Below are 72,089 nucleotides of genomic sequence, written 5' to 3' on the forward strand. Positions count from 1 at the left end.
TGTCTTAGAAGCAGTTAATTCTTTGGTTTTTGTCTTTTAATCCAATCTGAAGAGCTTGCCACTTAGTTGCATTATTTAGTCAATTTATATTTAATGCAGCAACTGCTACACTTGAGTTTTTTGTCTTACATTTTATTATTTACTATTTGTTTTAAGTATTTATTACCTTTATTTTATTTTATTTATTTTTACTAACATAAAATGCATTATTTATTTATTATTTATTTGTTTCAGGGGTATAGGTTTGTGATTCATCAGATTTACACAATTCACAGCACTCACCATAGCACATAACCCTCCCCGTTGTCCATTCCCCCCAGCCACCCCATCCATCCCATCCCCCTCCACTCCAGCAACCCTTACTTTCTTTCTTAAACTTGATTTGTTTTGTTTCCTATTTTAAAAATTTCTTACATCTTTTAATGAACTTCTTTTATTTTTTAATTGCTATTAATGTGGTAATGATCTCTGTTTACATTACTGGTTAGTGTTTACCTTAGAGATCACAGGAGGCATCCTCCACTTAGAATCATCTTAAATTGTACTTTTACCATTTCCTGTTTTCCCTGCTCCCAAACTGGTGTTATAGTTTTCATATGCTTAAATTCTACATATATTTGAAAGTACGTAAGACCATTTTTAATTGTTTTTAAAAGTCAATATTCATACAGATTTACCCAGGTATTTACATTTTCCATTGTTCTTCATTCCTTCCTGCTTTGCTGCAATTCCCTTGGGCATAATTTTCCTTTCACATTTCTTTTAGTATGTGTCTACTAATGACACATCCTCTCAGGGTTATTTGGGTTTTTTAATTCCACCTTCATTTTTTTAAAATGTGTGTATGGCTCAGCACATTTTTAAGACTTTAAAAATCGTTTCTGTTGTTTTCAAGCTTTGAAAATTTGTGCTAAGAAAACTTCTTTCAGTCTTATTATGTTCCTTTGACAATATGTCTTTGTTTTCTCTGGATTGAACACTTTTACAAATTTCCTTTTTTGATGATGTGCTCTGGTGTGCTTTTAATTTTGTTCCCTGTAGAATTTCTAGAGGTTTTTTAGTCTGTCTTGACACTTACATCAAGTTTAGAATTCCTTTTTTTTTTTTAAGATTTTATTTATTTATTTGAGAGACAGAGTGCATGAGCGGGAGGAAGGGCAGAAGGAGGAGAGAATCTCAAGAAAACTCCATGCTAAGTGTGAAGCCTAGTGTGGGGCTGGACCCCACAACCCAAGACCATGACCCAAAATGAAAACCAAGAGTCAGCCACTTAATTGACTGAGTCACCCAGGTACCCCTATCAGCCTTAGAATTCTTAACGATTATCTCTTCAAATTGAGGTATGTCTCCTTCTTCTTTTGTGGGACCCGATCATATTAGATCTTCTTACTCCATCACATTTGTCCTTAGTTTTTCCTGATGCCTCAATATGGTTACATTCCATAAACTTATTCTCCAGTTCACTAATCATTTCTTTTGCTGTATCTAATTGGTTATTAAATCCATCTATTAAATTTTTAATTTCAGTTATTAAAATTTTAAGCTCTAAAATTTTGTTCCTTTTTTTATATTTTCCAGATTTCGGGCTGTAGTTTTAATATTTCCCCTAGCTTTATGAACATATTAATTATGTAAAGATCATCAGGTAATTCCAATATCTGGATCATTTATGAGTTTATTTCTACTGTATTTTTTCACTTGGCTTTCATTCATTTGGTCCTGTTTTCTGACATGCCTATCAATTTTGAATAGGGACATTTTATGTAAAACTTCAGACATGATAGATTATAGTTACTACATCCAGAGAGGATTTAATCTTCTTCTGGAAATCAAATAGATCATGGGTAGATTACTTTGATCCAGTTAGGGTTTGAGATGATTTAAAGCAGTATTTCAGATTTTGTGAGGGCTCTTCTATTTATTGTTTTCCCTTACATTCCAGGCTCCAATGTTTTAAACATCTCTGTTGAATGCTCACCGAAGTGCTCATTATGGTCCTCCTACTTGGGCAGCCCTGAAGTCAGATACCTCCTCAGCATCATGAGACTTCAACAATGACAACGAAACTCTGCTTACAGGTTTCAGTCCATTAGCAGTACCTTTGCTTATTTCTTGACCTCTCACCTCACGTGCACATCTTAAGAGTTGGTACTTTCGGGGCGCCTGGGTGGCTCAGTGGGTTGAGCCGCTGCCTTCAGCTCGGGTCATGATCTCAGGGTCCTGGGATCGAGTCCCGCATCGGGCTCTCTGCTCGGCAGGGAGCCTGCTTCCCTCTTTCCCTCTCTCTCTCTCTCTCTCTCTCTCTCTCTGCCTGCCTCTCTGTCTACTTGTGATCTCTGTCAAATAGATAAATAAAATCTTTAAAAAAAAAAAAAAGAGTTGGTACTTTCCTTGAAAGGAGATTGTCTAGAATGTTGAACTTATTTCTCTACAGTTCCTTTTCTTCAAGTGTTGATTGCCTTGATAGCCTTGAACTCCAGTGATTATCCTCCCAGACCAACTAGTTTGCCACAAGCCCTAGGCCACCATTTCCTGCTCTGCTTCTATCATCCTCAATATTAACTGGCAAATAATTGATAACAGAAGGCACTAGGGCTAAAAGGTTTATTTCAATATCTTTTCCTTGCCTCCAAAATCTTGACTGCACAAGTGCTCTCTGTTCTCTCTGTTCACTTGTTGTATACTACATTTAAACAGCTGGGATGTTGCTTATGATTTAATGAATTTTATCTATCTTTTGTAGTTATTCATGGTGGGAAGTTTGGTCTGATCCAACCTTACTCTCCATTGCCAAATCCTATAATTAAATCAGTATGCTCTCTTTCCACAACATCTTTAATAGTAATAAATAGATACTTATTGAGAAATAAATTCCACATTTCTTTTTAAAGAATGCATTTTATTACTGCAAGTGGAAACCTCTATGTTGCTCAAATCAAGTAATCCACACTGTTGATTTTTTTTTTATTGGACCACATAGCAGAGATGGAATATCAATGGATCTGGAATAAGAGTATCTAATTTTGATATAAATGCAAGTACTAATTTTCTACTTATAATATTAACCACTAAATAGATATAATTTCTTAGAATGAAAATACAGTTTGGCTGAACATTTGCTGATGTGGAAATCCCCTTAAAAAGAAACCCCCTAATAGACCACAAAATCTCTGCCTTAATTTTCTGTAACTTTCTTCGGGTGACAGGTACTATTACAAAGACAAATAAATGAATGAAATCTTCTATTGTTTATAATTTTCTTGGAAAAGAAAAAAACAGTTGCACATGAAAAAAATCTCAAGCAAGCCTTAAAGCCACATAAAATGCAGTAGAAATTAACACCACAAACAGAATATGAACACAATTAAGAAGACTGAGTAATAATTCACATCTTTATGAAATGTAAGGAGTTTCACCTATACGATCTCATCTGATCCTAGCAACAACGCTCACAGCAAGATATCTTCAACACTATTGTAAGATGATGAAAGTTATTGACAGAGTCAACAAACAGAGTGATGTGAGATCAAACACAGGTCATTTCATACATTCACCCAATCTCCCAATATTTAATGACTATTTACCAATGGTAGGTATTATCTGTGACAGGAGACATAATTAAGAGAATAAAACTGAAGTGGGTACTGCTTTCATGGAGGTTATGGATCATAAGGGAGGCAGAAAACAAATCAGTCACAATACAGAGTGTTAAAGTCCATTATGGGGGCAGTGTGCGGTGTTATGAAAAATTAGGGGAACAAAAAAAAAATCAGATCTGAAAGACAGGTCAGGGAAGTCTTTCCAGAGGAAGAAATCTTCTTCTGGAAGATGGATGAAATAAAATCTAGAGGTGGGAAAGTATAGCCTGTCTGAGAAACTGAAGGGAGATCATCATGGCTCAAATATAGACTGTAGGGATCTGGTGGCCATGGATAAGGCCAGACATTTCCAAGTCTGTATTGTTCCTCTATACTATAGAGTTAATAATGAATAAACTACTAATTATAACAAGTGTTTAAAAGATTTATAAGAATGCTAAGTGTATTAGATTGTATTAACCAACTGTAGTTCTCAAAGCATATTTACTTAATTTCTAATTATGCACTTATAGATAAAAAAATCTAAAAGGGCTATTTAACTCAGATGTCTTGGATGCCCTGCAGAGATTAGCAGGAACGTGGGGGGTTCTTGATACATATTTGTGATGTTGAATTATCAGAGATTTTATTTTTTTTTAAGATTTTATTTATTTATTTGATAGATCACAAGTAGAGAGGCAGGCAGAGAGAGAGGAGGCTGAGCAGAGAGCCCGATGCGGGGCTCGATCCCAGGACCCTGAGATCATCACCTGAGCTGAAGGCAGAGGCTTTAACCCACTGAGCCACCCAGGCGCCCCTGAATTATCAGAGATTTTAAATGAGACATATTGAGACATACCCTGAGAGAACTAGGTGAAACTCAGAATAGGCAAGACCCAAGCATGGAGCACATTTCTAGAACACTACCTCAGTCAGTCAATGGGAAATTAACAAAGCAAGCATCAAAACCCAAATTCCAGGAAGCAAGACTGAAGTTGAAAAAATTAAGAGTTGGACTACAAAGGCAGTTACTGAAAACAGGGACGGCCCTCTGCCTCTTTATAATAAAGCTGCGCCATCCCCAAAATAACTGGGAAAATCCCTTTAAGAGACTGCTTACGATTCAAAGACACCTGGCCGTCTTTAGATCCTGTATCTCAGCCACAAAATGTACAAAGTCTTTTTTGCCCATTTTCAGTCAGGCTGCCCGCCCAGAGAGCTCTTCTGGTAAAAGTAGGCTCCTGGGAGCAGAAAGGGTCCCTTTATTGGGCAGCTGTGGGAGTGCGTAATGCTGGACTAGATGGGCCACTTTAACCTGAATCTCATCAAGGTTGATAACCTGGAGTGAGCAAGCAGTGCTTTGTGGGAGGAAGAGAGACTGTTACCGAAACAAGAGAAAGGAGACCATCAGCCAAGCCCACGTTTTAAATCCTGTCCATTTACTTTACTTCATAATCTATTATCAGTTTCCATTGCTGAACAGAGCTCTTTGTGATGTTCCAATTATCTTCCAGGAAATCTGTACCAAACCTCTCCCATCATCAACCTTCCAGCTTCCCAGAATGGGTGCAAAGGTCACTAGCCATACTCTTCTTATTACATCCTAAAGTCTTAAATGTTATTCCTGAAATTTACTGTGAAATAATATATAGCTTGGATTTAGAAAATATAACCTGTTAGAATAAATAAAACTTCGACCTGTAATTTTAGACTCTGAAGCTTATTTTAATAAGTCAAGATAATAAATGTTTTCCAAAATTTTAATTCAGCCTCACATCCATGACTTGTAAATCACTGTTGTGCAATCTATGCTTACATCCTCGAAGCAATCAGGAGAGTTTTTAAAGTGATAAGGTAACATAAATACTCACACAGTGAAGGTTTTGTAACACTTTTTAATTCCCTCTTGAGTGGATTTCATATCAGGGAGGTTGTACCTGAGTGATATACCTAAACAAACAACCTTTCAAATCACTTAATATCATGAACCTAAATTATTAAAAACCAGTGAGTTGACCTCTCTGTAACAACAAGTTGACTGGTTTACTCATTCTATTTAAGGGTCTTTGTTAAAACCCCTTCGGTGTCTATGTGGAGGTACTGGGTGCACATCCAATGGCAGGCAGACTGTTATTTCTGGACATAGACAGGCGGCATCAAGGGCACTGAGAGGCATCTTGATTTAAAGTCTCCAAGACAACTGACGCCATTAAGTTCCTTGGGTCTTTCCCATCACATTACTCTAGCATAGATCAGCATGGAGTCCAACGGATCAGGTCTGAAATCTGGCTCTGTCACTTCACTAGCTGTACAAGCTGATAAATTTCTTCACCTTTAGGAGTCTGAGTCACTTCATCTATGAAATAATAGCAATATCAGTAACTACCTTGCAGAATGCTCGGTGGATTAAATGAGATATCTATGAATGCTCCAACAAAGTATTTGGTACAATATAGGGAGAAAACAACCTATTTTTTTTTCTGTCAATGCCTAGAATCTCCATCCTAATCTCTTCTCTTGATGTTTTCTCGACCTCCCTTGCCTTAAATACAACAAGCTCTCCCCAAAAGCCATCACTTGAATATTTATTCCTCCTTATTCCCATACGACCTAATAAAGGGAAAAAGCGCTTTTTCCATCTTCTTACCAGGGCTTCCAGGCCTTATTCTTCTACCCTCCCTTGAAGACCTACCTTTCCACAACTTTATCCTCTCCCTCTCCATTGACTTATTTCCTTCATCTGTGGTCATATTCAAACATTTCTTAACATAAAAAAAATGTCGGAAAGCATTTCCCTCGACTCTGTGTTCCTAATTACCATAACAATCTCCTTCCTGACTTGACAAATATATTCCTTCTTCCAGTTCCTGTGCTAAAGCTGTAAATGAAGTAAGTCAGCACGCTTGTCCTCAGTGTGTTCATAGTACTGGAAATATTATCGTGTTTAGTACATTACATTGTGATTCTGTTTCCTCACTAGTAAACAGGAGAAAATAAAGGTTTACTTCTTGCTTATGCAAATCTAATGGGGATCTGACAGCCATCCATGGATGCTGTGGCTGGGAAAGAGAAGGCTCCAGGATGTTCTGGAAACCTGGTCTGCCACCAGCTTACATGGTGTATACCCACAATCCAACGGACCAGAACTAAGTCACATGTCCCCAAACCTAATGACATGGAAATGGAAGCTTGTACTATTTATGTGTTCCAAGAGGGGGGAAAAACTATAATGAACGTACACCATTATCTCTGCTTAATAGTGGATTATAACTTTAAAATACTAATTCTTTCATTAATATGTAATGTCCTCGAGGGTATGTACTAACTTTAACATCTTTTTTGATTCTCTGGTTCCTTACACAGTACCCCATATATTGGCAAGCACTTAAAGTTTTGTTGAATGACTGACTCTGAATAAATGAGTAAGTGACTCACTGAGAACAAATGGTTGATTGTCTAAAGTCATCTGCTAATGGTTAAGACTAGAATCCAATATCACAAATATTCCTATTGGAAGACAATCCTCCGTGGGTCTCTCGTAATCCTTTTTCCCTTTTTTTTTTTAATGATGTATAACTGCCATACATCATTATATTAGTTTCAGGTATAAAACATTTGTTAACATTGCAGATGATCACCACCACAAGTCCTATCATCTGTCACAATACAAAATTAATACAATATTTTTTACTATATTCCCCATGTTGTCCATTATATCTCCATGACTAATTTACTCCATAACCAGAAGTTTATACCTGGTAGTCCCCCCTTTCCCCATTTGGCCCCTCCGCAAACACCAACCTCTGGCAACCACCAATCTATTCTCTGTATCTGAGTCTGGGTTTTATTTGGTTTTGTTTTTTAGATTCCAAGTAAAAATGAAATCATACAGTATGTCTTTCTCTATCTGACTTAATCACTAAGTATAATGCCCTCAAGATACATCCATGTTGTAGCAAATGTCAAGATTTCATTCTTTTTTATGGCAGAGTAGTATTCCGTTTTATGTACATGCACATGCATGCACACGTGTGATACATGTACCACTTTTTCTTCATCCATCCACTGATGGATATAGTATCTTGCAAATCCACGTTTTCATTTTTTTCAGATAGAAAGCCACTAGTGGAATTTCTAGACCACAGAGTAGTCCTGTTTTAATTTTTAAAGGAACCTCCATTTAGTTTTGCATAGTGACCGTGTCAGTTTACGTTGCCACGAATAGTGCATATCTTTACGAACACTTGTTATTTCTTGTCTTTTTAATAATAGCCGTTCTGACAGGTATAAGGTTACATATCTCATTGTGGTTTTGATGTGCATTTCCCTGATGATTAGAGATGTTTAAGCATCTTTTCATATGACTGTTGGCCAACTGTATGTCTTCTTTGGAAAAATGTCTATTCAGATCCTCTGTCCATTTGCTGATCAGATTGTTTTTGGTTATTGATCTCTTTATATATTTTAGATATTAACACATTATTGAATAAATGATTTGCCAATATTTTCACCCATTCAATAGGCTACCTTTTCATTTTGTTGATGGTTTCCTTCACTGTGCAAAACTTTTTAATTGGATGTAACCTTAATTGTTTATTTTGGATTTTGTTACAGCCTTTGCAGTCCCTAAATCTGGGGAAGGAAAAAGATATCCAGATCTAGGAGGCACAGAAATCCCCCAACAAAAACTACCCAAAGAGGTACACACCAACACACATTCCAATTAAAATGGCAAAAATAGTGAAAGAGAGAAAATGTTAAAAACAGCAAGAGAAAAACAGTTACATACAAATGAAACTCCATAAGGCTATCAGTTGATTTTTCAGCAGAAACTTTACAGGCCAGAAAGGAGGGGGATGGCATATTCAAAGTGCTGAAAGGAAAAAAAAAAAATGCAGCCAAGAATAATCTATCTAGCTGAGCTTCCATTCAGAATAGAAAGAGAGATAAAGAGTTTCTCAGACAATGAGAAGTTAAAGGAATTCATGACCACTAACCTAACTCTATAAGAAATGTTAAAGGGGACTACATGAGTGGAAAGAAAAGACCACAAATAAGAGTAAGAAAAGTAGGAAGCAGAAAAACAACAAAATAAGTATATCTGTAAAAATTAGTCAAAAGACTCACAAAATAAAAGGAAATAAAGTATGACACCAAATACCTAAAATATGGAGAGGAGAAGAGTAAACAATGGGCTGAAACTTAAGCAATCATCAACTTAAGACAGACTGCGATATGCAGAGGTTATCTACAAACCTAATGTAGCAACAAATCAAAAATCAGTAATAGATATGCAAAAAGAGAAAGAGACAGAAAGGAATTCAAGTACATCACTAAAGAAAGCCAACTAATCTTGAGAGTAAGAGAGGAAAGGAACAGAGAAAAACTATAAAAACAACCATAAACAAGTAACGAATGGCAAGAAATATATACCTATCTGAAAGGTCTCCCAATAATGGGTCCGTGATTAAAGGAGCGAGACTGATACAAAGCGAAGGTCAAGCAAAGCTTTATTTTGTGCCAAGTATCGAGAATCAAACCGAACGTTCGGGGCCGCGCCTCTTACAGAGAGGGTAACCTCTCTCTGCTCTACAGACTAGCTTTGAAGGGCAAAGGCCATATGGTTGGGCCTGGCCACGCACAGGTGGCCAATGAAATTGTAACACACAGAGAAAGCTGCACAGTTATGCTAGGTCACACAGAAGTGACCAATTGAATCACAATTTACCCTAGTAGATATTTGAACTAGCCTATCACCTTGGTCAGAATGGGTGCCCAAAAGGTGGGGCCCATACTCCTTGGTAACTAGGGAGACAGTATGTGCCCCCTCCCCCCACCGATTGGATGTCTCCACCTGGCCTGGCCCACCCTTGTATTTGGGCTTTGTAACCTGGGACTGGTTTCCGGGACTTGTTTTTAAGTAAGTCCCCTGGGGGAAGGGGGGCAGGGTCAGTTTAAGTTTTACTACATAAACAACAAAATCACTGTTTAACCCAAGATGGAATCCCTCTGGCTAAATAGGCCCTTTATCAATAATTACTTTGAATGTAAATGGACTAAATGCTCCAACCAAAAGACATAAGGTGGGGAAAAAAAAGCCACAGGGTGACAAAATGGTTGAAAAAGCAAGACCTACCTATATGTTGCCTAGAAGAGGCTTATTTCAGACCTAAAGATACATGCACAGTTTGAAAGTGAAGGGATGAAGAAGTATCTGTCATGAAAATCAAAGTGAAAAGAAATCTGGAGTAGCAATACTTATATCAGACAAATCAACTTTTTATCTATCTATTTATTTTTAAGTAATCTCTACACCCAATGTGGCTCGAACTTACAACCCTGAGATCAAGAGTTGAATGATCTACTGAATGAGCCAGCCAGGCACCCATCAGACAAAACTTTAAAACAAAGGCTGTAACAAGTGACAAAGAAGGATGCTATATAATCATGAAGAAAAAAATCCAACAAAAAGATATAACAATTATAAATATTTATCTACCCAACATGGGAGCACCCAAATACGTAAGGGAGTTAATAACAAATTTAAAGAAAATAATAGATAGTAATACTATAATAGTAAGGGAACTTTAATACCCCACTTACATAGATAGATGATCCAAACAGAAAATCAACAATGAAACAGGGGCTCTGAAAGACACATTGGACCAGAAGGATCTAACAGATATATTCAGAACATTCCATTCTAAAACAGAATACACATTCTTCTCAAGTGCACACGGAATATCCTCCAGAATAGATCACATATTAGGCCATAAAACAAGTCTCAACAAATTCAAAAAATTGAAGTCACACCATCCCTCATTTCTGACCACAAAGCTAGGAAATTAGAAATTAAAGACAAGAAAAAAATCTGGAAAGAACACAAAAATATGGAGGTTAAATAATTTGCTACTAAACAATGAATGGGTCAATCAAGAAATTAAAGAGGGAATAAAAAAATACGTGGAAACAAATGAAAATGAAAGCACAACATTCCGGGGCGCCTGGGCTCAGAGGGTTAAAGCCTCTGCTTCAGCTCCGGTCGTGATCCCAGGGTCCTGGGATCGAGCCCCGCATCGGGCTCTCTCCTTGGTGGGGAGCCTGCTTCCTCCTCTCTCTCTCTGCCTGCCTCTCTGCCTACTTGTGATCTCTCTCTGTCGAATAAATAAAATCTTAAAAAAAAAAAAATGTTTAAAAAAAAAAAAAAAAAAGAAAGCACAACATTCCAAAACCTTTGGATGCAACAAATGCTATTCTAAGATGGAAGTTTGTGACAATACAGGCCTACCACAAGCAGCAAGAAAAATCTCGAATAAACAACCTAACCTTATACCTAAGGAACTAGAAAAAGAAAAACAAAAGCCAAAACCAGTAGAAGGAAGGAAATAATAATGATTAGAGCAGAAATAAATGAAACAGAAACAATAGAATACAGGAGTGAAACCAGGAGCTGGCTCTTTGAAAAGATCCAAAAAACTGATAAACACTAAGCCAGACTCAAAAAAAAAAACAAAAAACAAAAAAACAAAAAACCACTTAAAGAAAGGCTGGCCTCAAATAAAATCAGAAATAAAAGAGGAGGGGCGCCTGGGTGGCTCAGTTGGTTAGGCGGCTGCTTTCAGCTCAGGTCATGATCCCAGGGCCTGGGATCGAGCCCCACATGGGGCTCCTTGCTCAGCAGGGACCCTGCTTCTCTCTCTCTGCCTGCCACTCCCTCTGCTTGTGATTTCTCTCTCTCTCTCTCTTTGACAAAGAAACAAAATCTTAAAAAAAAAAAAAAATCTCTTAATACTTAAAAAAAAAAAAAAAAAGAAAAGAGGAGAAAAATAACAACCAACACCATAGAAATGCAAACAATTTTAAGAGATTATGAAAAATTAAATGTCAACAAACTGGACAACTACCTACAAGAAATGCATACATTCCAAGAAACAAAACTTTCCACAACTGGATCAGAGAGAAATAGAAAAATTTGAACACTCTGATTGCCAGCAACAAAACTGAATCAGTAATCAAAACTAAACAAACATCTAGAGCACACAGCTTCAAAGGTGAATTCTACCAAACATTAAAGAAGGCTTAATACCTATTATTCTCATAACTATTCTAAAAAATTAAAGATTCATTCTATGAGGACAGCATTACCCAGATACCAAAACCAGATAAGACACTAAAAAATAGAGAACTATACAGGGCTCCTTGGTGACTTGCTCAGTAGGTTAAGTGTTTGACTGGATTTCGACTCAGATAATGACCTCAGGCTTATGAGACTGAGCCCCACATCAGGCTCTGAACTCAGCAGGGGGTCTGCTTGTCCCTCTCCCTCTGCCCCTCCCACTCTCTCTCTTTCTCAAATAAACAAATAAAATCTTTTTTTTTTTTAATGGAGAACTACAAGCCAATATCTCTGATGAACACAGATGGAAAAATCCTCAACAAAATATAAACACACCAAATTCATCAATACATTTAAAAAATTATTTACCACAATCAACATGGGATTTATTCCTGGGATGCAAGACTGGCTCAATATTTGCAAACTGATCAACCTGATACATCACATCATTATGAGAAATGATGAAAACCACATGATCATTTCAATTATTGCAGAAATAGCATTCACAAAATACAACATCTATTCGTGATTTTTAAAAAAAAAATGAACAAAGGAGACCTAGAGGGAACATACCTCAACATATAAAGGGCATATATGACAAACCCTCAGCTAACATCATACCCAAAAACCTAGAGCTTTTCCCCTAAGGTCAGGAATAAGACAAGGATGTCCACTCTTACCACTTTTATTTAACATAATCCTAGATGTCCTAGCCACAAAAATGAGACAAAGAAAAGGAATAAAAGGCATCCAAACTGGTAAAGGAAGAAGTACAGCTTTCACTGTTTGCAAATCACATGATACTATATAGAAAATTCCAAAACTCCACCAAAATACTACTGGAATTAATAAATGAATTCAGTAAGTTCACAGATACAGCATCAATGTATAGAGAAATCTGTTTCCTGTCTGTACATTAATAATGAAGCAGCAGAAAGAGAAATTAAGAAAACAATCCCACTTACAACTGCACCAAAAATTACTACATACCTAGGAATAAACCTAAGCAAGGAGTTGAAAGACCTGTGCTCTGAAAACTGTAAAACACTGATCAGTAAAATTGAAAATGACACACACAAAGAAATGGAAAGATATTCTATGCTCATGGATTCGAAGAACAAACATTGCTAAAATGTCTATACACTGAAAGCAATCTACATAATTGATGCAATCCCTATCAAAATACCAATAGCATATTTCACAGAACTGGAAGAAACAATTCTAAAATTTGTATGGAACCACAGAAGACCCTGAATAGCCAAAGCAATCTTGAAAAAGAAAAACAAAGCTGGAGGTATCACAATTATGATTTCAAGTTATACTATAAAGCTGAAGTAATCAAAACAATATGGTACTAGAACAAAAATAGACACATAAATCAATGGAACAGAACAGAAAATCCAGAAATAAACCCACAATTATATGGGAAAACTGCACAGTATATGCAAAAGAATGAAACTGGACCACTTGCTTACATAAAAATAGATGCAAAATGGATTAAGTACCTAAATAAAAGATCTGAAACCATAAAAATCCTGGAAGAGAACACAAGCAGTATGTCTCAATACTGTGACAACTTTCTAAATATGTGTCCTGAGGCAAGGGAAACAATAGCAAAAATGAACTTTCAGGACTACATCAAAATAAAAATCTTCTGCACAAGGAAGGAAAAAAATCAACAAAACTAAGAGGCAACCTACTGAATGGAAGAAGGTATTTGCAAATGACCTATCCAATAAAGGGTTAGTATCCAAAATACAGAAACAACTTATACAACAACAACAACAAAACAACCCAATTTAAAATGAGCAGAAAACAAGGATATTTCTCCAAATAAGACATACAGATGGCCAAGAGACACATGAAAAGATGTTCAACATCACTCATCAACAGAGAAATGCAAATCAAAACCACAATGAGATATCACCTCACACCTGTCAGAATGGCTAAAACCAAAAACAAAAGAAACAGTGTGTTGGTACAGATGTGGAGAGAAAGGAAAACTCCCACTGTTGTGGGAATGGAAGCTGGTACAGCCACTATGGAAAACACTATGGCAGTTCCTCCAAAAACTAAAAATAGAATTACCATATAATCCAATAATTCCACTATTTGGTTATTTACTCATGGAATATGAAAACACTAATTCAAAAGTATAGATGCACCCCTATGTTTGCTGCAGCATTATTTATAATAGCCAAATGATGGGAGTGACCCAATTGTCCATCAATAGATGAATGAGTAAAGAAAATATATGTACGCACGCGTGCATGCACATGCACAATGGTATAGTATTCCACCATGAAAAAGCATGAAGTCTTGCCATTCACAACAATACGCATAGATCTAGAAAGTATGACGCTAAGTGAAATAAGTCAAAGAATGACATATATTATGTGATTTCACTCACATGGGGAATTTAAGAAACAAAACAAATGAACAAAGGAAAAAAAGACACACCAAAAAACAGACTTTTTACTATAGAAAGAAACTAGTGGTTACCAGAGGGGAGGTGGGTGGTGGGATAAATGAAATAGGTAAAGGGGATTAAGAGTACACTTATCTTGATGAGCACTAAGCAATGTATAGAATTGTTGAATCACTGTATTGTACATCCAAGCCTAATATTGTATGTTAACTATACTGGAATTAAAATTTAAAAAAAAAAAAGTGATGGGCACAGGCATCCTTGTCTTGTTTCTGGTTTTAGAAAAAAAACTTTCACCTTTTCACCGTTGAGTATAATATTAGCTGTGGGTTTGTCATATATGGCCCTTATTATAGGGAAGTATGTTTTCTCTATAACCACTTTGTTGAGAGTTTGTATTATAAATGGATGTTGAATTTAGTCATAAGTGTTTCTGCAACTACTTTTATCCTTCATTTTGTTAATATGGTATATTGCATTAATTGATTTGTAGATGTTGAACCATTCTTGCATCCCTGGAATATATCCCACTTGATCATGGTCTATGATTCTTTTAATGTATTGTTTCGATTTGGTTTGGTAATATTTTGTTGAAGATTTTTGCATCTATGTTCATCAGATATTAGGTTATAATTTTTGTGCATCTGTATGTGGTGTCCTTCTTTGGTTTTGTTATCAGGGTAATGTTATCCTCATACAATGAGTTTGCAAGCATTCCCCACTCTTCAGCTTTTTGGAAGAGTTTAAGGGTAGGTTTTTGGGGTTTTTTTAAGATTTATCTATTTGGGGGGGGTAAGGATGGAGGGAGAGGGAGAGAGAGAATCCTGGAACAGGCTCTCTGCTGAGCACAGAGCTTAATATGGAACTCGATCCTAAGACCCTGAGATCTTGACTGGAGCCAAAATCAAGAGTTGGATGCTTAACTGACTGAGCCACCCAGGTGCCCCAAGAAGGATAGGTATTAAATCTTCTTTGAATGGTAGAATTTACCAGTGAAGCCATCTGGTCCTAGAGTTTTGTGATTTGGGAGGTTTTTGATTACTAATTTAATTTCCTTACTAGTAATCTGTTTATTCAGATTTTCTATTTTTTCATAATTCAGTTTTAGAAGATTGTAAGTTTCTAGGACTTGATCTATTTTCTAGGTTGTCCAACTTTGTTGTTATATAATTATTCATAATAATCACTTATGATCCTCTGTGGTATCAGTTATAACTCTGACATTCTGAATTAAATTTGAGCACTCTATTTTTCTTGAGTCTAGCTAAAGGCTTGTCAATTTTTTAATCTCTTCAAAGAACCAGCTCTTAGTTATATTGTTCTTTTCCATTGTCTTTTTAATCTTTATTTATTTCTGCTCTTATATTAGTCCCTTCCTTCTACTGACTTTGGACTTCATTTGTTTTCTTTTCCTAGTTCCTTTAGAGGTAAAGTTAAATTCTTTGAGATTTCTCTTGTTTCTTGAGGTAGTCCTGTATTGCTATAAATTTCCCTCTTAGAACTGCATTTCCTGCATCCCATAATTTGGGATATATAATTCTTTTTTCTGTATATTTCTATTAAATCCACTTGGTGTAATGTGTCATTTAAAACCTATGCTTCCTTATTGATTTTCCACCTGAATGATCTAGCCATGGATGTAAGTAGGGCCTAAAAGTCCCCAACTATTATATTTCTGTCAATTTTTCCCTCTGGGTCTGTTAATATTTGCTTGTTATAAGTTGGTGCTCCTATGTTGGATGCATATATATTTATAAACCTTGTATCTTCTTGCTTAATTGTCCCCTGTGTCATTTTGTAGTTACTTTATCTTTTATTACAGTCTTTGCTTTAAACTCTTTTATCTAATATGAGTATAGCTACACCACCTTCCTTTTCATTTCCATCCCCTTACTTTCAATCTATGTGTGTCCTTACTTCTGAAGTGAGTCTCTTATAAGCAATATATAGATATGTTGTGGGGTTTTTTAGCCATTCAGCCACTCTAAGTCTTTAGACAAGAGACTTTAGTCTACTTATATTTAACGTGATTATTGATAGACATGCATTTATTCTCATTTTGTTAATTGTTTTCTGGCTGTTTTTATAGTTACTCTCTGTTCCTTTCATTTACTCTCTTATGAGTCTGATGATTTTCTTCGGCCTTATGGTTGGATATCTTCTCACTGTTTCTTGTGTATTTACCAGAAATGTTTGGTTTGTGGTTACTGTGAGATTCATATATATCATCCTATGTATATTAACAGTCTATTTTAAGTTGATAGTAACTTCTATTTTAACACATTCCAAAACTACATTCTTACTCTTCTCCCCCATGTGATATGCTTCTGTTTTTACATTTTATATCTTTTTATTTTATGTATCCCTTAAAAATTATTGTAATTTTAGTTAACCTACTACTATTGCCTTTTAACTTTCATAGTAGCTTTCTAGTAATTAATCTACTACATTTACTACAAATTTACTTTTTCTAGTAATATTTTCACTTTTGTAAACTTTTTGTTATTAGTGGAGTTTTTCACCTTAAAGATGTACCTTTAACATTTTTTGTGAGGCTTGTTTAGTGGTGATAAATTCCTTTAGCTTTTGCTTGTCTGAAAAACTTTATCTTGCCCATCCATACTGAATTATCATTCAAGATTATCATCTTGCCAGGTAAAGTATTTTTGGTGGTTTTTTAAAAATTTTTTATGAGTATAGTTGGCACACAATGTTACATTAGTTTCAGGTGTACACCATAATGATTCAACTTTTCTACATGTTATGCTATGCTCACCACAAGTATAACTACATCTGCCCCCATACAATGCTACCACAGTATCACTGACCTATGTTGTACCCTTTATTCCCATGACTTATTCATTTCATAACCGCAAGCTTGTATCTCCCACTCCCTTCACCCATTCTGCCCATCCCTACACCCACCCTTTCCTCTGGAAACCATCAGTTTTCTTCTTTGTATTTATAGGGAGATAAATTTTGTTTATTACATTGTTTTTTAGATTCCATGAGTAAAATCATATGTATCTGTCCTTCTCAATCTGACTCATTTCACTTAGAGTACACACACGTACACACACATATATATATATCAGAGGTTTTGGGGTCAGAGGTATTTTTCTTCAAGCAATGTATATCCTGTCACTCTCTTCTGCCCTGCAAAGTTTCTTTTTTTTTTTTTTAAGATTTTATTTATTTATTTGACAGAGAGAGATCACAAGCAGGCAGAGAGGCAGGCAGAGAGAGAGGGGGAAGCAGGCTCCCTGCCGAGCAGAGAGCACTATTCAGGGCTCGATCCCAGGACCCTGGGATCATGACCCGAGCTGAAGGCAGAGGTTTTAACCCACTGAGCCACCCAGGCGCCCCTGCCCTGCAAAGTTTCTATTGAGAAATCTGCTCATAGCCCTATGGGGCTTCCCTTGTACATAACAAATTCTTTTTCTCTTGCTGGTTTTAAAATTCTCTCTTCATGGTTAAGTTTCAACAACATATTTATAATGTGTCTTGGTGTGGATATTTTTGGGTTCATCTTATTTGGAACTCTCTGGGCTTCCTGGACTTCAGTGTCTATTTCCTTCCCTAGGTTAGAGAAGTTTTCAGCCATTATTTCCTCAAATAAATATTCTGTCCCTTTCTCTTTCTCTTCCCCTGGGACCCCCTCTAATGCAAATGCTATTCCACATGATGTTGTCTTATAGATCCTTTAAGTTATCTTTACTTTCTCAAATCCATCTTTCTTTTTCCTGCTCTGAGTTCCATTGCTTTGTCTTTCAGCTCACCTGATCTATTCTTCTGTTTCATCCAGTCTGCTATTGAACACCAATACCATCCCAGCCCATAGTGTATTTTTCAGTTCAGTTGTTTTCTTCAGCTGTGTGACTTCTGTTTGGGACGTTTTAATATTTTCTACCTCTTTGTTCAAGTTCTCACACTGTTCATTCGTTCTTTTCCCAAGTTCAATGAGTATCTTTATAACCACCATTTTGAATTATTTATCAGATAGATTTATCTCCATCTCATTAAGGTCTATTCCTGATATTTTCTCTTATTCTTTTGTTTGGAATGTATTTCTCTATTCCCTCATTTTGCTTGATTCTATGTTTACTTCTATGTATTAGGTGAAACACTTACCTCTCTCAGTCTCGAATGAGGGGTATTGTATAGGTGATAAGACTTCTCTTTCAACCTCACTGTTAGTTTTCTCTCAAAACTTTGTGATCATTAAATTGCCTGGTTTATTCTTGATATGACCCCACTGCTGAGGATGTGCCAGGATCTGTCAGTGTTTCAAGGTAAGGAACCTCATTTAGCACCTAGTTTCAGATTACGGGAAGACTGAGTCTCAGGCAATAGCTTTCAAAGTATGTAAATATCTCGGTCCTGTGGGGCCACAATTGTGTTCCCTACTCTGGCCTCCAGACCAAGAGATCTGGAAGTACCTCCTGGGTAACAGTTTCAAAAATCAGCGCTCCTGTCAAGGGTATAAGCTCCTTTCTGGGAGGTTTTCTTGGGCCACTGCAAGGCCAAGAGGGTGTCAAGAATGGGTTCTCCCTGTTAACATCCCCTAGGGGTGCCTCTGCAGCTTCTAGTTGTGGAGGAAACCTGAAGCCTCTCTCCCTCAAGCTGAAGTTCCAGGAATAGTAAATGGGCCTTTTTTTATAAGAGTTGGTTGTATTTCAGTCCTCTTTCTGTGCAGTGCCATGAAGGTGATAGCCTGTCAAGAACTGTCTTTCCAATTGTTACATTCCCATGGAGCTCAGAAATGCAAGCCCCCAGACTCTCTCTCTCCTAACCCTCTCAATGAGGTCTTTTTATCCTTTGTTGTGCAAAAGAAGTAAACCTAGTTCTCAGACCTTTTTCAGAGGAAAATGATCCACATATGGCTACAGATTTGGTGTGTCATGAGCAAAGATGCATCCCACACCACCATCTTGCCAAAGTTCACCCCCCACTTCCCATCTCTCACATGTCTACATATCTTTTTTAAAGATTTTATTTATTTATTTGAGAGAGAGTGGGTGAGAAAGAACAAAAGTGGGGGGAGGAGCAGAAGATAGGGAGCAGACTCCCTGCTGAACAGGGATCTTGACACGGGCTGGATCCCAAGACCCTGGGATCCTGACCTGAGCCGAAGGCAGACACTGAACTGATTGAGCCACTCATGTGCCCCTATACATTTTTTTCCCAAGGTTGGTGGGTTGGTTGGTTTGTTGATTGGTTTTAGAGAGAGAGCACAGGGGCAGGGGGCAGACAGAGATGGTAAGAGAGAATCTCAAGCAGACTCCCCACTGACTGCAGAGCCTGGACATGGGGCTCAATCTCACAACCCTGAGATCATGACCTGAGCTGAAATCAAGAGTCAGATGCTTAACTGACTGAACCACCCAGGCGCCCCATCACATTTCTATACATCTTTCAAGTGAGTCACTGTCTGTCCTTTGTTCCAGACTATTATTTCAAGAATGTTTGCCTACCAGACAGCCTTGGAAGGTAGAGATAATAACTCTCTCCAGAGCTAAGAGAAGATTTGTTCATAGCCTAATAAGATAGAGATAATGCTCTGAAGCAAAGGGCAGGCATACTGTTCAGCATAATAAAAGTAGTATCTAACTTGAGGTCAAAAATGAAGCATGCTTACTATTCAGGTTCCCCAAGTTCAGGATTCCCCTCCTACAGTCAATCCACTGGATGTGCAGGTATCATTTGGCTCTCTTCATATTAGTCTATGGGAAAAGGCCTCGGGGAATCAGCATGAAAATACAGATACCCTGGCCACTGCCACTGCTGTAAGTAATAATGAGGCCTTCATCTCTGACCCAGGAGTCTCATGTCTTCAGCCAGCATCCATGAAGCCGTATCATGCTAAATTATGAGTTTATAAGTAGAGTAAAATTTCAAACCCTTCACAGTTTTTGATAACTCCTTCCAACAAAAATGTACATTGTTTCGTGTTCATTTTGCTCTTCGCTTGCTCTATTTTGCATGACCTTTGCACATAAAGCTAAAAATCCAGCTCCAAAAACAAAACGTTTTGCAAATTGATTCTTGTTTTGAAGATAAATGTAAAAGCAGTTTCCTGTATTTATTTACCAAAAAATATCCATCTTGTTATTGATGTAAAAAAAATTGTCATGCTGCTAACAATTAAATATTTTTGAGGTCTAGTAAAAGCTGTTGATGTCATTACTTCTCCCTTGCTAAAGTTACAAAGGTTCCTGTTCATAAAAGGCATTAGCAGACATTGTGATTAGAATGATCTAACATGCAAGAAGGTCTGTTAATACAAGGCATGTTTCAAGCAGTTTGGAATGTTTCAGAGTATTTTTCTGCCTCCCCTTTGTTCTGGTGAACAAAATCTTTGCTAGAGTGCAGGTGTGTTCCTGAGATGGTCCTTCTTGAAATGAAAAAGAACTATGGCAGAAGCCAGTGGAAACATTTTTCCAATTTCCCAAAGGAAAAATCACATGGAATGGTAAATTGTTTGTAAAGCCCAATCAAAGTACTGCATTTAATGCATTGGGTTTATACCATTCCTTGTTCTCTTGGATGCCACTTGGATGTTTTTTGCCACAAACTGCCCATTGGAGCAAAAGAGTCAAGAGAATAAATGATAGTTCTAAAGAACCCAGTGAGTTCCCATTGGCTAACACTGATAAATCTTCGGTCTCTAGGGAGTTCATAAAAATGAGTCTTCAACACTGATTCACCCAGAATCTTACAGAGTGAAGCCCTTCTCTGTGGTCTTGGTAGGAAATGGAAACTTTCAAGCTGTTACCTGGGAGAATAGAAGAGGGATGATGCTGTTCCCTCTGAGCCACTACTGAGCAAGACTAAAAGCACAGTGATTTATGCTGTAGTTCTTTGTGTGTAATAGAAAAACAATTTCCTCCACTCAGTGGAGTATTTTTACTTGTTAATTTCCAACGATGGCAATATTGTTTTCCTAAAAGAAATTGAATCAGAGCAGCCACAAAAAACCTAGGATTTGGGGGGGGGGTCTTTAAAAAACTTTTTTCTCTTTTAATTTAAAATAAGAATGATAAACCTATAATGTCCAAAAAACAGTCTCAGTAAGAAACAACTAGTTTAATTTTTCACAGATTAGGTTTCTTTTTTTTTTTTTTTTTTAAAGATTTTATTTATTTATTTGTCAGAGAGAGAGAGAGGGAGAGAGAGCAAGCACAGGCAGACAGAATGGCAGGCAGAGGCAGAGGGAGAAGCAGGCTCCCTGATGAGCAAGGAGCCCGATGTGGGACTCGATCCCAGGACACTGGGATCATGACCTGAGCCGAAGGCAGCTGCTTAACCAACTGAGCCACCCAGGCATCCCACAGATTAGGTTTCTTAAGACTGTATAAGAAATCATGTTTTTATCAACTATTTTGATGCTTCAAGACCCCATAAAATGAAAAAGAAGTTTATGACATACAAATAAAGACAAGCTACAGTGCTTGATCTCTGGATTTACTCTTTGAAAACTACTCAAGGCTAACCTATATGCACATCCATAAGAATACTGATCTGGGGCGCCGGGGTGGCTCAGTGGGTTAAAGCCTCTGCCTTTGGCTCAGGTCATGATCCCGGGGTCCTGGGATTGAGCCCCACATCGGGCTCTCTGCTCAGCAGGGAGCTTCCCTTCCTCTCTCTCTGCCTGCCTCTCTGCCTGCTTGAGATCTCTGTCAAATAAATAAATAAAATCTTAAAAAAAAAAAAAAAAAAAAAAAAAAGAATACCGATCTTCCTCAGCAGGAACCTTTTAAAAGCTGACTACTGTCTCCTTCACGATCTTGCTCTGGGGTTTGGACCAAGCTACCAGCAAGCCTGCCTACTCCCTTACTTAATTGCTGAAAGACAATCATATTTTTACATTACTCAAGAATGCTACTCAGTAAACAATTTAAAAATTATGTTAAGATATCTAAGCAAACTGCCTCCACTGGCTTTCTGCTTAGAGCTTATTCTCTTGAAGGACGAGCATCTCAGGGACACGCCCATACTCTAGCAAAGATTTTGTTCACCGGAACAAAGGGGAGGCCAAAAGACATTCTCAAACATTCCTTTCCACTCTCCTGTTTGCACAAACGCACTCTTGGAGAGCCGAATGGAAACAGGGTGCTAGTATGTGGTACCAAGACAGGAGAAGGAAGTAGTTCTTCTCGGATATTCTCCTGAGGCCCAGAAGATACAGACAACTCACCGGTTCTTTTTGTTCTTTACAGCTACCACTCGACACAAGTTATGGGGTGGGGGGGGCGGGCCCTTCACTTCTTTACTTATATAGCAAATACATACTTATTGTGCAATGTAAAAGTATATAGAAGTAAAAATATCTGGCACCTTCCACAGATCATTTGATTTTCCCAACAGCATAGACCGCCACCGTGATGTGTTGGCATCATAAAGGGCTGGAGTCTGTCTGGGCTGCCAGAGTATCATAGACTGCGTGGCTTATAACTAAAATTGAGGGGCATCTAGGTGGCTCAGTGGGTTAAGCCTCTGCCTTCAGGTCATGATCCCAGGGTCCTGGAATCAAGTCCCACATCAGGCTCTCTACTCAGCAGGGAGCCTGCTTCCCACCCCTCTCTCTGCCTGCCTCTCTGCCTACTCATGATCTCTCTCTCTCTGTCAAATAAATACATAAAATCTTAAAAAAATAATAATTAAAATTCACTTCTCCAAAGCTCTGGAAGATAAAAGTCTAAGAGATCAGAATGGCCAGCCTAGTTGGGTTCTAGTAGGGGTTCTCTCCTAGGTTGCAAAGAGTCATTTCCTCACTGTATCCTCACATGGCACGAGGGCGCTTTCTGGAGTCTCTTTTATAAGGTCGCTAAGCCTGTTTGTGAGGGCTCCATCCTCAACCTCATCACCTCCCAAAGGCCTCCCTTCTCAATACCACCACATTATGGCTTAGGCTTCCGTTAGGAATCCTGGAGGAACCCATTCAGTCCCTAGCAAAGAGTCATCAGGTCTTACGTGGTTACAGAGTCGCTACAGCTGCAAACACGAGAAAATTCCAGGCCCCATCTGCAAACACGCTTCTCCACTTATACACTCCCCTGATTTTCCATTTCCTTTTTCTTTCCTCAACCCCTCAGGAACAAAGGGGAAAAATGCCAGGGAAACAGCATCCTGCTGACCCCGTAGGGAGAGCCATTTTCACTGTCATTCTTGTTGTTCCCACTGGCTCAGAAGTCTCCCCTTCATCACGCATCCAACCTAGAGATGAGAGAACCAGGCTCCTCCTCTGTGCTTAAGTGAATGGAATTCTCCTGTCATATTTAGAAGTTCGAGATTTCCCTCTGTTCAGAGATTTAGTAGAACAGAAGCCAGCCTCACATGGGTGACTGAAATGCAAGAATTTGCTGTTTCAAATTCCCTCCTGTTCACTATGAACAGACAGGTACAAACCAAGTGATGCACCAACCGTTGTACCCTACAGCAAGTTTGGCTCAGAGCAGATGGTGGTGCCAGACAGGAGAGATGAACTGGCTGAACCAACCCCCTCTGGTTTTTGGATTAGAGTCAAGTGAAGCTTGTCTTCCCATCATGATTCTCATTCTATGCCAGGTGTACAGGCTGGATTCTAAAATATCTGCTTTGTGAGCCCCATTCTTGCTACCCTTTCGATACACCCTCATTTCTCACCTCCTACTCCATCAGGGAACTTTTTTTTTTTCCGGTTCATGTAACCGAACCAGGAGCTTCTCGCTAGCACACAAAGCCAGGAAATCAATTTGGTTTAGGACAAGCTGAACTCAACTCAGCACCACCTTCCGCTGCTACACTGTTCTCTGCGTTTTCCATCAAAGCACACATGACAATGGATTTGCCTGTTTTGAAAATGTTTCCTGGCCAGGCAGCCCAGCTTTCGGCATCACTGACCTCTGACTGAAGACACGCATCCTTTCCCTCTTTGCTTCTGTCTTTTTGGTTCCCTCTTCAGGTCCCAGAAGAACTTCCCTGCTGAAAGTGACCTGCTTTGATTTATCCTTACAAATCAGCAGCAGCAAAGGTAACACGTTGCCCTGCTCCTCATCATAAGCTTTTCTTTGGAGCAGTTCCCGTTACATTGACAAAGCTGCTCTGCCAGGAAGGCAGGAGACTATGCCAGGAAGTCTGAGTCCTGGACTGAGCCATCTGTCACTTTGATGCCAAAGTCACTGCAGGGGCGACAAGCTGTTCTCTCCTACTAACATTCAATATAAGGTGGCCACACTCTATGCCTGGGTATTATCCTAAAGAAAAAAAAAAATGCATTCCAGCCTAAAAATTCTACCTATAGAACATGGTCTTATGCTTAGAAAATATGTTACCTATTTTTGTTGACATTCCTAACAATGCATGCATCACCAACACAACTATATTGTATTGTCTACTACAAGAATCAGTTTTACTTTTTTTTTAAAGATTTTATTTATTTATTTGACAGACAGAGATCACAAGTAGGCAGAGAGGCAGGCAGAGAGAGAGAGAGGAAGAGAAGCAGGCCTCCTGCTAAGCAGAGAGCCCGATGTGGGGCTCGATCCCAGGACCCTGGGATCATGACCTGAGCCGAAAGCAGAGGCTTTAACCCACTGAGCCACCCAGGTGCCCCCAATAATCAGTTTTAATTAGGCACGTTTGTACATCAGCATTTTAAATACAGTCACTGAAACTGGTGGAAAACTCGGAGTTTAAACAGACCCCAAAATGTAGCTGCTTCACGTGACTACCGAGACAGATTTAGAAACAGACAAGTCCAGATTTGGGTACCAGCTCTGCCACTCAGCTCTCGGAGGCTGGGCTCATTTCAGATTCAATTCCCACATCTATCAAACGGGGACGAGGACAATAACTACAGCTAGCACACAGCCCTACAGCATCCCGAACACGGTAAGTGTCTGATGCCCCTCATGTCCTGTAGTCCCCATGATAAGCCTGTGAGCTGGACAGTTACCAGAGCCATTCTACAAAGGAGGACACTGAGACTCAAACATTAAGTGTCCGGCCAGGATGAAATAAAGTGAGCTACGTGACATACCGTTTGGGCACAGTTATCGCTATTGCTGTTGCCATCATCATTACTGACCCCCTTCCCAAGACTGTCCTCTTAACACTTCAGGTCAATCATATCCTCACTTCTCGGAGCACACTGTCCCCCTTCCTCCCTCCTGGCCGCAGCTCAATGAGGTTTCCATTTCCCTTTCTTTGTGAAACTTCCCTTAACTCCTTGGGAGCTAAACGTTTGGTCGACATCTATGAAACAAAAAATACAACGTGTATTCTTCAGCTGCACATGTTTTCAAATAAAAGGTACTTTCTCTTGTAACTGAATATATGGTGGGTATGGAGACACTTAAGCTGATGCATTTTGTGTTACCTGAGTTACAGATCTACCGGACAAGCCTTCGCTCGGGCAGAGTCGGCAGTCCCCCTGAGTTTTATTATTTATTTTTCTGATTACCCAGATGATGCCAAATGCAAACACTACAAAAATAATTAATTTTGAATAGGACAGTCGTTACCACCAAAAATCCACCTTCTGGAGATAACAGCTGTTAACAGAATGTAACGTATCCTATCCGGTCATCTTTTTTCTCTGTGTATGCCAACCTATTTTTGCTACGACTTACTTCTACACAAACACCCAAGTATAAATGTACCTCATTCTTTTAAACAAGTGTTTAGTATTCTATGGTGGAAGTACACCTAATAATGCGTATTATTATTGTGATTTACCTCTTAGGAAGCCAAGCTATCTCTGGACCTCATGTGCGTGTGTGCGCGCACGCGTGCACACACTCTTTCTCTCTCTCTCTCTCACTCACTCACTCACAGGTGAAAGCTCAGAAACCTGTCACTACTGCCAGAGAACTCTATTGTCATTTCTTTGTTATTAAAATGCCTTATTTCTGGATGTGTTCTATTCAAATGCAGGTACCCTGAGTGCTCAGGTGCCCTAGTCAATAACTCATTAAATGACACACTTAAAGCCTGGTGCCTGGTAAACTGAGGAAAAGAAGCAGAAGACAAAAAGGGGAAGTGCAAAAGAGAAACCTTTACCATTAGAGCTTATTTTCTTAGTGGTTGTTGTCACTGGCCTTATAGTCTCTTTCATATCATGTCCCTGAAACATGAGACGGCACCGGCTACAATCATCTTCGTGCATCGCTCAGCAGTGCTGCAGCTCATGCTGCCTGGAGGAAATGTTTCTTAGGTGTCCCAGGACCTGGTAACCCCGGTGATTATGTGCCACCCTTTGTAAATAAACAGAGGTTACTTGGATACCTAAAACATAGTCTGAGTATCCATCGTTCAGAAAGGAGCTCGAAAAGGTACTTGAGGGATGAACCCATTGCCTTGACCGCTGGAGCACTGTTCTCCATGCAAATGAGCTCTTTGGCCTGAACTCTTTAAAAGAAGTTCAACTCTGTTATTCTACAACCCTTGTCTCAACAAGACAGGCAAATAGTGGAGATGTCTCTGCTGCAAAAGATGAAAGGACAGAGCAAAGCCAGTATGCCCACAATTTTCCCGACCTAAGAATCACTTCGGATGCTTTTAAATTTAGATTTCCGATCCCATCCCCCCAACAACTGGAGTAGAGCCCAAAAACTCCATTTAGTAGGTTATTACTCAGTAGATAAAGATGTAGGTGATCTGCAGACCATACTTTGAGAATCACTAAAGGGTATGTGCTCAACAGAAAATAATATTAATATGCTGCATCACAAACTTGTGTCACTTTCTGATTCTGCCTAGTGGAATAACTATAATGATACTTATCCTCCCCATGTAAACACTTGAAAACGAGACAAGATATGACAAACAACTTTTTTCTTTTTCATAAAATGAACAGTGCTGTACAGATAGTATGGTTCTAAGTTACCCAAGAAAAAAGAAACAAGAAAGGCGAGTCCTCTGATCATCCCAGCTTTCCTCCCAAAAGCTCTTCCCAGATCACGGTGCAAGAAGAGGGCTCCCATACAAAAGTAATGGTCTCCATGAGCTGAAAAGAAGAGGCAGAGGTGACTAAATTTACAGAACAAGATACCAGGGAGGAAGGCATTATCAACAAAATGCACCCAGATCAGCATAGCATTCCCCGTGGGTGTGCTGGAGCCCAAGTCATGATGAGCAGAGTAAAATTCAAGAAGGAAGAGCCAAGAATGACTAGGGAGCAACAAGCTGGGTCATTCCCAGTGCTCATTCAGGGCTGGGAGAAGGCTGAGCAAGAGGTCTCGGTGAACCCTGAGACATTCAGTAGAAACTCCAGAAGAATTTTGTCTTAGTAGTAAGACACCACCTTAGAGGAAAACTACTTTAAACCTATCCAAACAAGCTTGAAAGTATCAAGCTGATCCAAAATTAACTCAACTGCTTCAACAGTAAAGTCCAATATGCTTTAAGAAAAGACATATTATGCCGAGCGAAGTAAGTCAATCAGAGAAAGACAAATACGGTATGATTTCCCTCCTATGTGGAATTTAAGAAAGAAAACAAACAAGCAAAGGGGGGTAAGGGGCAAAGCAAGAAAAAGACTCTGAATTAGATAGAACAAACGGACAGTTACCAGAGGAGAGGGAGGTGTGGGAGGATGGGGGAAACAGGTGATGAGGATGAAGACAGGTACTTGTTGTGATCAGCACCTGGTGTCGTGTGCAAGTGTTGTGTGGAAGTGTATGGAAATTGTACACCTGAAACTAATGTTACACGGTATGTTAGCTGGAATTTGAATTAATATTTATAAATTAAAAAGACAACAGATTTCAGCTCTCAAAAATGTAACATTCACAATGTCTAACAGCCAATTAAAAAAATTACTAGACATGTTAAGAAACAGAAAAAAGGTCATCCATGCCCAGGAGAAAAATTAGTCAAGAGACACAGATCCAGGAATGACAACGACAGAAAGAGCAGACAAGGATATTAAATTCATTATTTTAAATATACTCAACTAGTTAAAGAAAACATGATAAATACAAAGAGATGTGAAAGATACAAAAAATAAACCAGACTAAAATTCCAGGGATGAAAAATAAATAAATAAACAAGTTTAAACTAACTGGATGGGGAAAACAGCAGATGAGACTGTGAAAAAAAAATTGGGGAACCTTAAGATACGGGGATAGAAAATATCCAAAATAAAGCACAAAGGAAAAATGACTGAATAATAACAGAGACTCAAATACCACAACATCAAGCAGTCACAGATATAGGTTAACTGAAGTCCTAAAAAAAGGATGGAATAAAAATCACTCTCAAAACGGATTCTAAAATTTATATGGACATTCAAAACACCTAGAAGAGATAAAACAACTTTGAAAAGGAGGGGGGGAAAAAGTTTCATTTACCCTTCTCAATGCTTATTATAAAACTACATTAATCAAGACAGTATTGTGTCAGTATAAGGAGACACATAAAGATCAATGGAACAGAACAGAGTCCAGGAATCAACCCACATTTAAGTTGTCAATTCATTTTCAAGAAAGGTGCCAAGGTAATTCAATGAGGAATGAAGAATAAATAGGAAAATGCACTATTGAGCAGAATGGGGGAGGCTATCAAACCATAACGAGGACCTGACAATCTGTCAGCCCAGCACAGAAAGCCAGAGCAAAGGTTTTCACTGGGGGAGTCTTACGTTGAGTGGCAACAGCTATGCCACTTTGCTGAGCCACTGGTTACAGATCACTCTAAGAGGAGCGTGGCCTCGACTCTCATTGCCTTGCTCAATTACTGGCCAGTGAATGTGGGGGAATAAGGTATTCCCTGAAGAAAAAAAATTGAAATTCAATCCTTACCTCACACCATATACAAAAATTAAACCAAATGAATCCCAGTCTCAATCCTTAATATATAAACTATAACTAAAAAATGCCTAGAAGAAAATGAAAAAGCAAATCAAAACCCTGGAGAAAGTATTTCTTTGACCACAGAGACCACAAACTGTAAAGGACAACAAGTAGAACTACCTTCATCAAAATTAAACTTTTGTTCTCTGAGTGACACTGTTAAGACAACGAAAATACTGTATATATGCCAGAAGACTTGATGCGGAATACATTAAAAAGCATCCAACTTGGTAATAAGAAAATTAATCAGTTCTAAAATAAGCAGATGACTTGGGGGCACCTGGGTGACTCCTTTAAGCGGCTGCCTTCAGTTTAGGTCATGAGCTCAGGGTCCTGGGCTCGAGCCCCACATCAGGCTCCCTGCTCAGCGGGGAGCCTGCTTTTCCCTCTCTGCCTGCTACTCCCTCTGTTTGTGCTCTCTCTCTCTCTGACAAATCAATAAATAATCTTTTTAAATAAATAAATAAATAAAATTAGCAAATGATTTGAACTTCAATAAAGAGACAAATGGCCAACAAGGCACACTAATAGCTGATTAATCTCAGTAGCCATTAGAGAAATTCACATTAGAGCCCTCATGAGATGTAGCCTACTACTACATTCCCATTAGAATGACTAAAAACAAAAGGACTAAAATGGGATTTATTATCAAAGATGGAGAATGTTAAACAGTAGTGCCACTGTGAAAAACAGATGGCAGTTTCCTTTTAAACTCAAACATGTACTTACTAAGATCCAGGAATTCTACTGCTATGTCTTTAACCAAGAGAAATGAAAGCGTATGTCCACCCAAATACTTGTACGCAAATGTTCATAGCAGCTTTTTAAATAACAGCCAAAAAAGTTTAACAAACCCAATCAACAGGTGGATGGATAAGCTAACAGTGGTGTGTTAAGGCAATAGAATACTATTCAGAAAGAAGTAGGAAAGAGTAGATATTGCAAAACATACGGATAACGCTCAAAATCACTATGCTGTGCAAAAACATGAGATAAAAGGAATATATATTTTCATTAATCCATTTATATGAAATCCTGGGAAAGAAAAAACTGGTCCATAATTAAAGAAAGCATATCAGTGGTTGCCAGGGGGTCAGGGTACAAGAGAATGACTTCAAAGGGGCATGAGGGAACTTTCTGGGGTAAGGAAAGTGCTGGGTATCATGCTTGGGATAGTAGTTAAATGAGTGGTTATACATTTGTCAGAATTTATCAACTAGTATACTTTAAATAGATACATTTTATTGCATGTAGATTATATTTTAGTTAAAAAAAATTTTTAAGTGGGCACCTGCATGGCTCAGTTGGTTAAGCAACTGCCTTCATCAGGTCATGGTCCCAGGGGTCCTGGGTTCAAATCCCACAGCGGGTTCCCCCTGCTCTGCAGGGAGCTGGCTTCTCCTTCTCCCTCTGCCTGCCTCTCCCCCTGCTTGTCCTCATGCTCTCTGTCAAATAAATAAATAAAATCTTTTAAAAAAAATTTTTAAGTGAATGTGTTCTCTAGTATTTTCTTATCATCCTGGGCTCAACTTGTCTTTGTTGTCTATAGGTAAGTCAGGGGCTGCTCTATAAACCTTTTGATGAAGATTACACAGATATTTTTATAACTAAATGTTTGTTGATAATGACATCTCTCCTCATTGTGCAGAATTCTCCTAATTCTTCCATTTCCATATACTTCACCACAAATTCACACACAGCACTTCTCTCATCACCTAAATACCAGTAGTTCTTATCCTCAGAATGTGGTCTCAGGCTTGACCTCTCCCCCTATCAGTCATGAGCATTAATACACTTGTCCTTGCCAATTAGGCAACATATTGTATTTACAAGAAGTTCACATTTTCTTGACAGAGAAGCTGTGTGAGCTTTCCCCCACGCTTTCTGAATACTTAGAATATGCTCTTTGTCTATCAATCCCCGTGTGACTTTAATTGAGATTGCCTTAAATTTATCATTTTTTTAAAGATTTTATTTATTTTACAGAGATCACAAGTAGGCAGAGAGGAAGGCAGAGAGAGAGAGGAGGAGGAAGCAGGCTCCCTGCTGAGCAGAGAGCCTGATGCGGGGCTCGATCCCAGGACCCTGGGATCATGACCTGAGTCAAAGGCAGAGGCTTTAACCCACTGAACCACCCAGGCGCCCCTTAAATTTATCATTTTATTCAGGAAGAACTGTCAGCTTTTTAGGATTAACATATTCGGTCATCCCATCTGGGAATCTGGTTTGTCTCTCTCCTCAAGCTTTCTTTTATGTGATTTGGAAATGTTTCATTAACTTTCTTAAGTATTTTCATAAGTATTTCTAAGTATATTTCTTACTGCTACTGTACTTGAGGATTTTTCTATTATACTTTTGAGTTGGATTTTGCTATTATGGAGGAAACTGTTGTTTTATTGCCAGTATATTCATTTTGTAGTTATTTTTTTCATAGCCTGTTTCTCAGTCATATTATCTGCAAATAAAATTTTCATTACCCTTCTAATATTTAATACCTTTTATTTATCTGCTTACAACATTAACTAGAATTTCCAAAATAATATTAAAGTGATGATATCATTGTCCCTGACTGTAATGGCCATGAACGTCTACCGTGTTTATCATTAAATAAATGTTGGCTATGAGTCTGGAGTTATTTTCCTTAACAAAACAATTTAATACGGGCACCTGGGTGGCTCAGTGGGTTAAAGCCTCTGCCTTCAGCTCAGGTCATGATCCCAGGGTCCTGGGATCGAGCCCCTCATCGGGCTCTCTGCTCAGCGGGGAGCCTGCTTCCTCCTCTCTCTCTCTGCGCCTGCTTCTCTGCCTACTCGTGATCTCTCTCTCTCTCTCTCTCTCTGTCAAATAAATAAATAACAATTTAATAGCTTACAAGGCCATTTTATCAGAATTGATGTTTTAGAAATACTGTCAGCACTCAGATGGATAACATCACCCTCATGCTTTAATTGTTCTAGTACCTTCCCATGATACTGAGAAGTAAATCCCAAACTGCTTACCATAGTCTATACAACCTGAAGTGCTCTAGTCCCTGATGAGCCCTCCAACTTCATCAATCCCTCTGACTCTGATTTCATTAACTCCAGCTGACTGACCTCTTTCTATTCATAGAATGTGCCAAGTCAAAGTAGCCTTTGCACCTACAGTTCTCTCTGCCTATAGCAAATTACCTTCAGATTATTTCATACCTAAATCTCTTTTCATTTAGATCTACCTCTAACATCTTCTCCTTAGAAACAACCAAAGAAACAGACCTTGGCCACTCTTGAAAACATTTACTAGTTTATTTAAGTCACTCGACACAATCTCATATTATCTTATTTATTTACATTTTTCCCACCCCAACAGCTTCCCAACTCATCCCAACTAGAATATAAGTTCCAATAAGAACAGTGAAGGCCAGGGTTCAGCAAACATTTTTTAGAAAAGGCCAGAGAGATTTTGTAGGAAGTGTGTGAGAGCCATGTGGTCTCTGTTGCAACTAGTTTGCTCTTGTAGCATGAAAGAAACCATAGGCAATACATAAATGAATGGTCATGGCTGTGCTCCAATAAAACTTTATTCAAAAAACAGATGGTAGAACAGATTTGTCCCATGTACCACAGCTTGCCAACTCCTGTCTTGTAAGTCTTGCTCTCTGCTTCATCCCCAAAGCTAGAAAAGTACCTGACTCATAGCAGGCAATCAATTCATGCTTCTCATAAATTTATATTTTTATACAGTTACTTAGTCTTGCACAACCATGTACATTTACACTTTTATTTTTAATTAAATTTTTTAAAGTATAATTTTAACATTTTTGCACTTAAAAGTTATTTTATTCTGAAAAAAAATTATTTTGTATTTAATTTCAATCAGTTTAATTCTTATTTATTTATTTAAGTAATCTCTATACCCAATGTGGGGCTCAAACTTACAAACCCAAGATCAAGAGTCGCATGCTCTTCCCACCAAGCCAGCCAGGCGCCCCTAATTTTAATCAAGGTTTTAAAATATGATGATGCTGTACTAAGAAAATTTGATCAAAGTATTATTTTGAAAGTGTTTAAGCAGTGTTTAGCTAACAGAGTTAGCTGCTTACAACTGATTTTGTACAGAATTGTGCAAAATCACTGAGTATTTTTGAATGAAGACAATGACATTATTATTACGAATTACAATAAGTACAGCTTAAACTAGTTTATTGTGCTCATTGTGTTACACCCTGTACAAAGCAATTACAAGCCTATCATTTTACTATTATTTGTTAAAAGCTCTTAAGAAGTAAAAATCAAATTTGCTTAGTATATCCCAGCATGGTTTTACACGTTCTGAGTAGGGTATCTTCTTTCAAGTATACCGGCTACAAATGTAATTAAAATGATCTCTAAATGATCTCTTTTGTTCTTGAAAAACAAAAAAAAATACCTAAATCAATATAAATTTAGCTGCCCTGCTGCTACTGTTTTGTAAAAATTAAATATACTGAAATAAGCTAAATGATCATTCAACTTAAGACAGACACGGAGTGTACAGTTTACAAACTATTCCAGGTCCATTATCTCCTCCCTCCTTTCTTGACCTCTTCCCAGCTTCCTTCCCTCCTCCTTCCCTCCTTTCTCTCTCTTTCTCACTCTCTCCCCTCCCCACCCCTCACTCTTATCTGGTTGCTGCAATTGATCAGAAGATGTAAAACATGTAAAGATAATACTAGACACCTGTCAATATGCCGATAGTCCTGACAAGATAGTAGATAGGCAGAGGCCTAATAAGGCCTTAAATGAGATTTTATGTGTGTGCATCCCCCAGATACCTAATGTGCATTTCTATTATCTAAGCTTACTCCATTATGAGTTGGTATGTATTGCCAAAAGGCAGGAGAATTATGTAATAATATATATAACAAAATGAGTTTCAAAAACTTGCATATTGGGGTGTCTGGGTGCCTCAGTTAGTTAAGTATCTGACTCTTGATTTCAGCTCAGTCATGATCTCAAGGTCATGAGATAAACCCCTGGGTCAGGCAACACACTCAGCAGGCAGTCTGCTTCCAAATAAATAAGGAAGTAAATAGATAAATAGATAAATCTTTTAAAAAAAACAATTCTTTTTAAAAAGTGTCTTTAAGGTTTTTTTTAAAGATTTTATTTATTCATTTGACAGACAGAGATCACAAGTAGGCAAAGAGGGAGGCAGAGAGAGAGAGAGAGAGAGGAGGAAGCAGGCTCCCCGCTGAGCAGAGAGCCCGATGAGGGGCTCGATCCCAGGACCCTGAGATCATGACCCGAGCCGAAGGCAGAGGCTTTAACCCACTGAGCCACCCAGGCGCCCCAAGTTTATTTTTTTTTAAGATTTTATTTATTTGACAGATAGAGATCACGAGTAGGCAGAGAAGCAGGTAGAGAGAGAAAGGAAAGGAAGCAGGCTCCCCGCTGAGCAGATAGCCCAATGCAGGGCTCGATCCCAGGACCCTGGGATCATGACCTGAGCCAAATGCAGAGGCTTAACCCACTGAGCCACCCAGGAGCCCCTAAGTTTTTTATATTTTAATCTTGAAATTTATCAACCAAAAAAAAATACTGGTAGAAAGTAAAACTAATCTGGGCACCTTCATAATATGACAAAGGAACAGAGGGCATGAGTCAGATTAGCTAGATTTGTCACTAATAAAAACTTTTTTAATAATATATTTAATGATAACTAACTTAAGGGCACAAAATATAGCCTATTATATAATATTTGTATGTATATTTTAGAAATTTTATCTCTAAAATAACTTTTATGTATTTGTATAGGACCAGCAATCCTACTCCCAGGTATTTACGTAAGAACAATAAAAACTTGCTTCCATTCAAAAACCTGTATATGAATGCTACAGTAGTCAAGACACCATGGTGTTGGTGGCAGCACAGACAAATCAATCAATGGAACAGAATAGACAGCCCAGAAACAGACCCACATAAATATAGTCAACTGATCTTAGACAAAGCAGCAAAGGCAATACAATGTAGCAAAAAGTCACCTCATCAGGTGATTCTGGAACATGTGGACAGCTACAGCATGCATGGATGCAAAAATCAATCAACCAATCCAGACACAGACCTTACCCAAAGTGAATCACAGACCTAAATGCAAACACAAAACTGTAAAACTCCTAGATGACAACATAGGAGAAAACCTACATGATCTTGGACATGGTGATGACTTTTAGATAAAACACTGAAGACACAGTGATGACTTTTAGATAAAACACTGAAGACACAATCCATGGAAGAAATATTTGCTAAGCTAGACTTCATTAAAATTAGCAACTTCTGCTCTGCAAAAGACAATGACAAGAGAATGAGAAGGCAAGCCACAACCGGGAGAAAATATTTGCAAAAGACACATCTGATAAAGGACTGTTACCAAAAATATATAAAGAACTTTTAAAATTCAGCCATAAGAAAACAAACAACAGGAAAGAAAAACAGGCGAAAGAGCTTAATGGACAGCTCACCAAAGAAGATACACAGATGGCAAATAAGCATATGAAAAGATGCTTCACATCATATGTCATCAATCAAAGGCAAACTGAAACAGCGATGCAATACCACTATACACTATTAGAATGGCCAAAATCCAAAACACTGACAACACCATATGCTGGCAAAGATGTGGCGCAACAGTTACTCTCAATCACTGCTGGTGGGAATGCAAAATAGAACAGCCACTTTGCAAGACAGTTGGGCAGTTTCTCACAAAACTAAACATATTCTTACCATTTGATCCAGCAATTGAACTCTTTGGTATTTACACAAAGGAGCTGAAAACTTATGCCCCATACAAAAACCTTCACATGGATATTTATAGCAGCTTTATCCATACTTTTCCAAACTTGGAAGCAGCCAAGAGGTCTTTTGGCAGATGAGCAGATTAATAAATGGTACGTTCAGACAACAGAATATTATTCAGCACTAAAAAGAAAGGTGCTATCAGGCCATAAAAAAACATGGAAGAATCTTAAATGCCTATTACTAAGTGAAAGAAACTGATCTGAAAAGGCTACATACTGTATGATTCTGATTGTATGACATTTTGGAAAAGGCTAAACTGTGGAGACAGTGAAAAGATCAGTGGTAGCCAGGTATTGAGGGGGAAGAGAGGGGGATGAAGAGGCAGAGCACAGGGGATTTTTAGGGCAGTGAAAATATTCTGTATAATATCATAGTAATGGATACAAGTTATTATACATCATAGTAGTGGATACAAACTATTATACGTTTGTCTAAGCCCACAGATGCCCCACACCGGCAGCGAACCATAATGTAAACCATGGACTTGCGTGGCTATGACCTGTCAATGTTGGCTCACCATTTGTAACAGGTAGTAGCACTGTGGTGAGGGGTGCTGACAATGAGAGGCTGTGCATGTGTGGCAGCGAAGGGTATACGGTAAATCTCTACCTTCCCTTCAGTTTTACTGTGAACCTAAAACTGCTCTACAAAGCAAAGTCTTTTTTTTTTTTAATTGTTTTTAAAGATTTTATTTATTTATTTATTTGACAGAGATCACAAATAGGCAGAGAGGCAAAGAGGAGGAAGCAGGCTCCCTGCCGAGCAGAGACCCCCGATGCGGGGCTGGATCCCAGGACCCTGAGACCATGACCTGAGCCAAAGGGAGAGGCTTTAACCCACTGAGCCACCCAGGCACCCCTATAAAACAAAGTCTTAACTGAATATAGAGAATAAAGAGAATATGTAATATATGTAATATAATTATATATAATCATATAGAATATATTATAAAGAAGTCTACATAATTATATTAATTAAATATAAAATATAATTAATAATATAAATAAGACTATTTTAGAGCAGTCTTTATACTGTATATTACTATTATATATTATATCATATCATATATGTAATATATTACATATATTATATATTACATATGTTATATATGTAATATATTACATATAATTAATATATTTTCTGTAATACAAAAATTATATATATTTATGTATAATTATATTATATATATAAATAAAATCAGTGGTTGCATGGGTTAGGAGTGGGGAGATGATGACTGCAAAGAAGCAGAGAAGAATTTAGGGGTGTGATGGGATTGTTTGATACCTTGATTGTGGTGATGATTAAATGACTATATGCGCTTGTCAGACTCAGAACCATCACTAAAAAGAGTGAACTATACTGCATGTAAATTATACATAGAGCTAACTAAAAAGAATTGAAATAGTTAGAAATAATTATTAAATAATAGAAAAAATAGAAATAAAAGTAGGGCTTGCGTTTTTTTCATATAATAGCTATTTATAACTTCGGGAATTATATTTTGATTAAAAAGCACACATATCAGGAGTTTCATTTGCTTCATCTCTGGTTGTCACTAATATTTTTCTGCATTTCCAGATTGTTTGGAATCAATCAAATACATCTGCTCTACAAACATTAATAGCATAAAACTCAGAATAAGTCTGTTTAGCTGAGTAGTGAGGAGTGAAATGGAAAACGATTTCCACAGTCAATTATAATACATAGGTGTTGCTGGTTTGCACTGTCAGCCAAACATGAAAGTTGATTCTTCCCTTTGTGGACCGGCATAACCGTGCGCTCAGCTGTGCATGAGCTCCTCAGTCCTTCTGGACCCACACAGAACCGACAGCAATTCTCCACTATAAAAAAAGCTCCCCAAAGACATAGTTCAGTAGAAAGGAAAGCAGAGGAAACTTTCCAGCAGTGTAGGTTGCTGGCACTTTTCCAATGCCAAGCATTTTTTTGCACCAATAATTCTAACTACAATTGTGTATCTTAGCAAAACTATATATATATTTTATTATCGCAGTCACTGACATAATCAACTTTTACAGTTTGATCTTCCAATCTCGGTTGCTAAAAAAGATTGCAATGGAAAATAAAAAAAAAAAAAAAAAAGATTGCAATGGTTAAATTTGCTAATTCTATGGGATTCATTTCTGAAGTCAGAGAGACAACATAAGATCCACTAAAGACTGAGGGCTCCACACCATCAAATGACCTTGGAGTGTAAATATTGTGAACCCATGGTGCCACCCATGATATTTCTATAGAATCTTCTCTTTACTACTGGATAGTCCTATTCCTGTTTCACTGGAAAAAAAATAAATGAACTGCCTTGACATCCTATGTGGAATGTTTTAACTAAGCACATACCAAATGGGCTGTAAATTTCTCCAAAAACCACTAAAGAATATCTGAATAAATTGTCTGAATAAATTCTCAATAAATTGTCACAAAAAGACATAAAGCTGTTATTTTGAGATAATGTCTTTTAATTCTGTAAATATGCTTGTCTTTAGTAGCACATTTAAATTGTATTGCACAGCCCAGTGTCAGTTTTGGGTTTGGGTTTTCAAGGAACACCAGGGCCAACTATGTCTTCATGTCTTTACTACAGGACACCAAAACTGACTTCATAAATGAGCTGAACTAAATATCATGTCGATACAGAGCCATGCTTACAGATCAATGGGACATGTGACAACAGAAAAATGCTACCTGGCTCACTGGAACTACCCAGAGGACAAATGGGTATTACCAATTTATCCCAGCAAAGAACTAGGGCAGTAGACACTGTTACCAAGAGTAGCACAGGCAAGGCTTAGACTAAAAATATGAGTAATGCTGCAGCACACGAGTGCCTGAATGGAGGTCTAAAAATGTCAAACACTGACCTTAAGTCATGTTCAACTAGAGGCTTCATTATAAGTAGTTTACTTGAGATTCTCTTCGCTCTCAGTTTTGTGACCATATTATTCCTTGGCCGTTAAGGTGATCTGCAGTGGCTCCTAGAGACCCAGAGGTTTGCTATTCTAAACTGCTTTTACAAACTGTAAGATATTGAAACCAAGTTGCAAAGAAAACTCATACATTTATAATCTTGACCAAGTTACACTCCCAGTCTCACACTGTGTGAGATAATGATTTGGCCCATTTTTGTTCCCTCTTTCAATTTACCCAATGAGAGTTCCTTTATGATGACAATGAATAAATGAAAACAAACAGAAAACTTTCACATGTTATGGACATTTCACATAGGTCACATTTTAGAGTCAGCAAAAAAAAAAAAAAAAAAAAAAAAAATCTAGAGGAGATTCCGAATGCACAGTACGATGTCAAAAAGTTAAAATGACAAAAATAACTACTAATAGGCTTCACATTGACTGAAAAGGCGGTCAGGATTTTTAAAAAATATTTTAGTAACATATTGGTTCATAACTACCAATATTTAAGAATATACTGATGGGGTGCCTGGGTGGCTCAGTCAGTTAAGCATCCATGTCTTGATTTCAGCTCAGGTCATGTTCTCAGGGTCATGAGATCGAGCCCTGCTAGGGCTTCACGATCAAGGCAGAGTCTGCTTGAGATTCTCTCCCTCTGCCCCTCTCCCCACTCAAGTGCTCTCTCTCCAAAAATAAATAAATAAAATTTCAAAAAAAAAAAATTTTTGTTGACTTGTTTTTTCTTTCAGCTACTTCATAAATGTGAACAGTGTTTTGTCTTTTACTAAACAAAAGGAAGTTAACAAAGATCACACTGGGGTTATCTGGAAGGACAGTAAAGCATTCACTTGGTTATCTGTGTAAGAGCAGGTGTGATATGCACTCTGACAAAATTAAAATGAAGCAGCTTTTCTACCCAAGGTCAGGTTTTCAGGGTTAGAATTCTGCTGTATTCTAGGACTTCATAGTATGTTACTAAAATACATATTTTTAAAATCTTGGCTGGCTTTTCAGTTAATCCGTTGGTTACTTCTAGTGATTTTTGCCATTTTTGCTTTTTGACATTACAACACGCATCCTGAATCTCCTACATAATTTTTTTTTTCTGAGTGACTATTTTTAATAGTCTAGCGAAAGTTCTAGCAAGGTCTAGCAGTTTATTCAAAACATAATGCAGAAGACGTGACAAAGGACTGGACAACTGTCCACTCGGGAAAGACTGGAATAGGAGCCATGCCCACATCGTGGTGGATGACACATATTTCCATATGGTCTTGGCAACCTCCAATCACAGTCTGGGCAAAGAATGACCTCCCAGAAGTCCATCTGGAAGCTGTAGCACCCCCCTTCTGGCAGGGGACAGCAATGGGGAACCTAAAATGGAGGCCAAAAGAGAAACTTATTCTTGTGAACTTGGCTCAGAACAAGGTTCTAACTTAGGTCTTGAATGTAGGAGCACTGAAAATAAAATAGAAAAAAATAAAAAGAAAGAAAAGAAAATAGAAATACTGCATAGTCCTGGGGATCTGGGCAGTTGGAAGGGAGAATGGCAGTTATGGGCAGGGTAGGGGATGATAAAGGTGGCAATGGTAAAGCTCTGGGTGAGCTCCAGCTCGGTCTCTACGGCAGTGACCTCACTGATAAGATTCAATCAACAGCATTCATTCTGTACCAAAAGTCATTTCTGATTCTATTTGGTAGGTAATAAAGGGCATGATGATATAATTAAAAAGAGGATAGACTTTGTAGGCAGAGAACTTGGATTCGAATTCTGAATCTTCTACTTACCAACTGTGACAAAAGATGCTGACTCTTCACCAAAATCCCCTCTCTCTTTCCTGGACACCCAGCTAGGCTGCATTTCCCATCTTCTCTTACGGTTTAGTCGTCACCATATATGACTGAGTTCTAGCTCACAGAACAGCCACAGAAGCAATGTTGATGTGATTTTGACCAAACAAAGTTGATTAAGAGTTTTCTCAGAGGGAAGTTGGGCATTTGCCACTGGTCTATTGTCGGGCATGCGCTGGGCACACACTCAAAAAACAAAATAGGAACAACTCTCACAGTTCTCCTGAACTCTAGGTTCTTAATCAAGAACAAGCCAGAGTACATGCTGCTCATCCCTCTTCCCGCCATTAACTACTAGGAAAGAGAGTTGGTTTTTAATGTACAAATCCTTAAGAGGAGACACCAGCAGGGATTTCTGCCTTTCTTTAATTCCTTGAAGGCCTTCTTGTCTTACGTATGGAACAGAATTAAAGAAAACCAGAATTTCAAGGCCTCATAGAAGATGATGCGACTAAGACAGGGCCAGGTTCAAGGGTTTTCTGGTGATTAATGTGGGTACTTTAGTAGAAATAGCCAACTTCACATCATCATGTCTACTCACGGGCAAAAGAGAGCCCTAGACATATCTTCCCCATGGAGGAACCAAGAATATGGGTATATGGTTCAAGAGGCAGGATGGACTCCTCAGTGTCTGGCACATCCAACAAGTTCAAAAGAATACAGAGCCCAATGCTTACAGTTTCTGAGGCCACTGCAACCAAAAGCCAATGATATAGCTATAAAACACCAGCCTGAACAGATTATTGTGAACCAAGTCAACAACATATATTTGAGGAAAAACTAAACATGAACTTCATTAACTAATTAAAGATGTCCACAAAAGACCCAAAGTAAACATCATCCAATATTTGATAAAATCAGAAACAAGGCAGAAATGTTTTCTTCAGTATCACTTCTTAAATTAAAACACTGCAGTGTGGGGCGCCTGGGTGGCTCAGTGGGTTAAGCCGCTGCCTTCGGCTCAGGTCATGATCTCAGGGTCCTGGGATCGAGTCCCGCATCGGGCTCTCTGCTCAGCAGGGAGCCTGCTTCCCTTCCTCTCTCTCTGCCTGCCTCTCTGCCTACTTGTGATCTCTGTCTGTCAAATAAATAAATAAAATAAAAATCTTTAAAAAAAAAAAAAAAAAAACACTGCAGTGAACTGTTTTTCCTGAGCAATGAGACAATAAATGAAGAGTAGTTTTAGACTCTCTAAAATAGAAATTAACCTAAAATACAGAAGGCTCTTTTTAAGGAAGCCATAAAATTATCCAGAATGACAGAATAATCTGAAGAAATGTATTATCATTCTCTAAAAGTCAGTCTTTAATATAATCCAAATTTCACCAGGATTTTTGAAGGAATTAGGCTGATTCAAAAATTAACCATAAAATATCACATTTTTCAAAAGATAAATCAAAGGGGATTATCAAAATATATTAACAATGCAAGGAAAATTAAACCTGGCTAATAAAAGAAGAATAGCATATCAGTAAATCAAAAGAATCCAGTAACATATACATCTATACAGGGAGATTAAAAAAAAAAATTAAGTTCATGTTTCAAACCACTGAGAAAATGATATTTTATCCCAAATGTGGGGTTGGAGTAGTTGAGTATTAATTTTAAAAAATAATAAAGTTAAGACTCTAACTCAGAAATCTCAAGAACAAGTTCCAAATTAATTAAAGATATAAATATGAGGCAATTTTAAAGATAATTATTAAAAAAATCTATAAGCCTGGAATAAGGGAGGTCACCTTAAATAAGATTTAAAAGCAAAATATTTAAAGATTAATAAATTTAATATCAAAATTAAACCCTTATCTGTGCTAAAAGGTGCCATAAATAGGAGCATCTGGGTGGCTGAGCCGGTTGGGCACCCAACTCTTGATTTCAGCTTAACTCATGGTCTCAGAGCAGTAGGAATGGAGCCCCATGTCAGGCTCTGTGCTCAGTGGGGAATCAGCTTGGGATTCTCTCTGTCCTCCTTCTGGCCCTCTCCCCATTCATACATTCTCTAAAATAAATAAAATCCTTTTTTAAAAAAAGATGACATAAATGTTTAAACCAAACAACAGAAAAGGGAAATATCTTTGAAATGTATATAACAATCATAAATTAGTATCCAGTATATAAAAATAACTCTTACAAATTTATATTTTCAGGGCCCACAAAAATGGGAAAAGAACATAAAGAGGCCACTTCAAAAGAGAAAACCTGAATACCCAGCAAACGTGAGAAGACACGCAGTCTGGTCAATCAGGAAGAAAAAGGGAATTAAAATAGGTTGGGGTACCATTTTTTTTTTAAACAATCCAATTTTTTTAAAAAAGTTATAATATCAAATGCCACTGAGCTTTAAGAGGAAAAGGAACTCTCTCAAATTGTTAGTGGTAAAGTGTGAAGTCACTTTGGAGAGCAACTCTGCAGCATTTGCTAGATTGTTGGATGCACATATCCTGTCTTGTCACTTCCAGTCCTAGAGATCTCCAGAGAATCCCTCCAGTAAGTGTGCAAGGAGGCATGTGTGAAGGACTGTAGCATCAACCAAAACTGCTTATTTTAAGAAAAGGAAATAAGAAGCATACATCTCAACAGAGGATGGATAATTACACCAACTTACTATATCCAGTCTATGAACTTTTTTTTTCCAAGATTTTATCTATTTACTTGACAAAGAGCGAGAGAGCACAAGCAAGGGGAGCAGCGGAGGGAGAGGGAGAAGGAGAAGCAGTCTCCCTGCTGAGCAGGGAGCCCGATGTGGAGCTCAATCCCAGGACTCTGGAATCGTGACTTGAGCCAAAGGCAGAGGCTTAACTGACTGAGCCACCCAGGGGCCCCAACCAATCTGTGAACTTCTAGTATATTGTGAAAAAATATAATTTGAACACAAAAATGTACAGTATGTTACCATTTATACCTTTAAAAATTATGTCCCATTTTTGTACAGAGGTATGTCTCTAGGCAACCACACAGAAAGGCCTCAGAGCACACAACAGTGCTCCTGGAGAATAATGGTTTCTTTGAGGGGAGGGCTCAGAAATTAAATGTGATGGTAAAGTCAGTCTCGATTTTATAATATTTGCATACCTTACCATGAGAATGCATTCATGGATTCATTATTAGCTGTGTAATAAAATAGAACTTAAAAATATTTTGGCATGTTTAGACTCAGCTAGAATGGGTTTCAGGAGATGCCTAAATCCAGCAGTTTAGATAACATGGTAGACAGCAAAATGGTCCCCCATAGATGTCCACATCCTATTCTTTACAACACATGAACATGTTACTTTACGTTACAAAAGAGATGGGCAGATGTGTTCATTTAAGAATTCTGAGATGTGAAAATTATCCTGGATTATCTGGATGGGCCCAATGTGGTCCTAAGAGTCCTCAGAAGAGGGGGGTAGGAGGGTCAGCTACAGGACTGTGGAAGTAGAGACTGGAAGGTGCTGGCTGCTGGCTATGAAGACAGAGGAAGGGCCACGGGTTATGAAAGCAGGCAAACTCTAAAAGCTAGAAAGGATAAGAAGACAGATTCTCCAGGATTACAGCCTTCCTGACCCATTTTGAACTTCTGACCTCCAGAACTGTGATACAAGAAATCTGTGTTTGTGTTAAGCCTTTAAAGCCTTTGGGGTGCCTGAGTGGCTCAGTTGGTTAAGCACCTGCCTTTGGCCCAGGTCATGATCCCAGGGTCCTGGGATCAAGCCCCACATCGGGCTCCCTGCTCCATGGGAAGCCTGCTTCCCTCTCTCCAGCTCCCCCTGCTTCTGTTCCCTCTCTAGCTGTGTCTCTGTCAAATATCTAAATACTATCTTTTAAAAATTTTTTTTTAATTTTTAAAAAGCCTTTAAAGCCTTTGTTACAACAGCAATAGGAACCAATACAACTAGTCATAATAATAATTTATGAGTCAGTAAATAGTCTCAAAAGGTAAAAAGACAGGTTACCTTAATTATTAAGTACCTTCCACTCTATCTCATACAAAAAGGTGCGCATTTCTATACACAGAGATAGTACATCAAAATAGAACTAAAGAGTGAATGTAAATTATTAACACCAGCAACGGCTTCCATTAAAAATTCTCATATATCATATTTTTATTCCTGTCAGGGAAATTTCCAGTGATGTTATCTTGCCTCTGGTCAAATTATGGGGATTTTTTTTTTTTTAGCACTATCCATGAAGAAGCTCTCTCAGCTCCAACAAACCTATATCTTACTTGCTAATTTGTTCATCTCTTTATCAGATATGGGTCTCACTGAGATTGAGAACAAACAGGGCAATCTTTCTTCACAGGGCGATTATTTCAACCTTCTAGCCAGGCCACTGACACACAGGGTTACAGGGCTTCTACATGGCAGGGGGACATGGTCCTCAGCAAATCTTTTAAGTCACTCTCAATGACTTCAGCTTCTTAAATAACAACAGAAAGTCTAGTTATTTTTAAGACTTTTTTTTTTTTTTTTTTTTAGCAGTTTCTGGTTGACAGCATCATTAAGAGGATGGTACAGGAGTTCCCATACTATCCCCCCCCCCACACACACACACAGCCTCCCTCATTATCAACATTGCCCACCAGGATCTTTGCTATAACCTATGAACCTACACACACGCATCATTATTCCCCAAAGCCCGCTCTCAGTGTTACACATTCTGTGGCTTTGGACAAATGTATACTGACATGTAGCCATCATTACAGCATTAAACATAGAGCATTCTGCCCTAAAATCTGCCCATCAGTTCCTCCCTCCCCCACCCCCAGCCCCCCCACAACCACTGATCTTTCTGTTGGACCCACACTTTTGCCAAGTACAGTCTTAAAAACAAAAATTAATGAAGAAGACCTTTAAAATCCTGTTTGATTTTTGCCTCTGTTAAAATCCGACCAATCAACCAAATTCACTAGCTGAATTTTTTCCACTGACAGACTTTTTCCATATTGTTGTCTCATTTATTTTCCATCATCAAAAAGCACTTAAAATGCCAATGACCCCCTTCAGAACAGGTTCATGGATGAAAGCCCAGTTGTCTCCTAATGCATCAGGTTTATAGGCTTTTTTTTTTTTTTAGCACTATTTTCAAGTCCAAGAGTTTCAAAAAGACTACTTTTTACAGAATATTTTGGAAAGTCTGGAGGTGAGGAATGCTATTTTGAGAGAGGACTGATAATGAGGATAGTAGAGGTTTAAGATAATACTTTTCCATCGAGAGGATTAGTCTATTATCATGAAATGGAAACATAAGGCAAATCACCCTCTTTTCCACTTCTGCTATGAATGTCATCTTTTCAATTTATAGCGTCTTATAGTTCTTGAGAAAACTTCTCAGCTGTCTCTCGGGCAGAAATCGCCGCAAGCACGGAGAAAGCAGGGAGGTTATGAGGATAACAGAACAGAGAAGCAGTCTGGATAAAGCCAACCTTGAGGCAGGGATTTTTTTTTTTTTTTAAATGGGCACTACTATTTTTTATTTTCAAGAAAATTCAATTTAATCACTTTGTTGAGCTCCCCAAACAGACAAGGTTTTATTTACTCTCAACAGACTCAGCGTAAGCAGAAATGGAGAGCATACAGACGCCAGGAAGACGGAATGTGGAGTCCAGAACTTCAGATTTTTAAAATCCCATCTCCGCCAATTCCTAGCTGACAACCATGGACGGGTTTCATAGCATCCTGTGATCCTGTGTTTCTTCCTCTGTTAAATGGAAACACAAACACCTCCTGCACTGAGCCACGTTGAGTCTTATGTGAGATACTGTCCTCTGTGCCAACAGGCCATATACTAAAGATTCACCAGATGACAGCTGCGACGATGTTCTTTGTATTTTTTAAATCACCACGAAGATCAGGAAAATGTATTGCTGTGACTAATAAAATCCAGTCACTCGGTCTAAGCCAATTTCTTCTCGCTTAAACCTCTGCAGTCCTAGATGGACGATACACCATGACACCTACTAACTATGCTAATTAGGCAAGAAGTGATTTAATCCAGAAGGTGAGGCTAGTCCATTCATTGATGGAATTGACTGAAAACAAACAGCTATTTTGGATGAGATGGTAAATCTGGAGAAGATATCCTTACAGGTCACATTTCTCCAATACTAGAATACCCAAACTGAATTTCTATCAAGACTGTAGATTGAGAATCTAACATTAAATTCTCTTAACTAAGCTACCCTCTGTTCAGTGACACATTTATCCTCAAAGGAGGGAATGAATCAAAAGGGGCAGTACAGTGGCAGGCTGCAGGCTAAAGTATGGGTCTGTGAATAATTAGTCTCTTTTATCATTCATTCATTTAATCAGTTAGCATTTTTTGAGCACCTACTACTTGTCATGCATGGTTTTAGGAGATGGAAATAGAACAGAGCATGAAATAAAGCCCCTTCCCTTAAACACACTAGAGACAAATAAGCAAATAAATATCTAGGTCATATTCTAATATGTACTACTGTTTAAAATAATGCAAGATGGGGTTGATACAGACTACCAACTTGGGAGAGGGGTGGGAAGCTAGAGAAGGTCTTTCTGAAGTGAAAATTGAGCAGAGATCTAAAGGAGTGTTTTGTGCAAGTATCTAGAGAGAGACAGCTCCGAGCTAAAATCCTTGGATGAAAACCTCTGAGTGGTTTAGTGACCATGACTCAGCTTAACTAAAAACTTCCAGAAAGAGTGAAACAACATTCTGAATGTATCTAATTCATGACTCTAAAGAACGTATTTCCAACTTCACAATTCCACAGAACCAAATCCCCAAGAATGGAATCTTAGAACATGTGTGACTGTCAGTACACTGTCATGAAACTGATCTGCACTGAGGAGTGCAAAGATCAGAGGCAGACCATGCCCGGGAAGCTGTTTTACTGTGGACCGAAGAGAGGGGACTCCAAACCAGAGAACAGAAAAAGGTTCTACCAGGGCATGTGAAGAGATGACAGACTACGGCGGGGCAGGACACTTGGTGGGAACCTTGAGGATGGCGCTGTTCTAGTGGAGAAAAGTCTCCAGGTCAACCCAAAGGCAAACACCTTAATTAGTCACAGCGGCTTTAGATGGAGCCACCACTGGTCATCCAAAATGGACCTACCACACATTCAATGAAAAAAAACACAGCTACACAATAGTGCACAAATGCCCTTTCAAAATGCCCAAGCCTGCACACAAATTTATGCCATCACATAGGTCCTGGTCACGCACGTGATAGGGATCCAGTTCTCAATGATATAAGATGCTGCATAACAGGAGATATTATGTTTGAAGTAGAAAGAACAATTTAGCCTTAACTGCCATGCAGTCTTGCTATGAGCAGTCTTGCTCTGAATCAGAAAAACTGTCTTGAGGTTCTCAGCCATCATTTGACTGGAGAAGGCCTCTGTGTCTGTTTCAACTCGGGCTTAGATTTGTACATATCCAGGTTGTATTTCAAGGGAAAGCAGGTGGCTGCCCACCTAGTGGACACAGGCTGATCAGGTAACTCTACCTTAAACAATCTGCCAATGCAAAATTTAATAATAGGACTGTGAAACTCTCCATATGTCCATACTGGAGAAGTTTTAGTTTTCTGATTCTGTACTTTCTTTCCAGGACTAATAAAACATTTTGCCTCTTTGTCCTCGGTTTCTTTCTATTCGACACCAAAGAATTGTGAGCTTCTTGGGAAGGTTGTCGGGGCTGACTTAAACCATCGGAGCGATGCCAGTAGTTTCATGTTTGCTGTAGATTTCCAGTTGTTGAAGATGGTACCATGCCTCTTAAGGCAGAAGTTATAAGGCAATCTATACATGACCAGTCACATGTTAAATCTGAAAAGTAGCACCTACAAGGAGCCCGGCCCCATGCTAGTAAAGAACAAAACGAGAGAGGGGAAGAAAAAAAAAAAAAAAAAAGCATCTCCTCTTAGGTTGACTATGTTGATTTAAACAGTTCAATAGATTCCAGCTTTGTTGGAAACATTCTAAATATAAGTTTCGAAAAACGTATTTTAAAAAACTAGGCCATATTACAGGTAAGAATATAACAAGGATGACAAATTGAAGATGAAAGGGGAAAAATCGATGGAACGAGGCTCCTAGCCAACATATTGTGAGAATGTAAGACGATCACCAATTTCAGATGGTATTACTCTGTCAGACTTCACAGCCGTATTAAACGAGGAAGAAAGGTTATCAGTGAGGTCATCTTCCATCAAACGTAATTTAGGGCAGACCTAAGCATTGTGTTTGAAATTACTTGAGTTCTGCAAATTGTTCTAGTGGGCCCAACGCCCTGGAAGGGATGGTGAAATGGTGGTGGGGTGGGACATAGGATATCTCATTAACCACAGACAACTTGAAGGACCTGAGAAAGCCAAACAAATTAGTGTCCTTAAAATAGTAAGATTTCCCTTCAGACTTAGAGAACGTGGGCTTGTGAACCAGACAGGATGAGGCATGTTCAAGGGATCAATTACAGAACACCTCAGACTGTCAGAGTCAAGAGAGCACTGCACCCAGGGAATTAATTGACCGTTAAAACATGTCTGGTTCAAAACGGATTTTTTTTTTTTTTTTTAATTCATGGAGGCTCCTGGTATTGTAAAACTCTTCAAAGAAAATCCAGTGCAGGTAAGTCCTACAGGAGGGCATCATTATTAAAGGTTGAACTTGAGAAAACATACTTCTAAACTAGCATTTTTCCTGTCTGGCAAAGGAGGAAAATGAATTTTAAAGCTACAAACATACACACACACACACACACATCGCACCAGTCTTTTCATTTATTCAAGCCATTCACTTGAATTATAATTTTTTAATTTCAAAAATATGCTAGCCTAGGGGCACCTGGGTGGCTCAGTGGATTAAAGCCTCTGCCTTCAGCTCAGGTCATGATCCCAGGGTCCTGGGATCGAGCCCCGCATCGGGCTCTCTGCTTAGCAGGGAGCCTGCTTCCTCCTCTCTCCTCTCTCTCTGCCTGCCTCTCTGCCTACTTGTGATCTCTGTCTGTCAAATAAATAAATAAAATCTTTAGAAAAAAAAAAAATGCTAGCTTATATTTAAAGAAACTTCATAATGCAGAAAGATTAGAGTCCGAGCAGATTAGTGAGGACTTAATCTAGAGCATCTCGTTAATCCTCACAATAAACCTGTAAGACATTACCATATCAGTCCTGTTGGATGGGTCATTCAGTGAAAATATGCTTGGTTGGAACAGCATGATTACTACCAAGTGTGGCACCTAACAGATGGTCTCTTGTATCCAGCAAGAAGCCCCCCCTCTAGATCGTGACATCGCTTAGTTTTACAGTTCACAGCTCAGTGAGGACGGCATGTTCCAGCAGTTAATTACTTTCTGGATTTCTTCTGTACGTGTATAATTTAAGCACTAATATTCAAAACATGAGATTTAGACCAGGGAAAATCCGGCAATGTGAACAACGGAATGTCCGTTCATGAAGGCAGGGACTCAGTGATGTCTTCCAAGTATCTAGGATAGTACCGGCCACACGGAGAGTAGGGGCACAATAAATATTTAATAAATGAAGAAATGACAATAGAAATGTAAATGTTTTGTTTGAATGTAAAGTATTATGGTGTATGTGCTTGGAGCAAAGACCCGGATTTTTCACCGGATTCTCAAAAGGGTCTGGGAGATGAGTTAGGGTCCCCTGCTCAAAGAAAGGAGGGATTCCTCTGTTAAACTACAAGGGAGATGTCTTATGACCCTCAAACATCTGATTTCAGTTAACATCTGATTTCAGAATACCTGTATTGTTACAATGTCACTATGTTTATACCTCACAGAGTATGAGCCCTGAAACCCTGACTTCTAGCTGTGAGATTGAAGGTTCTCTTCCTATAAAGGAGAATTACAAATTGTATTGAACCAGAGGGGAGCCTGATGTAATCCCCAAAACCTATCATAGAGGGACCTCCAGCTCTGCTAATGCAGGAAGCCCCACCCTCTGTCTGTTTTCTATCAAGGTCAGGCCACGAGCCGTGATCCATGTGTTGTGAATTTCCAGAAGAAGGTGTGGATTTAATGTGTAGCAATACTTCGAGACTACTGCTTCCTGTAACCAATTACATTATTATGTATACTTCCTAAAAAACAAATTAATAGTCTACAATCTATACTTTCCTGACTTGTATTCATATCAAAAACATACTTAACAAAACCTCCTTATTGTAAAAGAAGGCTAGATTCGTGGTGACTATAAATTCTAAACCCCAAATCTGGGGTGCAAAGCCTAAAAACAAATTTTGATTTATGAATTTTTACTTTATACTACACATAATAAAAACAAGTACAAAAATGAAACATTAAATTACACCTTATGTATCTGTGTGTGCATTATGGTTGACAGGTAAAGAGGAGAAATTACAGACTGGTGTTTTTATACACAGAGCTTCATATGATCTTCATGTGCCTGATTCTGATTTCAATCTTCTATAAAAGCTAGAGGAAGAGAAAACATCAGGAAGTCAGGAAATCGAGATTTCTCTAAAGTTTGGATTGAAAAAAGCCAGAACAATGAGGACAGGAGGGAGGTCTGGGATGTAGGGGGGACAGTTCCGCTAGACAAGCGAGAATTTCTCTGAACCCTCTGGCTCCAAGTTCAGTCCCTCCCTCAAGACTTGCCCAGGCTCCACTGCCTCCTGGGGGGTTCCCTTCCCTCTTTCTTCATCTTCCCCACTTAGTTCTTAAGGAAATTTTCCTAGCCTAGCCTCAAGGTCTGTATTCACAGTGCAAGCTCCATATATACATGTGGTTCAATTTAACCAAGTTGACACTATTTTAATCCTATTATGCAGTCCTAGGCTCAAATTGTTACAAAGCATGTATTATTCCCACAGTGTGAAAGGAGTGTTATCCTTGAACTTGGAGCTGCATAAAAGAAAATCAGGTGAAACGGTTGTATCTCTGCAAGTACCTTATTATCTCAGCCAAGAAAATGAGTATTTTCTGATTATTCTCTACTGTTCTCCAGCATGAAGTCTGGGTTTCATATTTATTGATACTTCTATAGTTGACCTTCAAGCTGGTTGACAGATTTCAACCGTGATGTTTAACAATGAAAAATAAATCATTCTCCCTCCCAGCACTGTGCTGTTGATGGTTCCCGCTCATTTTCTTAGCTCCGTTATTTATTATCATCTCCCAGTATCAATAAAGAACTAAACATGGATTAATGTGATGTCAGCCTATGAACTGTATTAGAAAAAGTGTAGTTTATTCAATATTACTGAAAAAATAAAACCCTAAAGACAAGCAATTGCTTTTCTTAAATAACAAAGTATAAATCAGATGCTTCTGATTCTTTAAGATTTTATTTATTTATTTGCGAGAGAGACAGTGAGAGAAAACATGAGAGAGGAGGTCAGAGGAAGAAGCTCCCCGTGGAGCTGGGAGCCCAGCATCGGGCTCTCTGCTCAGCAGGGAGCCTGCTTCCTCCTCTCTCTGCCTGCTGTTCTGCCTACTTGTGATCTCTGTCAAACAAATAAATAAAATCTTTAAAAAAAAAAAAAAAAGTTGAAAATTTATTGGAAACTATCAAAATGTTACTTAAATATTCGAACTGAAGGAGGTGGTCTTTGAAAACAGTAAAGAGCTGAGGGCATTCAGTTGTATGTAATTTTGTGTGAATCCTCATGAATTTGAGTCCTTTCCTATGATGAGGATATCCTGTTGATAAATGTATTTGTATAGAAAATAAAATATGCTAAACTGCACTTACATACCTAATATGCTGGGCAATTCTATTAAATTAATGAATTAACCTGGCGATTCACAGACCTGTACTCCTGGGGCTAATAATAATGTTGATAAAAAAAAAATAAAAAATTAAAAAATAAAAATAAAAAAATAATGAATTAAAACATTTAATGAAAGCATAGACTGTGGCTTCTGTGTACTTCACCAGAAGGAAGCAGAGAGCGGAGGAAAATATCTGATTTGAAAATTCATCCAAAATAGTCTAAATGTTAAAAAGGAGGAGGGATGTGAGAGACTTGAATGTCATGGAAGAAATTTAAAATTAACCAGAGCTATGACAGGTTTTAACTATACTGTTTCAATGTTAAAAATTCAATCAGTTGTTTGTTTTGTCTACTCAATGCTAGAGATGATATACAAGAGGGCTTTGAAAAATAGTTGTGTGTCTATACAAAACTTTTCTCATTGCAAAAATTTTTAGAACTTGAAACAGGTTGCCAAGAGAAAAACAGTGGAATTTCCTTCCCCGGACACTGCTTAAAGCAGAATAAAGAACGGTCCGGACCCCTTCCTAAACGGAAGGTATTCTTCTGCACAACTTTTGAGGTTCCTTTTCATTTTGCCATTGTATAAAATTTTCTAAGGCTACAGGATTAATATTGCCACTCTGCAAGCTCTCTTGACTTGGGACATTGATTTCCATTTTTTAAAGCCGGACAGAACTCCATCTAGGTAGTAAATGATAGCTTCAGGAATTTAATACTTCAAGATTTTTTTTTCCTATTTCTTTACTGTCTTATCGGAAGATAACGGAGCAGTGCCCCATAGAAGGAAGCTGTAAGCTTTCCTGGAACAAATGAACCTTGCATGCTGTCTTTGGTATTCCCTTGCTTACTGTCCGCTTCTCGAACTGCACTTCATTCAAGCCTGGCATCACAGGGCATGCCTAACCCTTGTAAATTCAGTATGACTGTGATAGACAACCATATAACCCAAATGTTCATGGGTTCCCTGACCAGGATGTGGAGAAGTCCAGCCATCGTGCCATCCACAGAGACATAATCTGTGGATGTGCTCTCACTCGGTTCGCCAAAACAACGCAATTTCCACACATCAACCATCATTGTAATTTGGGTGAGAAATATTTAGAGAATTACCTTACATGGCTGGGTGTTTGGTCAGTTCCCTTTGACCACAATGACCATATAATTTACTGTCCAAATCAGGACCCTTTTGAGAATATAACAGGATGGGACCATTGGTAGTAATAACCCTGGGACCACAAAGACAGACAAATATAGACAGGGATAGAGTCAGCGACTGTCCCAGAAAAATGGGGAAATATGTTTGCCCTCATTTGAACCCAAGCCCAGGGGAAGTAGCAGACAAGAAGGATTGCTGATGGAGAAATAGTGCTAGAGAGGTTCATCACTCCTACTTGTTTACTGAAAAGGAAAACTACTAGGTGGGAAGACCTAGAACAAGTATATCCATCATTTTTCTTATGCTCTGCAACCTCTTTCTCTATTTTCACTAGATAGAATTTATAGCATTCTTAAATTTTAATTTCAAAAATGCATTCCTTTTCTACATTTAAGGCACTTGCACTTATTTCAATGGCTTTGAGTGGATCCAATGCTAACATCTTGCACAATGAACCACCGCAAACAACAGCAATCGTTTATCTCTTCCAGTTCTGGGAGTTGACTGGGCATGCTAAGTCTTGTTCCACAGACTTCCCTGAAGTTGCAAGCAGATGGTGTCTGGTACCAATGTCAACTCAAAGGCTAGCCACCTCACATGACTGGTACTCTTTGCTGACTGTCAGCCAAGACCTCAGCTGGGCTCCTACACAAGACTTGTGCACGTGACCCAGGTGTCCTCATAACACGCAGTCTCAGCGCCGAACTCCAATTCCAAGAGTAAGTGTCTCAAGAAAAAGAGCCAGGAGGAAGCTCCCTCTCCTTTTCTGGCCCTGTCTTGGAAATCACATAACATCACATCTACACCAGATGATGATGGGCACAAAGATGTACCCAGTCTCAAGGGGAAGGGACCCGGATACCACCTCCCGATAGGGAGTAACAAGGTCATATTGTAGCAAGAGCATGTGAGTTGGGAGATATTTTCACAGCCACCACTGGAAAATATACTATGGCCAGGGGATATCCAAGAGATGCAGGAAGAAAAAGAATAATAACTTGAAAAGGCAAACATTCCTGAATAGACGGAACAATAAAATGCATATTTTTCTTGACTCAAATTCATACCTTGTAACATTCTCATTCTATCCAAATGAGCTATTTGAGGTGGGACTATTGATAAATTTTATTTTAAGCAATGTAGTTCTCAGAAAAGGTGTACAGCATCACACTAGCTCAAACTGCTATCCAAAAATTATGGTCTTGGTTAGCTCCAATACCCAGTGTCCTTGACTGAATTCCTGCCATTGTCCATTACATGTAACCCTGTTTCATGTTTCTGTCTCTGCAGCCCATTTCGACACTGAATGAGTTAGCCTATATATCGCAAAACACAGAAAACTCAAGTCAGGAAATATTTTATAATCAACACCCAGCGAATGAAAGTTAGTGTTTGGTTTATTGTACAACCAAAACAAATTAGAGAAAGTTTTGCTTCCCTCTAAGAAACATAAAGCCCAAACAGAAATTAAAATTGATTCAACATGCTTTTTCCATAGCCTGTCATAACTTTTATCTTCACACCTAAGGAGTCCCCAACATGAGATCCATTCATGAGTTTTCCCATCTACCCAACCCATCAGATTAACGAAGCATTCAAAAACAACAGCTGAGGAGCATACCTAGAGGGATTACACGAACTGGAACATCACCATGCTTTGGAGATGCCCTTGGAAGAGACAAAGATTGCTGAAGGTGGTACATTTCACCTTGCTCAAGAAAGATCACAGAAACAATAGTTTTAATGTATTCGACTCAGAATTCACGTTAATTGCTCTAGGGCAAACTTTGATTCCGACAACTAATTACAGATATGTTTTCCTAATTATAGATCTTGAAAAAACTTGTGTAACTGTTAAGTAAGGGGTACAAAATAGCATCTTTAACTTTATTAGACTTGATCAATTTCTCAGCAGTTGGTATTAAGTTGTACCTGAAATCAGTGTTTAATTTTTGAAGAATCGTCACCTAAAACTGTGATAACTCTGAAAACATTTGTGCAAGCCTCCCCTTCTACATATTACAGGACAAGTTTAAAGCTCAGAGTGACGGTGGCTGGGAAGTAGGCACAAGTGATGGTGTTGGGGATAATGGTGACAAAACTCTGAGGAAGGGGCGCCTGGGTGGCTCAGTGGGTTAAGCCTCTGTCTTCAGCTCAGGCCATGATCTCAGGGTCCTGGGATCGAGCCCCACATCGGGCTCTCTACTCAGCAGAGAGCCTGCTTCCCTCTCTCTCTGCCTGCCTCTCTGCCTACTTGTGATCTCTCTCTCTCTCTCTCTAATAAATAAATAAAATCTAAAAAAAAAAAAAACAAACAAACAAAAACTCTGAGGAAATGGCCTGCACATCATATGGAAGCGGTTGACCTGATGTCTGTCAACAGAGCAGGCTCTGGGGCAATAAGGGTAGACTGGAAATCACGGACTCCTAAGACCCAACAGGCTGACTGAGAAAACACAGCCCTGAAATGCCTGGTCTATAAACCCATGCTAATTTTGCCCAATCCTTGAGGATATATGAAAAATTTTATCTTTAAACCAACTGTTCTGCTTCCTACATTCTAATTTGATTTAAATTGCGTACTGATGTTATGAATTGCCCAATGCAACAGTCTCATTTGCTGTCAGTTTGGAAACACACCATTTAGAAATTAAGTCCCTGTGCATTTTTCCCTCATTATTTCATAATAATGGGAAGATCATCATTTAAATGTAAACACCTGGTCAAAAATCTTTCCAGTCTACCAGCATTAATACAGATAAATATCTGTAAAACTTGGTTTTTCCATTATTGTTTTTAATATAACATTTGCAATATTGTTTCTGGAATAAATCATTAATATTTTTGTTACAGGCAATATAATGCTGAGAAAGAAACTGGGTTAGAATTCTAAATTGACAACTCACTAGACACGTTCCTTTGAATAAGTTACTTAACCTGAGTTTCAATTTTCTTATATATAGAATCAGGATAACATAGTGTTTAATAGTGCTCAAAATTGTAACTACTAAATCTAGGTATTAGCGTGGTATCCTACCTTTGATCACATACGAGTCAAAAGCACAGAAAAAAAGGATGAAAAGCATAGAGCCATTTTCTACCCATAAACACTCAAGAGTTCTGTTCTTCCAGTGGCCAGCAAGAGCTACTAAAGTCTGCTCTTGTTACCCTCTAAATCCATAAACCCAAAGCTCTTTCTCACTATTGTCCAATCAGTGAAGTTATGCCACTCAGATGTTTTTGATACCAAGTGTGTAAATCCTGAACTCCAATTAACTAAAAATGTTATTAGAAAATGAGTAGTTCTGGGGTGCCTGGGTGGCTCAGTGGGCTAAGCCTCTGCCTTCAGCTCAGGTCATGGTCTCAGGGTTCTGGGATCGAGCCCCGCATTGGACTCTCTGCTCAGCAAGGAGTTTGCTTCCTCCTCTCTCTCTACCTGCCTCTCTGCCTACTTGTGATCTCTCTGTGTCCAATAAATAAAATCTTAAAAAAAAAAAAAAAAGAAAGAAAGAAAATGAGTAGTTCTTCATATTGGTGGCTGCCAGAGAAGAAGGGTGTGGAAAAATGGGCAAAATAGGTGAAGGGGACTAAGAGGTACAAACTTTGGGTTACAGAAGAAGTAAGTCACAGAGATGAAAAGTACCTGATAGGGAACACAGTCAATAACACTGTAATAATGTATGGTGACTACATTTGTCACGGTGGGTACCAAGTAATACATAGAATTGTTGATTCACTATGTCCTACACCTGAAACCAACGTAACACTGTATGTTGACTATACTCCAATAAAAAAAAAAGAAAGAAAATGACTAGTTCTTTGTTCTAAAGATAATCCTCCTTTTGAGGAAGCAAATCTAAAGGTGAAAAGAAGGGGTTTCATTTGCAGGAGACTGTTCAGTACGGGATAAGTATGACTCGCAGACCTTCCATTAAGGAAGACTACATGGTCTTTCAAGAACTCTTTGCCAGGATAATATTCAAGATGGGCAGGGGAGGATGAGCAAGTTGCCTGATTCCATTTTCCTGGGTAGCTTCCAGTTTTTCTGAAGCCGTTGAAGCCAACCAAGCTAACAATGACTCTTCCTTCAACATCGGATCCAGGAGTCATGAATCAATGCAAAGGAACCTGAGGAAATGCCCATCATTAATTCAGCTTATCAAGTTTTTGAAGTACTTCAGGACTAGATTTCTGCAACATATTTAGCCTGTGGCAAAGAATGGTCAGATCGTAATTTGTTGGGACTAGGGCAGGTTCAAGGTCTGAGACAGGATACACAAGACAGCAGAATGTTCCTCATTCTTCTTCCAGAGAAATCCAAGTGGAACAGTACAAAGATAAAGGAGAACTCAGGTTGACTGAGGGGAGAGAAAATGGAGAGAAAATAATCAGACAATATTTTAAAAGGTTGGAAATTGTGAATTTGTCATGAAATAGATCTCTCATTTTTATATCTTTAAAGGACTTCATTTCCTTTCCTTAACCAAACCTGGATCCTTCGTGGGTTTTGTTTTTCCCACAACCTTCTACATGTGAAGTTCTTCCCTCACGTCCCAGTACTGCAGGGTCCGGGTGCATGGTAAGCACCTGCAGCTGTGCCACACCGACCTCTGCTTCCATTTCATTTTCACCTTCACTCAACACCCTCCCCTCTCCTTTGATGCTCAGGACACCTGACTATACCACAAATTAGTTGGATTTGTGCTAATCGTGGGCTCCCTGACCTTGTGCCATGAAGAAAGGCCCACATCCTCCTGGCCCCTGACCTTGAGCCAAGAAGAAAGGCCCACATTCTCCTGGCCCCTGACCTTGGGCCATGAAGAAAGGCCCACACTCTCCTGGCCCCGCACTGTAGGTCCCAGGCCTCTAGAGATTTATCTTCTTCCAACAAGAGCTACTCCTTTGAACCTCCTGCCTCCAACCGATACCCGTTTAGCTTCCCCTGTTCATTATTTCTGAGATTTATTTCTCTATGTTTGTTGAGGACTTTAGCACCTGGCGTACCGTTTTCGTAAGTTGGCTTCTTCCGTCATCCAGGGAGTTCTGGCTGTGGCTCGGGGTCTCTAGACTCACAGCCCATCAATCTGCTCTACTGTCATGACAGTAGTGATAAGTCAGTTTTACTTAAGTATAACCCAATACAAATCCTTGTAAGAGCCTTGTGAGCAGATATTATCCCCCAACTATAGATGAGAAAATAGAGATGAAGAGGTTTTTTGGGGGGGGGGGGGGGGTGTTGTTTGTTTTGTTTTGATTTTTGAGTTTGGACAGGTGCTAAGTAAGGACTTGAGATATAGTCCCAACTCTGCTCTCAAAAGCAGACTTTAAGACTCTATTTATTTATTTGACACAGAGAGAGGGAGGGAGAGAGGGCACAATCGGAGGGGGGGGCAACAGAGGGAGAGGAAGAAGCAGACTCCCTGCTGAGCAGGGAGACTGATGAGGGGCCCCATTCCAGGGCCCTCGGACCATGACCTGAGCCGCAGGCAGACACTTAACCACCTCAGATGCCCCAAAAGCAGATTTTTTTTTAACAACTAGACTATGCTACCCCCTCCTTAATCTTTACCTGAATATAAATTTGTTTTATTCATTCCTAGTTCCTTGTAGCATAAATTCTATCACTGTCCCATCCAATTCACTTTTGAAATACTGAACTGTGAAATCTGTAGTCTACCAACTTCTTCCCTGCCATCTGTCACTCATTCCGACTAAACCTCACTTTCAAGCTCACAATTTTTAGTTTCTTGACAACTCCCTGGTTTCCTGAATTTTCCTTTACTTCCCCTCTACCTCATCCTGAATCTCACCAACAGAACAATTGAGCTACGTTTTCCATCGTTCCCCATCCCCTTACCTCACCACAACCAGTTTGCCAATCTCATGTCAACTGTCCTTTCTCTCCACTCCAGTCCCAGGGGACAAGTGTTGTTGAAAGGAGTATATATATTAAGTTAGTACATATTTAACGAGCATTTAATTAGTAGAGCCGCTAATATGTGAGGATTAAGAGACACAGTCCCAACCTCAAGGAAGAACATACGGTCTGACAGGAAAATGCATGCAAATTGTTAAGTGTAATAAGTCTTATTTAAACAGGTTGTATTCAGTGGAGACAAAGGTTCACTTAAGTCCAAGAAATACAAAACCATACTATTGGAGAGTCATCGATGGGAACACTGAGGTCTCCCAGAAGGCCGGCAGAAGTTTGGGTGGAAAGAAAAACAGAGTAGATCCTTCGTCAAAGTTCTACATGATTATGTGGGTGAATGAAAACAAGGCAGGTAGGAGGTGTAACTTTAGGATAAACAAACCTAGGAGTTACAGTGGAAATACTGGTGAGAATTATAATAGGAACCATCATTTTTCTTCTTCCAGCAGCAATCTTGATATTCGAGAATTCACCTCCACCACTCTCTGTCCAAAGCTGGTCTAAATGCAGTGAATGAAAGAACTCTGATAAGGGCTACCTACAAAGAGACTCTCTCTTGCAAACTGAATTTAAACTTGAGCTACTGCAGTCATCTGACCATCCCCTGAAGGCGGAGAATAAAAGCCAATGTGCCAAAGACAAGCATAATGTATCAGAGACAGAGAGACAGAAACTGAGCCTAAAATTAAGCTGCTCCTGAAACTACCTCTAGCTCTGGACCACTTTTCAGGTTCATGAATAGGACCTGAATATTCGTATTTGTATTCATGAATATGAATGAAACCAAGTCTAATAAGGAGGGTAGGCGAAGCCAGACCTCATTGAATGGTGTGTTTTTCTTGCATATACAAAAATTCAGAAAAGAGGTTAACAGCTTATACTCGTATAAGTAGGCTGTCTTTATTTAAATTCTGTATTTTTCACCTATTAGCTGTATCATTTAGGACAAGTTACTTAACTTCTCTGTCATTTTTTTTTTTTTTTTTTTTTTGTAAAATGTGGATAACAACAGCTTCCACCTCATAAATTTGCTTGCTATGAGGATGAAGCAAGTTAAGCTCCTAGAACAATTTCAGTCTTATTTGTAAGATCAGGATAATCTGAGTACCATGAGGGTGTAGGGGCAGGAGAAGTAGAGGTGAGGATTTACACCAGGAAAAGTGAAAATGTGTGTTATTTGTGTATCCTTGGAGAGAATTCTACAAGGTTACACGCCAGATTATTATCAGAGGTTGTTTCTCGGGATTGGTAGTGAGTGTCAACAGAGGGCTGTTACTTTAATACATAATCTTTATATAATATATGGACTTTATTACATACTTATTTAATGTAAAACAAAACAAACTGGTAATAGAAACTTAAAAGGATATTTAAATAATTGTTTTTAAATGCTGTATTTTATAATTTTCTTAAAAGATTTTATTTATTTGAGAGAGAGACAGAACACAAGCAGGGGGAGGGGCAGAGGAAGAGGGAGAAACAGACTCTCTGCTGAGTAGGGAGTCCCCTGCAGGGCTTGATTCCAGGACCCTGAGATCATAACCTGAGCCAAAGGCAGACATTTAACCGACTGAACCACCCAGGTGCCCCTCACAATTTTTAAGTAGGCTACACACCCAATGTGGGGCTTGAGCTCATGACCCTGAGATCAAGAGTCACATGTTCTACCCACTGAGCCAGCCAGGCATCCCTAAAATACTGTATTTTAAAAACTGTGAAGACCAGTTTTCAAGACAATATGACTTGAAATGCCATTATATCAATGCTTTTCCTATTAATAAAATAAAATGAAATAGTCATACGTATGTCATAAGATTATATGTAAGAATCGGAGCAGTATGATAGTATAAACCATGTAACCAGGAGTCAGAATTCATGCATATTAACTGTCAAGAGCATTTTCTGGATCTCTGATGTAACTGAGAGACCCTTGAGAATGAACTAGAATGATTACATACCACTCTTCTCTTTAGCCATCTGCCACTTTCCTCTTCCCAGGCAACTGCTATTTACAAAAATTAATCTGTTTTGGTTTGGAGAATAAACAAGGGCAAAAATTAAAAATGGTGTCTGTAACCAAAAATCGTAATAAAGTCTGAATACATGAATTCTCTAATAAGTTATTATTTTTAGGTTTAAAAATACAAATATTTTATTTAAAAGTTTTTATTTAAATTCTAACTTACAGTGTAATATTAGTTTCAGGTGTACCGTATAGGGATTCAACACCTGTACACCTGTACTCATCAGAGAACGTGCCCTCCTTAATTTCCCTTAACCTATTTAACCTTTCCTGCCACCTACCTACCCTCAGGTAATCATTGGCTCTCTACAGTTAAGAATCTGTTTCATGGTTTACCTCTCTCTCTATGCTTCAATAATAAAAATTTAAGTTGACAATATTCAAGTGTACAACATAGTGATTTGACAATTTCATACATTATACAATGCTCACCATAAATATAGTTATCATCTGTCACCATACATTACAATATTATTGACTATCTTCCCTATGCTATACATTTCAACAATAACTTTTAAAAGACTGTTTTTCTTCTCCTGAAGTGCAAATGATTTGCCTTTGTACTACTTATCACATATGGTAGCAGTGATAAGTATTCTTCCAGCAATGATCATGAAATGCATCAACAATGGTAAAAACTATATTTTCTCAATTATCAAATGGTTTCACTTATTTGTGGAGCATCACAAATAGCATGGAGGACAAGGGGAGTTAGAGAGGAGAAGGGAGTTGAGGGAAATTGGAAGGAGAGGTGAACCATGAGAGACTATGGACTCTGAAAAACAATCTGAGGGTTTTGAAGGGGTGGGGGGTGGGAGGTTGGGGGAACCAGGTGGTGGGTATTGGAGAGGGCATGGATTGCATGGAGCACTGGGTGTGGTGCAAAAACAATGAATACTGTTACGCTGAAAAGAAATTTAAAAACTTTTTTAAAAAATCTGTATTTTCTCTTCAATCAGTATAGAAAATCTAAATGACCACGATGGTGTTATAATTAAAATACAAGTAAATTTCTCTTTCTGATTGCAGCTTTAGCTAGAGGTCTGTTTATTAGAATTTTGCCTCTCCCCACCACACACACACTCTTTTTCTAAGGTCTTAACCCTGAATACATTAGATATGTAAACTGAAAACATAAGAATTTTATAAACAAAACTATTTTGCCAAGTACAAACTTTATTCTCTTTGGCCCTCAATTGAACTTATTGGAAATATTTTATTTTTATTTAAGCAAAAGAAAGATTATTTTGTTCTAAGCTGATAATATTCTGCACATTCAAAATTACCTTTTTCTGCAGAAGTATCAGAAGAGCTTCATAAATAATCAGAAAGTGAGGCAGAGACACTAAAATACAGAGCAGGGGAGGATCTATAGTGAATTTTTTATGACACAAATTTCTTGACTTACTTCTCATTTTGCAATATGTTTACATATTTATATATAGCTTGAATAGTGTACCACAATGAAATTTTTTCCTCAGAATTGGGAATGAGAGCTCCATCTATTATTGAAAAAGAAGGTTTAAAAAAAGCTGAATCTATGTTAGAAATAAAAGCATGCTATCTAGAGGTGCCTGCCTGGCTCAGTCAGTAGAGCATGCAACTCTTGATCTCAGGGTTGTACCTTCAAGTCCCCACTGGGTGTGGAGATTACTCAAAACAGAAAGAAGAAAGAACTAAAGGAAGGAAGGAAGGAAGAGGGGGGAGGGAGAGAGAAAGAAAAGAAATAGAAAAAGAAATAAAAGCATGCTATCCAAAACATTACCCCAAATTATGAGGAAATTAAAATAGCTGTGATACAACATGGGCGGGGCGATTACTGGAAGATAAAAATCTGGTTATAGGTAGAGTTCTGGTTTGACACCAGAAAGTACTTTTTCCCTCACTGCAAAATCATCGTGTCGTGACTACACGAAAAAGATGTTAGAAAGGATCGTAGTGTTCCTTCTCAATAGAGAAACTTATCTGTCTTTTGAAAGTTGCCCATCATACAAATCTTTGTTTTCTCCTGAATACAGAAACTAGGAAGGCAGGAGGGTTGCCAGATTCAATAAATAAAAATACAGAGTGCCCAGCTAAATTTAAATTTCACATAGAGAATAAAATCTTAGTATGAGTACATTCCCCCAAGCTTTGCAAATGTTGAGCCTCCTGTATTTTGTTCGGCAACCCTAGAAAGGAGGACACTTGATTTCCTAGCTTCCCATACAGCTAGGCTGTAACACGGGATAGAATTCTGTCCTAAGACTGACCCATTAGATGCACTAACTAGAGCTTGAATCAGAAACAAGAAGAGCAGAGAATCCAGGTAGTTAGTGGTGGTGATGGTAGCCGCAACAGCATGTTTCCATGGTAACGAGGACGCTCGTGTGGCCCTGGGGCCCAGCAGTGTAGTTCTGGCTTACTGGGTCCAGTAGCAGCAGCGTCTCCACAGACAGATTCGGTGGGAGGTGGGGGGGGGCGAATTTTGCTCCTTCATCTCTTCTTCCGGCCTCATTTCCAAGTTCAGCCCTTTAGAATTCGTGATGATTATTCGAGCTACCAGTGTTCTTTTCTGTTGAAATTGCCCAGAATCACTTCATTCCTCTTCAGGCAATCCTCAGACATGCTGAAGGTTCAGCTCCAGACCACCACCACAAAGCGACTATCACAATAAAGTCAAATGAATTTTTTTTGTTTCCCGAGGCATAGAAGTCACGTTTCCACATACCATAGTCAATTAAGAGCGCAAAACTGTTACATCTAAAAAAATGTGCATACCTTAATTTAAAAACTCTATGGCTAAAAATGCTAACCATCCCCTGAGCTTTCAGAGAGTCGTGATCAGAGACCAGTGGACAGGCTTGCCTCAATGCTGCTGGCTGCTGACCGATCAGGGTGGTGGGGGCAGCACTTTCTTAAAATAGAACAACCGTGAAGTTTGCTGCAGCAAATGACTCTTCCCTTCGTGAACAAGTTCTCCATAGCACGTGATGCTGTTGGATAGCATTTTACCCAGAGGAGAGTCCGTTCTCTCAAACCCTGCCACTGCTTTATGTAATTAAATTTATGGAATAGTCTAAATCCTCTGTGGTCATTTCAACAGTCTTCACAGCATCTTCACCAGGAGGAGATTACGTCTCAAGAAGCTACTTTCTTTGCTCATTGGTAAGAAGAAACGCTTCATCTGTTCAAACTTCATCAAGAGGTTGTAGCAAGTCACTCACATCTTCAGTCTCTTCCTCCACAGAAGTCTTGAACTCCTCAAAGTCATCCATGAGGTTTGGAAGTGACTTCTTCCACGCCCCCTCTTCTGAGTCATAGAGGTCCTCCATGCCACCTAGAATGGTGAGTCTTTTCCAAAAGGTTTTTTTTTAGATTTTTTATTTTATTTTATTTGACAGATAGAGATCACAAGTAGGCAGAGAGGCAGGCAGAGAGAGAGAGAGAGAGGAGGAAGCAGGCTCCCTGCCGAGCAGAGAGCCTGATGCGGGGCTCAATCCCAGGACCCTGGGATCATGACCTGAGCCGAAGGCAGAGGCTTTAATCCACTGAGCCACCCAGGCGCCCCATTTTCCAAAAGGTTTTAAATTTACTTCGCCCAGATCCATCAGAGGAAGCACCACCTGCAGCAGCTCGAGCCTTATGAAGTGTCTTTCTTAAACAGTAAGACTTGAAAGTCCAAATACTGCCCGGATGCATCGGCAGCAGCACGGACGTTGTGTGAGCACGCATGACAGTAACACTGATCGCAGTGTCCATCTCCATCAGAGCTCCCAAGTGAGCAGGTGCATTGCCCGTGAGCAGTAATATTTTGAAAGGAATCTTTCTGTCGGAGCAGTAGGTCTCAACAGTGGGCTCAAAATATTCAGTAAGTCATGTTACCGAAACAGACAGGCCGTCACCCAGACTTCATTGTTCCATTGACAAAACACAGGCAGAGTAGGTTTAGCTTAATTCTTTATTTTAGCTTAAATTCTTAATTTTTTTATTTAAATTCAATTACCCAAGGTATAGTACATCACTGGGGTGTTTTTTTAAAAGATTTTATTTATTTATTTGACAGACAGAGATCACAAGTAGGCAGAGAGGCAGGCGGGGCAGGGAGGGGGAAGCAGGCTCCCTGCTGAGCAGAGAGCCCAATGCAAGACTCGATCCCAGGACCCTGAGATCATGACCTGAGCTGAAGGCAGAGGATTTAACCCACCCAGGCACCCCATCATTGGGTTTTGACATCATGTTCAATGATTCATCAGTTCAGTATAACACCTAGTGCTCATCACATCACGTGCACTCCTTAATGCGTAATTCTTAAGGGCCTTAGAATTTTCAGAATAGTAAATGAGCACTGGCTTCAACTTAGAGTCACCACTGCATTCACCCCTAACAAAAGAGTCAGCATGTCCTTTGAAGCCAGGCACTGACTTCCCCCTTCTCTAGCCCTAAAAGTCATAGATGGCATCTTCTTCCCATGGGAGACTATTTGATTGAAAATCTATTGTTTGGTGGAGCCACCTTCATTAATCATCTCAGCTAGATCTTCTAGATAACTTGCTGCCTCACTGTGCACACTAAGGTTACGGAAGCCGTTTTTTTCCTTAGACCTCGTGAGCTAACCTTTGCTAGCTTCAAACTTTTTTTTCCCTGCAGCTTCTTCCCATCTCTCAGCCTTCATAGAATTAGAGAGGGGAAGAGACAGGGGAATGGTCTGTCAGGGGAGCAGTCGGAACACACACATTTATCAATTAAGTTGACTGTCTTACGTGGGCACAGGGCACCCCCCAAGACAGTTCTCATAGTAACATCAAAGATCATTGATCACCGATCACTGTAACAAAAAATAACAAACTGTAACAAAAAATAACAGAAAAGTGTGAAATATTGTAGACATTACCAAAATGCAACACAGACACATGATGTGACCAAAGGCTGTTGGAAAATGGTGCCAACAGACTTGTAGGGTGCAGGGCTGTCACAAGCCTTCAATTTGGAGAAAATGCAGTATCTGCACAGCACGATAAAGTGAAGTACAATAAAATGAGTTATGCCTGTATAAAAACCCTATGTAATATCAGGAGAGAATGATTTGGAGAGGGAGAAAAAAGAATCAAAGTATTCAAGCAATAAATTTCCAGGCATCTTCTTGAGAACAAAATAATCTTCAATTCCTCCCAAGGGCAGCAGAGCACAGTTTAGAGCGTGGACTCTGGACTAATGTTCCCCTGGTTTCAAGCCCAACTCTGCCATTTACTACCTAAGTGACCTTGAGCAAGTTACTTCATTTTTCTGAAAAATCAGAAAAGTTCCTATTTCTGTATCTGTAAAATGAGAATAATAATGTCTATCTCATAGAATTGTTTTGAATTTCAAGTGAGCTAATATTTATGACAGGTACTGGCACACAGAAAGCACTACATACATGTTTACAGAACAAAAAGTGGGGCACCTGGGTGGCTCAGATGGTGAAGCATCTGCCTTTGGCTCAGGTCATGATCCCAGGGTTGCGGGATCAAGCCCCACAATGAGCTCCCTGCTCAGTGGGGGGCCTGCTCTCCTTCTCCCTCTGCCCTTCCCCCTGCTTGTGCTCTCTGGCTCTATCAAATAAATAAAATCTTTTTTTAAAAAAAGGCAATCATCATTCACAATCCCAAGTTGTACTCAGAGGCAAAAATAGTCCATGATAATTACCATACTGATTCCCTCAACCAGAGGCTAGAAAAGGACTTCAGAGGAGTCTTGTGTGTGAAATAAACTCTTCCATGACTAGGACATGTTAGAACAAGCAAAACATTCTTAATATTAGCACTGAGACCTCCAGCACTGGAGGTCAGTCTAGTGATCTTGATGGGCCTTACGTGAAAATGAGATAGGTGAGATTTGGGAAACTACATGCCATAAAACATCGCCCACCTAGCTTGTTATGGTTTTATAGAGTTGTCTATTAACAAACTAGGCAGCAAAGTCACCTAGAGAGGGATCACATAGCTAAACACCATGAGCAGATTATAAAGGAGACTTTATTTGATTAATCAGTTGGTACTACAGGTCCTGGAGTAACATCATACAGGATTGGGAATTTTTAGTAGAATCCATGATGAGAAGCAAGAGAGAGAATTCCATTGTCTTCTGATGAAAAGAGAGGGAAGTATGACGTTGAGGTCAAGAGCAAGACAGGAGAGAAGAGACCAAATGAGAATAAAGAAGGGGAGAAGGGGAATGACATCTTCAACTGAAAGATTATTTTTTTTCCAGCTAACAAATTACTTTTCACTGACTCATTTAACTATTCCTTGTCTCAATACAGTAAATTTATCTAGAACCTGTTCTAAGACCAAAAAAAGGCAAACTTATAAAATATGCCAATAATGAGATAAACATAAGCCTAGAGCCTCTGCTGATCCTGCTTATATTTTCTTAATTAATGTACTGAAAAAGGAAGAGACTCCAAAAACCACGGGCATAAACTAGAATCAAAAGGTACTACAGAAAAAGATAGCACTAATGCCAAATCTAGAAACACATTTAAGAAATGGAAACAGCTTTCTTCCATCAGCAGTTAACTCTGGAAACTCCTTGAAGAGGACACTAAACTTTAAACCATGTTGATAAGCAGCTTAGCATGAAGGTGAGGTCCCAAGAGACAAAGCCATAGTCATGGAGCAGAAGCATAGATACTAAATTCTTCCTATGCCTCCATTAGACTCACTACAGTGCCTGGTACCCAAAAGATGCAAATTATTCTGCTAGGTGTTTGGCAAACTGACTTTGCTCAAAGCTCTTCATTCTCTCAGTGGTTGAATTTAAGTTGAGAATAAAAACAGTGTATTTACAGTTTTTCTAATATTCTATTGAAGGAAAAAGGGATCTGTAGTTGTACAGATTTATACCATACCACTCATATTTTCCTTGAAGACTTTCATTTATTTTCAAAGTTCTGGCTTGGTTGGTGTCCCAGTACAAAACTTCTGGGCAATTAGTAAATAAATCACTCTACTCATAAGACTAATGGCTCAAGTCCTTCCTTAAAGCAGAAGTTAACGCTGAAAAGAAATTTTAAAAATAAATAAAAATTTAAAAAAAAAACTATTGAAACATGCCATTATCTTAAAAAAAAAAAGTTAAGAAGTACCATGTCATTGAGAAAGGTGATCATGAACATCCCTCTTAGCAACTTTTTCATTTTCAGAAATTACTGTCCTCAGTGATAACAAAAGTTGGAAGAGGAACTTGGATTCCAGAAATAAAGAAATTATTCTATCAGCTCAAACGTGACAAGAAGAAATTAGGGAAAGGCAATACATGAAAAATGGCTGAGATTTTTTTCCAGAATTTAAAAAAAAAAAAAAAGTTTCACTGCTCCTTTTCTCTACCACCATGGTGCACGTGGCTGACTGCTCCTCATGTTTTCTCACAAGACTTCCAGGATCAAGCAACTCCTGGCCAAGAAACAATAGTAGAATCATCCCATTCCCCAGTGGTTTTGGATGAAAACTGGTAATAAAATCAGGTACATGAAGGCCTGGGTGGCTCAGTCAGCTGAGCATCTGACTCTTGGTTTCAGCTCAGGTCACGATCTCATGGGTGGTCCTGAGATCAAGCCCTGTGTCGGGCTCCCACTCAACCAGGGGTCTGCTTGAGAGTCTCTCTCCCTTTGCTTCTCCCTCTACTCCAACACTCCCTCGCCCCCTCCAACATAAAATCTTAAAAAATAAAAGAAAAAAATGCTAAAAATTCTAAGTTAACAAGTTAGAAGAATAAGCCCAAAGAGAGCAGGAGAAAGGAAATACTAAAGGTAAGACATTAGAAAGGATCAATGAAGCCCAAAATTATTTAAGGACCAAAAACATGGACACACTTCTGGCAACACTAAGTTAGAAAAAAAGGGGGAAAGTCACAATATTAGCAATGAAAACTATACGTGCAACAAAGAGTTTTAAAAATTAGAGATTATTAACAACTTTATGCCAGTGAATTTGAAAATTCAGGTGTAGGAGACAAATTCCTCAAAAAAAAAAATTATAGATTAAACTAACAAAAAGGTTTTAAAAAATCTGAATGGACCTATAGACACTATCTACACGCAAACAACGTTTCATATATACTCCCACTTAGAAATGAGATCTAAAATAGTAGAGGCTGAATCTTCAGGAGAAAAGTGGGACTTGAATGTACAAATTGAATATCACATGGATGAATGGAAGAAAAACAAGGAAGATCATTTGAGAAAAGGAAAGACCTAAAAAAGGAAATGAGAACAGTGTACTTGTTTTTGTGACAGTAAAGAAATAGGACTGCCTAGAATAGAGATTATATTTTGGATGATGAAAAGATAGGAAAGTGCCAGATCATGAAAGTACTCAAAATCCCAAAAGAAGAGTTCAGAAAAGATTTTAGGAAAGAAGAGACCCATTTAATTACTATTTTTAGTAGAAGCTATGCATGGCAGCAGGGAGTGATAGAGGAGCCTAGGTTTAGACCAATGATATGATGGATGGAATGATTATTAAGTAATCAGACATGAGATATGAAATCTAGTTAGCTCCTCCAACCCATCTGAAGTCAAAGATACCCATTTCTCGGTCAATGGTAACATTTATTTAACATGTGTGGATGTGACATTATATGCCAGACACTACGCATTTACATGGTTATTTTATGTCATTCTTCCATGACACTATGGTGGTAGTCATTAGCATCCTGATTATACATATTAAGAAACATTAAGTAACTTTCCCAAGCATTCTTACATAGTAAGAAGTAGAATTAGAATTTGACCATACAGATTCCAACTCCAAAGGCTAAGTTCTTAAATTGTAACATGGAGGCAGCTTCCTAATAGGATAGCTCACTGTAAACCCCCCTTTAATTATATCTTGTTTTTTTTTCTCTGACCTTAAGTTATTTTAAATATCTAAATGCTCAAAAATAATATAAATGCTTGGAAATGAGACATACTATATAGCTTCTAATATATATTATCCTTTTTTTTAGATTTATTTATATGAGATTTATTTATTCATTTATGAGAGAGAGAAAGAAAGCACGCGCAGAAGCAGGCAGGGTAGCAGGCAGAGGGAGAAGCAGGCTCCTTGCTCAACAAGGAGCCTGGCGTAGCACTAGATCCCAGGACCCTGGGATCCTGACTTGACCCAAAGGCAGACACTTAGCTGACTGAGCCACCCAGGTGTTCCTAATATATACTACCTTTATTAAGCAGTATTTTATCAATAAGGTTACCAACATATCCTTTCATGAGACTAGCATAAAAATAGTGTATCTAGTTGTCTTTAATCTCTCTTTCTAATGTATTTAGAAACCCTCTTTGAACTCCAATGTTAATGAGAAAGTCCTGTGTTCAAATACAGTGTAAGTCCAGCAGGAAAAGGTCAGCCAGGGCTCTACTCATTCCTCCGTCTGCCGGCATGATTCATAATTCACCTCTTCTCTCTTCTTCACTCTGGTGGAATCCGTACAAGCAAGACGTCCTGGTGTGGATTATAGGAACACTTCTACTCAGTCATTACAGAGTTAGAACCTTATACACAAGTCAAAGAAATCCTCCATCTTCTAGCTCACCCACAAAATCTAACCTGTACTGACTACACCTCTAACCCAGGGGTTCTCCACCAAGGGTGACCTTGACCCTAATGGGCAGTTGGCCATGTCTTGAGACATTTCAGCTGCCACAACTGGGGGCGGAGGGCTTCTGGCATTTTACTGGGGGGAAGCCAGGGATGCTGCTAAGCCTCTTTCCTGCGATGCACAAAGAGCCCCTCACAACAAGAATTATTCAACCTGAAATGTTACAGTGCCAGAGATGAGAAAGCCTGCACCTCGTTCCCACACTATGCACAGAAAGTTGTTTTGCTCAGGAAGGAATTAAACACAAATCCAGAGGCAGAGTAGAAGTCAGGAGCAAGGGTAGGCCTTACTCTAGAAATGAGACTCAGACCTGAAAGCCATGTCAGATGTGGTGGAATAGTTACATGTTACTCATAACTGATACATGAACGCTTATCGTCCTAATTTATGACTCATTCATACAAAGCCCAGATTCAAAAACCAGACTCACTTGGTTTGAATCCAAACTCTGCCACTTACTAGCTTTGTAATATCCACCAACTTATTTTCTATTCCTCTGCTTCTACAACTGTAAAGTGAAAATAATAATAATAATAATAATATAGCTACCTCTCCAGGTGGGTGAGGATAGGAGTTAACATCTGCAAAGTACTTACAACAGTATCAAATGTATACCAAGCTCTAGGTACACGTTAGCAGGTATCACTTCTACAGCTCGTCTTTCTAGAAGCTGCAAATATGAAAGTGCGTACTGTAGGACACCTTCCTGGTATCACAGTCTGCAAGAAAGAGACTCGATTCTTTGCTAAGCAAAGTAAACTATATACATACGAGAAACTTCTTGCTCAGTCTGCAACATCCTGAGAAACTACCTTTTCACTTTCTGTGTTACTATATTGGGAAGAAGCTGGCACACTCTTTTCAAATTTTAATGTCTCTAAAATTGGCTTCTCAGCATCACTGGTGTCCCGCTGTCACTGTCCGCTGTGTTGCGGTCATGCTGTAGTTACGCTTGACAGTGGGTCCACACATGTGGTTGTAATTCCTGGTGAGAGGACTGAATGACTGCAACTCCTGGATGATTCCATCAATAAACCATTTAAGGGTCTTTGGAGGACAGAATACAGACTCCGACTGGTACCT

The sequence above is a fragment of the Enhydra lutris genome, unplaced genomic scaffold (genome assembly GCF_002288905.1).
Source record: "Enhydra lutris kenyoni isolate GAN:26980312 unplaced genomic scaffold, ASM228890v2 scaffoldscaffold24, whole genome shotgun sequence".
Taxonomy (NCBI): Eukaryota; Metazoa; Chordata; class Mammalia; order Carnivora; family Mustelidae; genus Enhydra; species Enhydra lutris.